Genomic DNA, 72,089 nt, shown 5'->3' on the forward strand with positions numbered 1-72,089 from the left:
AGACCACACATTGGATCACAAAACAAGTCCCAATAAATTTTTTACAAAATTTAAATCATACAATGTTTATTCTGCAACCACCATGATATTAAGTTAGAAATCAATAACAGAAGGGGAAATGGAAAAGTCACAAATATGTAGAAATTAAGCAACATACTCTTAAACAACCAATGGGTTAAAGAGGAAATCAGAAGCTAATTAGGAAATATCTTGACATGAATGAAAATAAATACAACATACCAAAGGCAGTGCTGAGAGGGTAATTTATAGATCTAAATGCTTATAGTAAAAAAGAAGAAAGACTTCGAATCAGAGGCCAAAACTCAAAACTGGAAGAAGTAGAAAAAGATGAGCAAACTAAACCCACAGTGAGCAGAAGGAATGAAATAAAGATTAGAGTGGAGATAAATGAAATAGAAAACAAAACTAAAAAAATAAAAAATAGAGAATCAACAAAATCATGAGTTGGTTCCTTGAAAAGATCAATAAAATTAACAAAACTTTAGCTAGTCTGACAAACAAAAGAGAGAGGATACAAATAATAAAAATCAGAAATGAAAAGAGTGGCATTACTACCAACACCACTGAAATAAAAAGGAGCATAAGAAAACACTATAAATTAGATAAACTAGATGAAATGGACAAATTCTTAAAAACCAACAAACCACCTACATGGATTCAAGAAGAAATAGAAGAACTCACCAAACCAATTCCTAGTAGAGACTGAATCAGTCATCAAAAACCTCCCCAAAAAGAAAAGTACAGGACAAGATGGCTTTACAGGGGAACTCTACCAAATATTCCAAGAAAAAAACTCCATTTCTGCAAAAACACTTCCAAAAAGTTAAAGAGGAGGGAATGCTCCTTAAATGATGCTACAAGACTGTGCCAGTTTGAGTATATTATGTCCCCCACAAAAGCCATATTCTTTAATGCAATCTTGGGGGGCAGACTGAATAGTCTGTTGATTAGGATGGAACCCCTGATTAAATTATTTCCATGGAGGTGTGGACTCCACCCATTCAGAGTGCATCTTAATTAGATCAAAGTAGTCCTGTAAAGGGAGTTTACACAGAGAGAAGAGAAGACAAAACACCCCAAGAGAAGCTGAGAGAGACATTTTGGATGCTGCCATTGAAAGCTGATGCTTGCAGATGTAGACAGAAGGACATTTGGAGATGCTAGCCTGGAGTTTGCCCTGGCAAAGCTAACAGAGATATTTTGGGGAAAGCCATTTTGAAACACAACCCAGAAACAGAGAACCAGCAGACATCAACCACATGCCTTCCCAGCTGACAGAGGTGTTCCAGATGCCATTGGCTATTCTTCAGTGAAGGTGTCTCCTTGTTGATGCCTCAGTCTGGACACTTCTATGGCCTTAGAACTGTAACTTTATTATCTAATAAATCACCATTATAAAAGACAATCCATTTCTGGTATTTTGCATAATGGTAGCATTAGCAAACCAGAACAAAGGCCAACATCACCCTCACATGGAAGCCAGGTAAAGATACTCAAGAAAAGAAAACTATAGACCAATATTTCATGAATATAGATGTAAAAAATCCTCAACAAATATACTAGCAAATGGAATCCAGCAGCACATTAAAAGAATTGTACACCATCATCAAGTGGGATTTATCCCTGGTATGCAAGGGTGGTTCAACATAAGAAAATCAATTAATGTAATACACCACATTACACAATGATGGAAAAAAAAACCATATGATCATCCTAATTGATGCAGTGAAGGCATTTGACAAAATACAGCACGCTTTCTTGTTAAAAACAATTAGAACATGGGAATAGAAGGAAACTTCCTCAAAGTGATAAAGAGAATTTGTGAATAGCCCACAGCTAACATCCTACTTAATGTGAAAGACTGAAACTTTCCCTGTAAGATCAGGAACAAGACAAGGATGTCCATCGTCACCACTGTTATTCAACATTGTACTGGAAGTTCTTGCCAGAGCAATTAGGCAAGAAAAGGAAATAAAAGGCATCCAAATTGGAAAGGAAGAAGTACAACTTTACGTATTTGCAGATGACATAATCCTATATACAGAAAATCCTGAAAAATCCACAAAGTTCCTAGAGATAATAAATGAATTCAGCAAAGTGGCAGGGTACACAATCAACACCCCAAAATCAGTGTGTTTCAATACACAAGCAATGAATAATCAGAAGAAATCAAGAAAAAAAATCCATTCACAGTATCAAATAAAGAATTAAATATCTAGGAATAAGTCTAATCCAGGATGTAAAGGACTTGTATGCAAAAATCTACAAAACATTGCTAAAAAAATCAAAGAATACTTAAATAAATGGAAGGGCATTCCATGTTCATGGATTGGAATTAAATTAATAATCTTAATAATTTAAGACGTTAATCCTACCAAAGTGATCTATAGACTCAAGGCAATTTCCATCAAAATCCCAACAACCTTCTTTACAGAAATGGAAAAGTCAATCATCATATTTATATGGAAGGGTTAGGGACCCCAAATAGCCAAAACCATCTTGAAAAAGAAGAATGAAATTGGTGGACTCACACTTCCCCATCTTAAAACTTATTACAAAGTCACAGTAAACAAAATAGCAGGGCACTGGCATGAGGACAGATATCTAGACCAACGGAATTGAATAAAGAGCTCAGAAATCAACCTTCATACTATGGCCAACTGATTTTTGACAAGGGGGGAAAGACCACTCACAATTGGGAAAGAATAGTCTCAACAAATGGTTTTTGGAAAACTGGATCTCCATTTGAAAATTAAAAAAAGGAGGACCCCCCTCCCTCACAAGATATACATAAATCAACTCAAAATGGAGCACAGACTTCAATATGAGACCTAGAACTATCAAACTCTTAGAAAAATATGTAGGGAAGCATCTTCAGGACATTTTCTTAGGCAATGGTTTCTTAGCGTTTACACCTAAAGCACAAGCAAGAAGAGAAAAAATAGATAAACAGATTTCATCAAAATTAAAAGCTTCTGTGCATGAAAGGAATTTATCATGTGAGTAAAATGACAACATATACAATGGGAGAAAATATTTGAGAAACACATATCTGATAAAGGATTAAAATCCAGAAGCAATCCTTCAACTTCACAACAAAAAGACAAACAACCCAATTTTTAAAAATGAGCAAAAGATTTGAATAAACATCTCTCCAAAGAAGATAATGGCCAAAAAACACCTGAAATGATGCTCAACATCATTAGCCTTCATGAAATGCAAATCAAAACCACAAGGAGATACCATTTCATACCCATTAGAATGGCCAGTATGAAGCTTAGTTTCCTTAACCATTACTGTAAGAACATTTGTGGCTGGCTAATAAACTAACAGGCTGGTTTATTAAATCATCAGTCAGTTGGCTGCAGCTGTGACTGATTACATCAATGAGGGGCGTGTCTTCCACAATGAGAGAATGCAATCAGCTGCATTTAATCCAATCAGTTCAAGATTTTTAAGCCAGACAGATAGAGGACCTTCACTTCTTCAGCTAACCAGCAAAGCATTTCCTGAGGAGTTCATTGAAGTTGCCAGTTTGTTTCCTGAGGAGTTGATCAAACACATTCATCAAAATTGCCAGTTCACTGCCTGAGGACTTCACTGAACATCTTTATTGGATTTGCCAGTTTGCTGCCTGCCCTACGGAATTTGTACTCACACATACCCACAGTTGTGTGAGACACTTTTATAAAATTTTTTCATAGATACTTCTTGTTGATTCTGTTTCCCTAGAGAACCCTAACTAATACAGCTGGTATTAACAAAACAGAAAATACCAGGAGTTGGAGAGGATGTGGAGAAATAAGAACACTCATTCATTGCTGGTGGCAATGTAAAATGGTGCAGCCACTGTGGAAGACAGTTTGGCAGTTCTGCAGAAAGCTAAGTATAAAACTACCATATGTCCTGGTAATCCTACTGCTAGGTATACACTCAAAAGAACTGAAACCTGGGACTTAAACAGATATTTTCACACTGATAGTCAAAGCAGCATTATTCACAATTGCCAAAGATGGAAGCACCCCAAGTGTCCACCAACAGATGAATGGATAAATAAAATGTGTTATAGAATACAATGGAATACTATTCAGTCATAAAAAGAAATGAAGTCCTGATGCATGTGACAACATGGATGAACCTGGATGTTCTAGTTTGCTAATGCTGCAGAATGCAAAACACCAGAGATGGACAGGCTTTTATAAAACGGGGGTTTATTTCACTACACAGTTACAGTCTTAAGGCCACAAAGCATCCAAGGTAACACCTCAGCAATCGGGTACCTTCACTGGAGGACGGCCAGTGGTGTCTGGAAAACCTCTGTTAGCTAGGAAGGCAGCTGGCATTCAAAACATCACTCCCAGCTGCACTCTCTTTCTTCCCCCCCCCGATTCAGCTCATTTATATAGCTCCACCGTTAAGGGCCCACCCTGAATGGGCGGGGCCATGCCTCCATGAGAACATCTCATCAGAATCATTGCCCACAGCTGGGTGGGGTACATTCCAAGCAAATCCAACCATCACCAAAACGCCTGCCCCACACAAGACCACAAAGATAATGGCATTTGGGGGACACAATACACTCAAACCGGCACATTCCACCCCCTGGAACCCAAAATGACATTATCTTTTCAAATACAAAATACATTCATTTCATCACAATATCACAAAAACTTAAATCATTTCAGTAACAAAAGTTAAGTATAAATCCCATCAAAATCAATTTAGATGTGGTCAGTCCTAAGGCATAATTCCCCTCTAGCTGTGGATCTGTGAACTTAGAACAAGTTATATGCTTCCAATATACAAAAGAGAGACATTCATAGGATAAACATTTCCATTGCCATAAGGAGAAACAGTAAGGAAAACAGGGTTAACAGGAGCAAAACAGTTCCTAAAACCCACAGGACAAACTCCCTTAGATTTCAAAGTCTGAGAGTCATTAACAGAACGATGTTGCATCCTTGGGGCTTGAGAGAGCGGGAGTCTAACCCTTCCTAAGGGCCTTTGTGGCAGCCATTTTCTCTCCAAATGCTTGGGTGAGTGCTCCAACATTTCCACACACTGGGGAGACCACCTTCTCGGCCCCACCCTCCTCAAACATCGCGGCAGCTCCCGGATTCCCTTCCATCTCCGGGGCACACGCTCAACCCCTTCAGAACAGTGGGGTGGCAGCCAGGCTCTCCCCAATTTCCTGGAAATGTGCTCCACCCTCTTTGGGACCTGAGGTGGCAAAACTCTTCCAGAGCATTGAGGCGGAAAGCCCGCCCTAGACCTCCAGGGCAAACTCACCCTTTCCATGCGTGTGGGCTGCTCCGCTCTCCCAGCCCGAGACCTCCTGACTCCTGACCTCAACCTCCATGGCTCTGTCTTTGAAGAGATTTTTCCTTCAGTTTGTTCCTTGTCTGTCTCCTCCAGTCCAGACCGGCAATGGCTCTGTCTATAAAGATCTCGCAAAAATTCTGTTGGCTTTGCATGAAGCACACAGGGGTCAAAGCCATTAGACAATAGGACCTTCCACAAATCCTTTCTGGATAACTCCTTTTCCAATCTTGGCTTGTACTGAAATGGCGGCTGGTTTCCATGTTTGGTTACATCCTCACGTTGGGCTGTAGCTTCTGGGATTCCACCCCCTGGAAGCCTGTAATTTTCCAAGCCATCAACTTCTGGTTTCTTTGAACCCAAGAGTTCAGTTCTAAGTTTATCTCTCTCTGCTCGCATTTTACTATAAGCTGCAAGGAGAAGCCAGGATATGTCCTCCACACGTAGTCTGGAGATCTCCTCAGCTAAGTATTCCAGGTTGTTGCTTCCAGAGTCTTCCTTCCATCTGACACCAGGACTCAATTTTACCAAATTTTGTGCCACTTTAAAACAAGGATCGCCTTTCTTCCAGTTTGAAACAACACATTCATCATTTCTGCTCAAGTCCTCATCAGAAGTATCTTTAGAGTCCATATTTCCACAAACAGTCTCTTTAAAGCAGTTTTGGCCTTTTCTATCAAGCTCCTCACAACTCTTCCAGAAACTCCCCCTTATCCATTTAAAAAGCCGTTCCAACATGTTTGGTATTTGCAAACTCAGCAGCAAAAGCACCCCACTTCTCTAGTACCAAAATCTGTTCTAGTTTGCTAATGCTGCAGAATGCAAAACACCAGAGATGGACAGGCTTTTATAAAACGGGGGTTTATTTCACTACACAATTACAGTCTTAAGGCCACAAAGCATCCAAGGTAACACCTCAGCAATCGGGTACCTTCACCGGAGGACGGCCAGTGGTGTCCGGAAAACCTCTGTTAGCTAGGAAGGCAGCTGGCGTTCAAAACATCACTCCCAGCTGCACTCTCTTTCTTCCCCCCGAGTCAGCTCATTTATATAGCTCCACCGATAAGGGCCCACCCTGAATGGGCGGGGCCACGCCTCCATGAGAACATCTCATCAGAATCATTGCCCACAGCTGGGTGGGGCACATTCCAAGCAAATCCAACCATCACCAAAACGCCTGCCCCACACAAGACCACAAAGATAATGGCATTTGGGGGACACAATACACTCAAACCGGCACACTGGAAGATATGTTGAGTGAAATAAGACAGACACTAAAGGACAAATATGGCACAATTTCACTGATTTGAGACAATCAGAAAAAGCAAACTCATAGAGTCAGAATCCAGAATATAGATTACCAAGGAATGGGGTGGGGATAGGTAATGAGAAGTTGAGTCTTAAAATGTATAGGATTCCTATTTGGAATGATGGAAATGTTTTGGTAATGGATGGTGGTGATAGTAGCACAATATTGTGAATGCAATTAACAGCACTGAACTATATATCTGAATATGATTAAAGGGGAAATGTTAGCTTGTATATATGGCAACACATTGAAAATTTTTAAAAAATTCATGGAATTACACTACACAAACAGTAAACCTTAGGTTAATTCATGGACTTTAATTAATATTACAATTATTAAAATGTGCTACAAGAATTATAACAAATGTTCCACACCAATGCAAGTTGTTGTTGGTGGGTAGTATATGGGAATCCTGTATTTTATGCATGATTGTCCCATAAACCCACAACTTCTCTAATAAAAAAAGGTATAAACTTCAAAAACATAATGTTAACAATAAGAGCAAACAGTGCTTACCAGCAATGCCTTGCATTGTTTTAAGTGCCTTACATACATTATTTCATTTTACATTCACCACAAGCTTAAGAGATTGGTGTTATTATAATACCATTTAATAGATGAAGAAACCAAGACATATAAAAGTTAAGTAACTTATGTGAGTCCATACAGTTAGTAAGTGGCAGAGTATTCCAACACAGGCTAGCTCTTAATTTCACTAACATACTACATCTGAATTAAAAAGAAAAAAAAAGTCTTATAGTGTTGTGACACCATTTACCTTTATTTTAAAGGCGGCAAACAATGCATATAATGTTCAAAGATATACATATATGTTGCAAAATTATAAAAACATAAATCATAAATATTTTATATTTATAATGTATCATGTTTTATAATAATTTATAACAATAATTTATAATATAAACACCACATTTTAAATGTTGTACGCAGTTCTTTAGCACTGAGTCTAAACTCTACCATGTAAGAAAACATGAGGTCATTGACTGAACTAGAAGACCTCGTATGTACTTCCCGCTTCAGTGGAGTCCTAAGGCAGTGAACAGCTGTGGTCGGGTAAAACAGTCACTTCCAGCCTCAGTGTCACTGCAGCCATAGTAGAGTGTCCTTTGATATGTCTGTGACTATAGCAAAAGTGTTTGAAGAGACTAAGAGTGGAGAGAGGTGGGGGTCAAGAAAGGGAAGCTAACACCACCCTTTCTCATATAATGCTTCAATTCCACCTGTCCCAACTTTAAATGGGTTTGTGCAGTCGAAGCCATCAGTTTGGGCTTCACTACAGCTTCAGCCTAAAATGTGGACACTTCAAAGACTTCAAAGGCAGGGGACACAGTCCCTTATCTGGAATGAAACCAAAAATGTGGGATTTAGCAAAGCTTTTGGGGGTGGTTCAAGGGCTTGAAGTGATTTCCACTTAAATGCATTGAAAGTGAGAGAACAAAAAAGAATCAAAAAATAATAGGCCAGTGGAAGAAAAAAAATCTCATTTTTCTCTTTTGTTAATGCTATAGAAATATCAATCTGAGGGCTTGGTGAGATTTTATAAAGCCTGATCCATGAATCTGAGCCTGACTTTCAGCAGCAAAATTCAGGAGGCTCTACTTTCATGCTTTTTCAGTCAGTTCCATTTTAAAATAATTGATAGGTAATAGGAAAGGAACATTTACTAGGAACCTACTATATATGCCAACTTTTTTATGTCAGATGCTTTCATGTATGTTTTATTTCATACTCATACAACCCTATGCAATAGTATGATTGCCTCTTATTTACAAATGACTAAACTGAGGCTTAGAATGGCTCCATTAAATAGTTCCACTAAGGCACAGAATTGAATCCAGTCCAACTTTCCTGAAGCTGCAAAGCTCAAGCCTTTCTGCCATGCCATGAGGCTTTATGATAATTGAATACAAAAATGGCCTCATCTAAATAAGCCAAAATACTATAATTTCTCCTAGTTAAAAATACTCATTTTTTAATTTATGTGCAAGATAAAATGCTTTTTGCATCTCTTGAAAAACTCACTGGGGGTAGATATTGTTCAATTTGGGTTTCCTGTGATACGCTTAGTGATTTCATAAGGTTTTAACTTATGCCCATCAGTAGTAATGGTGGGTATTGCAATGGGGGCTTAGGGACTCTGTGTCCATTCTCAGAAGGGCTTCTGGCTTCTAGTATCTGGGTTCTAAGCAATTAGGAAAACTAGACATGGTTATAGCTAGAGTTTTTCTAATTGAAAAATATGGGGTTTTTAAGACCAATTTCTCTCTGAACTGCCCTGGCAAAATGAATATTGTTTAATTTTCATTTCGAATTAAAGACTTAGAAACCTGAGTAATATAGAAGCTAATGATGAACTGAGCTGAGAGGAGGTTCCTCAGAGAGCCATAGCGATGTATTAAAACAAGAATTATTTTGTACACTGTGCTGTACTTCAACATGGATTCTCAGCAGACTGCAAAATCATTTCCTGGATAATGAAATTATAAAAGAAGTTTAATTTCATGTTAGAACTCATATTACAAATTATTAGGAAAAGAAACAGGAGAGAAAATAATTTTCAAACAAATTCCTCCTGTGGATCACCAAACTGGACTGACTTTCTGCCTAGATAACTTGTGAAAAGTTTTATCAGAGGAAGCAAAACTACTATAAATTTTCAATTCACAAATTGCCTTGAAGGGCATTACAAATATATTTAAATGTCAAGGACAGAAATAATGTTGGCATCATGACTGCGACTAAACACATAAAAGGATCATTTTTAAAAGTATGCTAGACTAACGTCAGATAATTTTAGATATCATGGCTGCCTTATTAAAAGAGTGCATTGGAGCAAGGGCATGGAGGACTTCCTTGGGACTAGGCCTAAACAGCATTCAGGACACCACATTCCCAAATCTGCAAGCTGATCCCACATAATCACATTTCTGGGGAGGTAATAAGTAACTCCACTCCCCACAGAGCTGCTTTCCAAACCAAAATGATTCCTCTGTCTATTCCTGGGATTTGCTCACTATGAAATAACTGATTTACAAAGCATCCTCAGTTTAATGAGGGGAAAGGAATGTCCTCAAAAGCTTAAGGCTTTTAGAAAAACAATTAGGAGTTCTTTCTAATGCTGGAATTTTCCCTATACCAAAGGCCTGGGATTCCATATTTATATGTATCACAGTAACAAACAGGTCAGTGCTTGCTTGACCAAACAACTGGACACCATAGACAAGTTGACACATGAACTTAACCAGCACAGGAGTCATCTTATGTTAAACCTGGCTTTAAAGGTCTTTCACAAATCTGCACAAAGTTAAAAGCTGTCCTGGACTGGGAAACCAAACAGAAATAGGAAAGATAAAAGCAAAAGCAATAGAATAGGTTTCATATTGGGAAACCTTAGAGCTTGTGTTTAAATATCAGCAGTGTAACCAGGTATATTAAGGTTCTCCAGGGAAACAGAATCAACAAGAGATATCACTGAATATAAGATTTTATAAAAGTGTCTCACCCAACTGTGGGTATGCACAAGTCCAAATTCCGTAGGGCAGGTAGCAAACCAGCAACTTCAATGATGGTGCTCGTTGAACTCCTTAGGAAATGCTTTGCTGGCTAGCCAAAGAAGTGACGGTCCTCTATCTGTCTCACTTAAAAGTCTTCAACTGATTGGATTAAATCCAGCTGATTGAATTCTCTCATTGAGGAAGACACACCTTTAGTTGATGTAGTCAGTCACAGCTGCAGCCAATTGACTGATGATTTAATAAACCAGCCTTCTGGTTTACTAACCAGCCACAAATGTTCTTGCAGTAATGGTTAGGCCAGTGCTTGCTTGACCAGATACATGGACACCATCACGTGGCCAAGCTGACACATGAACCTAACCATCACACCAGGTCTTTAAAATCAGTTATTTTTTGCTTTAATTCAATTTTCAATTCTGACTGCTTTCAATGGATCATCATGTGACTTGTGATTCACTGAAAATTTGCACCAAAAGAGCATTGGTGGTAAGGAAAAGAAAGAACATTCTCCTCAAGTTTTCTTCCCATTTCTTTGGACTGACCAAGGGTAGTTTATTCTTAGTGGTAACCCTTACAGCTTCCAAATTATGAAGAGCAATTCCTGTGAAAGAGACAGGAAGCTGAATACAGGGTTAAGAGCAGGGTTCTAGAGCCAGATCAATTCCAGCCTCACCATATAGGACCTATGTGGCCTTGAGCAAGACATTCAACCTTTCTTTCTTTTTTCACAGACTGTGTTTCATTAGCATCTGATCCTGGCAATCAGTTTTCTCTTCACCTCCTCTGTGTTCCTCTCTCCTCTCCTCCCTTTTCCTTCAATCCCACTGTCTCTCCATCTGCCACCTGTGGAGAAGTTATTTATTTATTTTTCCAAACAAACATGCCTGCTTCCCCCTCCACCCACCCCCTGGCAACCTCTAATCTACTTTCTATCTCTGCAAACTTGCTAGTAATCTCATAAATGGCATCATACAATATTTGTCCTTATGTGCCTTGCTTACTTCACTGAGCATAATTTTTTCAAGCTTCTTCCATGTTGTAGCATGTCTCATAATTACATTCTTTCTTGTGATCAAATATTATTCCATTGTGTGTTGTAACACATTTTGTTTATCCATTCATTTGGTGATGGACACTTGGGCTGTTCCTACTGTTTTGGCAATTGCGAATAATGCGGCTATAAACATAAGGGTATGAGTATCTGTTTGAGACCCTGTTACTTTCTTTGGGATATGTCTAGAAGTGGAATTGGTGGGGGGGGGGGGGAGTCATATGGTAATTCTAACTTTTTGAGGAAATGCCATAATGCTTTCCATAGTAGCTGCACCATTCTACATTCCCACCAACAATGCACTATAATGCACTTAACCCTAGTAAGCTACGATTTTCTTATCTTTAAAATAGGGACAATAATTATGCCTGCATTATGGGGATGTAAGGAGAAAATGAAACAGTACATGCAAATCTCTCAGCTTCATAGTGGCCTGGCACAGAGTAAGCACACAAATGCTGGGTTGTTCTTCATCTTGCTATTGTTTTCATCTTACTTTGATGATTATTATATATGTTTCCATTGCAACATCTATGAACTAATAGCACTCAGTTAACTAGATGGAAAAACAAAGCATATATGTAGCAGAATGATCTTTGAGACTTTTGGTTTCATTCTTACTATATTTTTTCTTCTTCCAGTCCAAGAATGCCTTTTTGTGTCCAGTGTTGCCAGGCTGAAAGCAAAAGTTATCTAAAAACCTTCCCTGTCTACTCCCTGGCTCTTGGAATCAAAACTTAAACTCAGAGAGCTTTCTGCAAGATTTTCCAAGATCAGGCAGAAAACTGCAGTTTGCGTTTCCAAAAGTAGCAGAGTCAGTGTCCTTCTCTACCGCATGCCCCAGGAAGATATCAGGACCGCAGTAAGCAATCGCTTTATGGTGCCCTGAGGGAGGCTGACCTGCTCCACCAGCATTTCCAGGCTTGACAGATTCCAGGAACCAAGGCTGGCCTGGAATAGCAAAACCACCATCTTTGAAAACATGAGGATATCACAGTGACCAACGTGGGCTGAAAACCACCGGGCTCTCCTTGAACATGTTGCTGCATATGAAATTCTGGGCAATCTTATTAGCCTTCTCAGAAAGAGAGCCCCAGGTGTGAATGAGACGGAATTCCCAAACAGCTTGGAGAAATGGGAGTTAATGGTAATTAATTCTTTATTGGTTTTCATAAAAACAATATGACATTTCTTGCACAACTGAGTTTGTGTATGCATGTTGGAGGGGGGGGAGACTTACCCTCACTTTGATCATAGTAGCAGATGAAGGAATTCTTATTTTAGAGACTGAAGTAAAGAGATGGCAATGATATTGGCATATCTACTCTCCACAGTATCTATACAAACCAGAATTAAACTGATCTAACTTCCAATAAATTTTTCTCCTTCACATTACCGCATTTAAAAATATCATATCTCAGAGGGCTCAGTAAGTCGATTGCTTATTGACTTTCTAGCAGGTCCATATAGTGTAATGAGTCTTTTTATCTCTATTTTTAAATTGCTTATTGGATTTTTAAGATTAAACAAAGCATATAAGAAAAATTACAGTGTTGGAAATTGGAAGAGTTGGTCAAATAAGTACATTATTTTCCTATCATAACTATATTTAAGCTATCCAGAATAAATATTAAAACACTAGAAAGGTTACTTTTAAAAAGATTCTTATAATAAGGAGTTCTTTATAAATTATCTTTTTACAATTTTAGTTACTGTAATATGAATTTCTAAACCCATATAAAAGACTAATAATGGCCTTCTCCACATTAGCTAATAAAGTCAGTTCCCAACTTGAATGAAGTTGTTGCCATTATCTGAGGGTCACAATGATACTTTCCCCCAAGACCTTAGAAATAACAGGCAAAAGTCGGAACTTCTGACTATGATACAGTATAATATTATATAGGCAAAACTGATACCACTACTCCTCAGCTTAAAACACTTTTAGAGTTTCCATTTATTCTTAGGATGGAGACAAACGTTTTTAATAGGGTCTATCAGTTACTACATTGCCTGGCTCCTGCTGACTACCCCAGCAGCTTTCATATCTCACTTTCCCACTTGTTCCCTGAAGTCTCCACGTGCTTTGTTTCCTTAGCCAAGAACACCCATCTAATCCCTATTCCTTCTCCTATTCTGTAGATTCTGCTATAGAAAGCAGCACACCTTCTAACACTCCTCATTCACATCATCGCTTCATCAATGTTGGACTTGCCCTAAATGTTTTATTTATTCACTCTTGTATCTCTAGCATTGAACATTGGCATCTCAGAATCACACCTGTTGAAGGATTGACTGACTTCGGTATGACACCCTGACCCCAGCCACCTTTCCCACCACCACAGTAAGACCCGCTTTTCCAGCACCTTAGAGACAGTGTGAAGAAGGTGTTCTTGGAGTGAGGAGAAGGGAGTGTCACTGCTCACCATCACGATGGTTCATGTATAAGATAGGGACTGGTTCATATTTTATTCAGTAAATATTCAATATTATGTTTGTTTGGGGGAGGTTTTTTTTTTTTTTCCCCACTCAACCAGCTTAGATGAGAAAAACCTCTATTAAGACTTGAATTTTCTTCCATTCCTTCCCTTTTTTTCTTGATAGAAATCCCCCCTTGGAAAACAATAGTACTGAAAGGTGACACAGAGCAGGAAGCGCATGAAGAATATGATTAAAAGCTGTATAGTGACTCAGATAAAGCCTTTTTTTAAAAGCAAAATCACCTTTATAGAAATTTTTAAATAAGATAATGTACATATGCAGAACAAATGACCCAGAACAGAAAATATTCAGTTTTCAATCTATCCATTTAGTGCTTCTGATAAAATGTTCTTACCAAGTCCTGCTGAATTTGCCATTATTATCAGCCTGCCATACCTCAAAATAAATTATCAAAAAACATGCCTTAAATAATATCTGAAATACATTTTAAATATAAGCATTATTTGGTTAGTGTGTTATATTCCATTTTAAGTACAATGATAGATTCTTGTGTATTTATTTTCATAGCTTTCTTTATTTATTAAGCAGAGTTTAGTTCAAATTGCACTTGTAAAACCTAAGATAGAAAAACATATAGGTCACATTTATTCTGGTCTTTTAAACTACTCTGTTGTAGCTATACAATAAAACTAAAAGGTATGTGGTTTGAGTAGCTGTGAGGAATTCTATTCATCTGAGCCAAATTCCACATTATATTTCTGTCCTTGCTACCCCACAAATACAGGCTCAATTCATAAAATAATAGTCTTGTGCTACCCCTGTGAGTCCATTCTTCTGGCTATGTGAAATTAACTCCAAGCTCCTGTTGTCTTTGTCTCAAAGTTTTGTGGGTTTTTTTGTTTTTTTGTTTTCTGTTTTTTGTTTTCTGGTTTTTCTTTTTTGTTCTTTCTTAGTTTTATTTCTTCTATTCCTAGATGAATATAGTAAAAAAAAAAAAAAAGTAAGAATTCAATTAGTAAATCCTGAGTCTCAGGTCCTGGGGGAGCCTATCTCTGCAGCGGGTTTCTTAGACCAAGCAATGAAAATGAAGCAGATATTTCTGAACAGTGTGAAGGGCCTCTTTTCTCTATTGCTTAAATTAGAGGATTATAATAGTCATGTTAGTTTTTATTCAGCCTTATCTGCTTGGAGTGGAATATTTCAAATTTAAAATCATTTTTCTTTTCATAACCTCAAAAGACTTATATTTCAGTGTGTTTCAGTAAGTCAAAGAAAAGTAAAGTGATAATTGATTGCGTCATCGAGCCAAAAGATATCAGAGACGTACCTGCTCCAGTTGAAACCCAGGTCATGTAATATGGTGACCCAACTGGAACAAAATGTCAGTTCCATAAATCCAGAAGACCATGGCTGAGGGCAGCAGTGCCCACCAGGACAATATGGCCTTCCCAGCCCCGTCTGACACAGGTATCTTCCTAGGACAGCCCCAGGACCTCTAGTGAAGGGACTTCCCCATTTCCAATTATTCATTTGTGTGAGTAAAGGAATATGCCACTGTGGGGAAAATGCAAGGGTGCATTTTCTCAAATGGGGTATAATAATGTTTAAAATTGTTCAAAATGAACACAGTCCTTTCAAAAGTACCTACTCCATGTTCAGAGGTCCCAGGGGTAGCAGGGAACATCTCCTTTTATGAATAAGCTGGCCTTAATGCCAAGGGGAGTGGGGGCTTCTCAGCTTAAAGCCATGCAGAAAATTTGCAGACCCCATGCCAGGAAATGGAGGTCTAAAAAAAAAAAAAGTTCAAAAGGAGCTCTTATTTCCTTCTCTGCTTTGGGGTTCAAAAGAATTCATTCCCAAAAAAGAGTAAGAGATGCAGCCATCATTTTAGCAAACCCATTCTTCCGTTGCGTTGCTATCGTTGCAGCAAGTAGCTTCTGAGAGAACTGTTATGAGGTATTTTGACCTATGAGGAGGACATGCATTCTTTGCTCCTGAACAAAAGTTATGTTAATTTGTATACTTCTGGCATCTCAGCAAGCAGCCTAAAGTCTTGCAGGTTCTGGAATCTGAGGAGTTGAATAAAAGAGATGAATGAAAAACAAGAGGCCAGTAGCAGGAATCCAGGCTTACCAATGAAGTTTGATTAGATCTATAAGTTGCCAAACGTAAAGGTAGGATGAGAAAAGGACCTAGGGACTTTTGGCGTCAGCGGATAGATGATTAAGCTGATTAAGATAAGATTCAGTATAGAGGCTAGCATGTCAAAAAGCATGCAGAGGCTATTTTAGGTTTCTTCTTACTCCTTGTATTATTTCCAAGATCAGCTATGTTTCCTTTATTGAAAAGAGTTTCATTGATCAGACGCCATATGTATTAAAACCTGAGAAAATGGAAAGCCTAAATCTGGAACTTGACTGCATTTGCTCCAGATCTCTTAAAAATGCAGCACAACATCTCCATCTAGTGTCCAAAACCTAAAACATAAGTCAGAGGTCACTGATCTATAAAAACACAGAAGGAAAACAAGAGCCGTTTTCCTCTCAGGAAGAAACTATTATTCAACAGACAAGGAAACTGAAGTGATTTGCTTGTTCACACAGAGATATGAGAAAACAGATCTTTTGACAACCAGCCCAATCCTGGTCACCCAAACCCATTTCAGTGACAAGTGAACATAAAGTCTATTAGTGTTCATATGTTCTCATAACATCTTGGAATCTGTAATGAGGAAACAGTCACAAAAAGATCCTCTTTCATAGGAGGATCACCTCTGATCAACAGCTCTTCCCTCAAATAGAATATATAGATGACAGCTAGAAGGTTGTCAAACATGGACAACTAGTTAAGAGGAATGTAAATAAATAGAGAGAATTAAATGAGCATCCAACTAGTCCCGGAACAGAGAAAAGCAATAAGAACATTAGGTGAGGGCAGGTTATTTCCCAAAGGGCTTTTTGTTTAATTGTCTACAAGATGCAATGCCTCAATACCCAAGTAAATGTGGACATTTTCCAAATTTTATCATTTTGCTTCCAAGTCAAAAGAAAATTTTTGAATTCTGGTGTATTTTCACAACTGCTCTATTTAGCCTAAACTTTCAAAAGATGAGTAATAATAGGAATTGAAAACAATAGACATGGTGACTCTTTTAATAGTTTCTATTACACCATTAATTCCCTCTAAAAGTCAGGTTTTAGCACCTCCTTAGTCTGGTTTGCAGACACCCCACCTCTATCATCTATGAACCCATAATGACCTCAGGACATTGTGGTAGAGGTTGGAGAAAGGGCAGAAAAGCACTTGGATATGTATCTCTTTTCCATCTCATTCACAGAACCTGTAACAAGGGTTTGCTTAAATGCAAACTTCTGTCCTGGCTTATACCACAGCCAGATTTCTTCCTGAGTTCTTCAACCTCCTTTCTTCTGGCTGCTCCTCATTCTCAAAACCCAGTGTTCAACACAAATGGAGACAGCTAACCATGCTAGTCATGCTTAACGATGATTATCTCCCTATGCAGGCCAGTTGGCCGATCTGCCATCTTTTTGATTCTCTGTGCCTTACTTAGTTGACCTCTTGTGACAAACCCCCCCTGCTAACAGAGACCTAGCCTGGCTGGAGTCCTCTCAATTCCTCCACTGCCCTTCACATCCAAATTCCACTCATGCCTGAGGGTTACAAGGTGTTAATCAAAGGCTTAAAGCCAGAATTCTCAAGAAGGGGCAGGGAGCTTATCAGAACCACCTGGAGAGATTTTCCTAATTATAGCCCCCAACATACTTCATCTTTTCTTTACAGAAGGAGTGTTTCATAACCCTCAGGTATGTTGGGAAAGGAAAAAAAGGAAGTGAAACCCTTTGGCTCCAAAGCAATGAGAGTGGTGAGGTTAATCTTCTTCTGATTCAGATAGAAAATACCTCAAAAGAGGGAAATGAAACCTTGTCTCCTAAGAATGAATCTATAATAAAACCTTAATTAATTTGGACCCCATTAATTCAAAGCATGTGATAATTAGAAAAATGGTTAGGTTAAAGTTTACCTTTCCTCTAGCTAGGGGAAAAGTGTCTGAAAACTACTTTCCTATACCTAGGAAAAATGATTTTGCTAAGCAAATTAATATTTCCAAAAAGCAAAACATTTAACTGATTGAACAAGTAGTTTTTGAACAATTTACTTACATTTAATAGATAAATAAGTGCTATTGCAATTGTGACTATTCCCTTTCTAGTCATTAGAATAGACTCTCCTTAGGACCTTTTCTAGGCAGCACTCAGGAATAAAAATTATCTATTGGAGGTAATGACATTAAATTTCTTTTCAAACTTTCCACAATTCTGACTGATCTTTCCCTCAGTTAGACCAAATTCCCATTGTTTTACTGAAGTCCACCTACTTATACACTCAGAAAGCAAACGAAGCATATCTCATGGTTGATTTGGTTCAGTAGTTGTGCCAGTTTGGATATATTATGTTCCCCCAAGAAGCCATATTCTTTAATGTAACTTTGTGGGGGCAGATTTATTGATCTTTTTCATTAGGATATGACCTCTTGATCGAATGCGTCCTTGGAGGTTTGACCCGGACCATTCAGGTAGGTCTTGATTAGTTTACTGGAGTCCTTTAAAGGCAGCTCACACAGACAGCAGAGATAGGAAGACACCTCAGGACATGCTAAGCAAGGAGTCCCAGATACTTGCTGAGGCTGAGATGCTCAGAGATGCTTGGAGTTGTAGACAGAAGGATATTTGGAGATGCTAAGCTAAGGACACACAGGATCTAAGAGAGGATAAAACACCCAAGAGCAGCCGAGAGAGATATTTTGGAGACGCCCGTTGAAAGCAGATTCTTGGAGACATCTGGAGATGCTAGCCCAGAGTCTGCCTCAGAGAAGCTAAGAGAGACCCAGAGACATTTTGGAGAACGCCATTTTGAAATGCAACCTGGGAGCAAATGAATGGCAGATGCCAGCCATGTGCCTTCCCAGCTAAAGGAGGTTTTCCGGACACTAACAGCCATTCTTTAATGATGGTATCTTCTTGTCGATGCCTTAGTTTGGACACTTTTATGGCCTTAGAACTGTAAATTTATAACATAATAAATCCCCTTTTAAAAGCCAATCCATTTCTGGTATTTTACATAATGGCAGCATTAGCAAACTGGAATAGTAATCAAAATGGTATCCAAGTGTGCTCAAGTTCTACTTTGGCAAAAAACAAATAGGCAACAATTATGAAAAGGTGGGAAACAAGGGGGTGGGGGTGGAGCTTAACAATATATAAAGACAACCGGCTCCGCAGCAACATTAGTCCAGAAATATGCATCAGTGTTTCCTCAAACTTTTTTAGCTCCATAGTTTGTGAAAATGTGTTCATTGGAGGGGGGGATAATCATAGGAATTTGGGTAAATCACTTTGGGAAATGATGGTTTAAACAAAGTTAAGCAGGTTGCTTTACTGCAGGACTCTGAGAGCCTTTCCTGAGCAAATGGGCAGTGTCAATTTCCAAGAGAATGGTGCAAGAATTCCTGAAGTTATTTTAAATGGGATTCCTTTCTTTATTGAGTATCCTGGGACCATCATCCATAATGTTCCATAGATCCTCTTTGGGAAACACTAAATCACTTGGGCAGCAATTAATGAATCTCCTCACAATTCCAACGTTCACCTGAAGATTTTCAGGTACTATTTTTGTTGCCTAATTATTTCAACACAGCAAACAGAAATGATAACAAAAAGTTATACCATATATTATTATATTCATCCACCCTGTTCTATTTGAGTTTCTTACAATTGCTGCCTGTACCCTGAGGCTTTATGAACTGACAGTCCTGTGGTTTTATTTAAAATATTTTAATTAAGTGAAGCTTTCTGCCTCAAGGTTTCCTAAAGCAATTTTCAAAACCTCAAAAACAAATAAACATTATACCAATGGCATTACCACTGACAAACCACAACCATTTCGAGGCAGTCATTTCCTGCTTTGTTTTATTATGCATGGAAGTATTTTATTTCAAATGACAACAATAAATCACTGAGTTAGGCAATGTGGTACCAAAGTTACATGCTGTAGGCAATGCGAGAAGTACAAAGCTCACCACCAAGTACCTTCAGCCACTGGAGAAGTCATCTAACAAGGGTTTGTTGTGTTTCTATCTTAGGGCTAGGGTCATTATAGTTTTCTTAATGGAGGGGTATTTCTGATTTCCCCCCAAAATGTTATATTTTTATTTTAGAAGTGTGCATATTCATTTTTGCAGGTGTTCCACTAGGATTTGAGGAGGCATTACTATACAGTGACCTCAAGTAGTGGTTCTCCAAGGGTAGATCCAGTACCAGCAGCTTTAGAATCACATGGGAAACTAACAATGCAAATTCTCAGGCCCCACTCCAGACCTTCTGAAAGAGAAATTTGGTGGACGGGCCCCAAAAATCTGTGATGTAGCAAGCCCCTTCCCTCCTCTGCCCCGTGATTCTGATGTTCACTGAGTTAGAATATAAGTGTTGGATTCACACAGATAGGAGTTTGGAGCCCTGTTCTGCAGTTGAGAAAATCCACAACTTTGGCAAGTTACTTAATCTTTCTCAGCCTTAGGTTCCTTATCTGAACATGATTTAAAAGATAGTAATACCTCCCACAAACGTTGCCATGAAGAAAGGATAAATGAGATGACGTATATAAAACACTTTCTGCAGTGCTTGGCTTCATTCAGCTTACAGAAAGAATAATTAAGTAATTCACCAACCCATTATTTAGGGAAGAAGAGAAGCTTTGATTTGGGACAGGGGAGACGAGTCCCTACAAAGGTAGTTCTTGAATGGCCAACTCAGGGCCCCTTGAGGTATTGTCATCTCTTTTTCAGATATGCCCCAAATTTTGTTCAACACATGAAATTGGTCTTTACTACCCAAGTGCATATACTTTTACTACAATGACATTTTGCTGAGCAGGTCCTGTGGTTTGGTAAGAGCAGAACCACAACTAGCTGTGGATGAAGTAAGAGACCACAGATCTTCGCCTGAAAGAGCTCTCACATTGGCTGAACCAGGTAAGAACCTGATCTCTGGAGCACCTGGGAGTGCTATCAGGGCAGTGATCAGTGATAGGGACTGAGAACAAAGGGAACAGAGAGATAATGAGCACCCACAAACCTCAGGGGCTGTGGCCTTTCCATGCTTTGTTTCATTTAATCTTCCCCACACTTCTCTGAAGTTTTACAGATGCAGAATCTGATGATTACAGTCATTAAGTAATGGGCTCACGTCACCAATCTATGAAAGGCTGGGCCAGTATCCAGGCTTAGAACTTTCTGACTCTCAACCACACGCAGAACAGGTTCTCAGTCACCAGGGGTGCTATTATAGACCCTGTGCGATTATAGTTACATTGTTGCCACGATTGTGTTGAAATTATTGCTGAATTGCTTAGTCTTGTTTTGAGCTTTTCAATTCCTTCAAGTACACCACCGTAAATTTCTAATATCCCAGTGTGCCAAGAACACAGAAAGGATGATAAGCACCGGGCTAGGTTTAAATGATAAGTTTCTACTTGGTCATTCTGCTCCTGTGTCTTGCCTTTAGAAACCACATTGCTAATCTTCAACCTCCTTTGATTCTCTCTTCCACTAAAATGAGTTTCTCTACAGCAGGTTTAAAACTCACATTTGTATTCTACCTTAAATGCTTACAGTGACCCACAGTCTCATTTCCAGCATCCCCTTTGGAATTCTCCCTGTGGCTTCAGTTTCCTGCTTCCCCAGTCTGAATTCTTAATTGGCCTTATCTCCTCTTCATCACCTCTGGCCCTGCAGGAAACCAGTCCCTGGGTATGAGCCCTCCACTGTAACTGATCAGGGGAGAGCTTTCCTGCCATTAGCTGGAATAACCCCGGAAACTTGCACACCAGGAATCAATTGAACCCACGCAGCTGAGCACTTTCTCAGCTTTTTGACCCCCCACCTGCTTTTCCAATATCATCTTATCAGTTCCCTTCTGATCCAATCCATTACATGAAACTGAAGTATACTTCATTTATTAGCTGCTCTTTTAAAATTCTGTTAAGACTTAGGGAACGGAAAAAGGCAGAAAGATAAATGCTCAAAAATGGAAATTTTGGTCATTTTGGGAAAGGGATTTTGAAGTTTGGGTACTTGAGGGGTTTCATTATATACTTCAAAATAAAATTAACACTATCGCAAGAGTTTATTCATTCCTTCTAAATACATATCCATGCTGGCAGCATCAGCCTCTTACTCTTACTAACCTAGTATTTAAGACTGATTGATCCTCTTATCTTTCACTGACACTTCTTGGCCTTTGAAGAGCATTTCCTGCATTATTAAGATTTTCATTTCCAGTTCTTGAAACAGACAACAAACACCACTTTTCCAGTTTTTACGGGACAGTTGGGCCCTTGTCATTAGCAAACACTTCAGGTTTCTGAACTGACATTTTGTTCAAGAGGATGTCAGAAGAGCTAATTATGCGGCATCTCTTTGCTTTGAAGCCAAAGCCTTGGTGGAGCAGCTCCGGTATTCAGAACTTTGCTAGTTGAGTTGAGTTATTCTAAGACCAAAGCAATCCCTCTAATACTGTGACATGATCAGAGCAACTAAGGTCTGCAGGGCACTTCTGTGTCTTTATCAAAAATAGCCAGACTTTGCTTGCATAAAAAAGGAGTGAGCAAAAGACAAAGTAATGTGGGTATTATTTTTTTTCATTCATGTCCCCATGAACTCAAATAAAAGGTAAAGAGAGCAAGTTATATTCCCAGAAGAAATAGTTTCCTCTGGTGCACCTAATTTTTCAGTTTCAAAAGTAGTCATAGCACACACAATGTCAGATCTAGACACCTTGTCGGATGCAATAGAACAGGGACACTTTGTTTTCGGAGATAATTTGTCTTACTTTTGAAATCCATCATGCTCGTCATCATTGTGGATTTGGGGAATGCTAAGCTCCTCCAATTCTTGACTCAGAAGACACACAAGATTTCTTTATGCTGTTGTTGATGTCATAACCTATGTGTTGAAAGGCATTTCTGACACTTCTTCTAAAAGGCTAATCACAAAATCCTAGTTCCTCTGGCAAAGCATTAGCAGAAAACCTCAAACATTTAGCGATCAGGTAGCAGCTGCCTTTCTGATGTGCCCTCCTGCTGACCGCCCCCCATATGTCTTAAAAAGCAGCCTCAGCATAATCCTAACTTCATGTCACCATTCAAAAGATTACCATGGTTCAAATTTTCTTCATAATCTTCAGGCACAAAAGTGAGTATTTTCCACCTGAGCTGGACACAGGGAAACACAGAGCACTCTCTCTGTCTACAGCTTAGGCTAATCAAGGTTTCAATCATCCTCAGGCAACTTCTTGGGCAAAACCAGCCAGATCTTTCATTTCTTTATCTTCCACGACCTTGAGAAGGCACAAACCAGAGTGCCATGAATTGTTTTCCTTATGATTCATGGAATCTTAAGTTCACAGTATCCCCTCGTTAACTGAAGAGTAGCCCTACAAGATAAGTAGGGTGACAGCATTCCTGAGAAAGAAAGAATAAAAATCACCTGCAGTCGGTAAAACAAAATCAATAGATATTTCTTAATGTAAAATTCATGTGCTAAAATGAAACATACAAAGTTCCCTCAAGTTATGATCCTTCTATTCCCTGGACTTCTATTTCTGATGGGATTTTTTTTCAATTATGATTATTATTTTTGTTTTCAGTAAATGTTACCTTAGCCAGTCAGGGAAAGCTGAAACCCAAGACTGTGAGATGTGAGTTTATTACTGATTCACTTTTCATTATGTCTTTAAATTGATACCTGCTAGATATATTTATAGTGCTATTTCTGTAAAGACAGCAGCAATAGAACTGGCCTAAGAATGTACAAGTAGAAAAAGTAATCTGTGATTAAACTCACATTCCACAGTCTTCCAAACAGCCACAGGCTAAGAAAAAATGTGGCTTTCAGTTGTGGGGAGATGAGTCAAGGGACGGAGGCAGTGTAAGGAGGGTACTTTTAGGTGGTTAAATCGATGCCAGAATTTAATGATCAGCTATACGGCAGCAGCAATAGATGTATGAACAACCCTTTTCTCTGAACTGCATCAATTTATACTGACAATTGGCCATTCATCCTATAGGTAGATGATGTAATTTCCTTTACAATTTTAAAAACTGAGGCTTACTCAGAATTTTTAAGTTATTTTGAAAACTCATTATAACACTGGGGCTTATTCAAGGGGCACTGGCTCAGGGTTTCCATTTCTACAGGTTTCTCTTCACTGACCAAGGAGAGGACAGTAAAGTTCACCTACCAGCTAAAGTGGCATATTTTGGTTGGTTGCCTATGAATTTACACCTATTTAATTACGATTCATACAAAACATCCTATCTCCTGTTAATATCATCTTTCATGCTTTTGACCAAAAAAATCCAGAAAATAGACAAAGCATCTACAATTTTTGGCATTTTAAATGCTTGCTCTCACTGACAATTCTTTCCCAAGGCAAATGGCATTGTTTTCAAAGAAAGCTTTATTTCTTTAGCACAGATTCACTTGGCTTTGCAGAATAGGCTCCTGTTACCGTAGAGGAATTGTTCTGGGACAATAGTTATGATTTCATGAGCTCCAGGAAAAAGATAACATTTTTATCCTTTTCTCTTATTATTTCAAAATTCACATGAAATGTTTTACTTGAATGTTTTTTCTATTAAGATTCCTGTCTCTGTTGTTCCTTCATTACTAAGAAATTCTCTTATCTTGAATATTGCAAAGAAGTATTTGCCAGTTTTTCAGTTAGGATTCAGACATTCTGATTGCAAAACAGCACAGTTAGTACTATTTTATGTGAAACCATTTGGATTTGTATCTGGTAAGATTATTTCTACTCGTTATTTTATTTCTTGAGTCCCTTGTGCACAGTATCCATTCAAAATCATTTATGGATTAATTAATGGATGAATGAATGCATACATGCCTGATGGTCCATCAAAAATTATTTTGACCTTTTTCTAACTTATGGACCATCTGTGGTTCCACTGTTTCTTTACAAAAAGCCTTTCACTTACTCAGAAGTCTCGAGAAACTCATAATAATGGTATCAAAGAGAATATGGAAATTTGGGTTTAAATTCTAGCTCATCCATTTATTGGCTGTGTGATCTTGAGAGGTAAGGATGGAAATAATAATACCTACATGGTATGACAATTCTCAGAGTCAGAAATAATGTGTTTTAAATGCCTGTCGCATAGTAGGCATTCTGTATGTTGAGATTAGTGTTGTTTTTACACTAGAAAAAAATCCAAGAAACCCAGAGACCATGCCACACTCACCAACTCCTTCTGAATAAAGCATCCATAAATGGTTCCTCAAGCATACATCTTGGTTTTTGCAACCCCACAATCCTTCCTAGATATCTGAATCAAGTGTGTGGTTTGGACAGCAGTCTAGCATAAAACAATTATACAATAGCAAGACTGTAATAGATAGTAACAGCCAACCATCTTTTCAAATCCTATCTCAGGGAGTTGGAATGTAAGACACCCAGAGGAGATCAGATGTTGAACAGAACAGAAATGAAGGGGTTTGTGGAGAGAAGGCATTATGCAGAAGCTCTAAGAGAGCCAAAACCAGAAGAGGAATTGGGAATGAGACAGAAGCAGATTCAGCAGAAGCAGCAGGAAGAAGCTGAGTCATGAGAATAAGGGAGCAATGGACAAACCCATTCCAAAGAGCAGTCTCCTAGAGTTATGTTGGTTCTCTAGTCACATCTCTTGGATGTTCAGCTGTGAGAGCATCCAGTTGCCCGTGCTTGTTTATTTCACTTTACATTGATCCCTTGTAATAAACTGCCTCCACAGAGTTTGTCTCTTCTTTGTGATGGACCTGAGCATAACTTACCTGATAATGGAGAACAGAAGGTAGGAGAAGCAAGGGGGTGGGGGGTGGGGCTGACCTATGGTAGAACATCTCACTTCTTTATTCATTCTTCTTTAGCCTCTATTGTTTCACTTTTCACCCCCAGTCACCCTAGTATAGAAAAGATCACTTTAAGATCACTTAATCTAACTATCCATAGGAATATTTGTTACTCAACTCTTGCTATTAATCCCCCTTCCTAATTATATTTCAATTTTCTTCTTTTGAGAACTTACCTCTCCTTCTAAGAGAAAGATAATAAATCCAACTATCCTGACCCTCCTCCTAAGATGAGGGGTTTCTAGAAAGTCTCTGAAGAGCTTTCTAGAAAGTTCTCCTACCAGCTTTTGCCTCTTCTTTTCCATATTCAGCGGAGTAAGCATGAATTTTAAGTATAGCTAATATGGTTCTCTCTCCAAGACTTTGAATCCTAAGGGGAGAGACTAGGTCTTTGTGGTTGTTTTTCCCTCTCTCTGCCACACTCTTCTCCCAGAGCCTCACATGGTTCAATCCATCCAGATCTCTAATACATTCTCCATTATTCTATCTCCTTACTATTATTTTTCTTCTTCACACTTATGATTACTCTATATGTTACATATTCATGTGTCTATTAATTTAGTGTCTGTTTCTCCCACTAAAATATAAGCTGCACAAACAAGAGCCTTTGTTCATCCTCTGCTGTATCCCAGTGCCTGGTGCTTAGTAGGAACTCAATAACTATTACTAAATAAAGCAAGAATGTGTTAGTTCCAGTAATGGTGTCTGCCCTGAACTATGGAGTTATTTTGGCAACTAGACCCTTTAGAGTTTCCTGGATTTTTTTCTGTTCAAGAGTACTAGTTTAGCCTCTCTTAGCAATTCCATGTTCTCCTCTCCTTTCAAGAAATTCCCTTCTTGGATAAGTTAGCCAAAAATGTTTACTTTTTCTTTTAACTAATGAACCCCAGCTGACACACTCAATCAGTGTTTGAATTCCCTCTAATACATTCTATGTTCAACCCTGGGTAGACACCAAAGGAAACTGGAAAGTTACCATCCCACAACTTCTCACCTTAGAAAGTCCTTTCCTTCCACTACTACATCCTAGTTCTGCCCTCTGGGACAAAAGGAAACCAACTTAATGTTTCTTCCATTAACAAAAGAGTCAGATCAAAGCACTTGACACCAAGAATGCTCAAATGGTCTATATCTTTAGCCGATGGGTGGTTATTTGCATCCCAAACAAGGAACTTACTAATCCAAAAGAAGGTATAGTTTCTGAATGAAAATTGGATGATGAGGGGACAATTTATTTAGAGTAGGTTCCTTGTGGTACTTCTTCCATACTCCAAATTCTTTTCCCAAACTTTTAAACTCCTTTCTCTCTAGCACAACAGTAAAAAGAGAGAAAGGAGAAAGAAAACTAAATAAAACTGAAAAAAAAAAAGGAAATACTAGAGCAACACAAATGTTATTTAGCAATTTACACCCACACATCTCTCTCCACCTACTCCTTTTTCATATGAATTGAAATGTGCAATATTGTGTTGGACTATATGGACTTTGTACATAACATAAGTTAGCTAAGTGTGACCTTATTCATTCAACACATGTTTATTGAATTAAAAAAAAAAATCTCTTACTTTCTACATGACCCAAAATTTTGAAATTTGTAAATTAGAAAACAATCAAGCTCTTTAGCTGAGAGCAGCAAGACAGAGAAATATAAAAGTAAACTGATATCAGGGTTTAAAAAAAAAACAAAAAACAAAAAACGAGGCAGTAAACTGAAAATATTGGAACAGAGGAGCACAGTTCTAGAGAGACCTGTGAGAACAGTCTCTTAAATGAAATAGGACTAGGTTTTGTATTCTAAAACTGTACTTACTTGTACCTTATGTACTTTATCTGGGTTATCCTCACATCTGTAATAAAGTGGTTTTGATTGTACTAGAGAAAACCAGCCTGAGAGCGTGTAGCAGCTGTGACGATTTAGTACTTGGAAAGGTAAAGGAATAAAAAGGGGTCCACGCGCCTAACGCCACAGCCAGGGGAGAGAACCTCAGCACTTGGTGTGAGCTGTAGATCAACCTCAGAACCTAGGCTCCTCTCTCCTTTCAGAACCTGAGCTCGCATTGCTTGACCCTGGCAGTCCTGGCATCGGTTGCCCTGGGCATCTCTTACTTCAGCTGTGTTCCATGACCATGCTTTCTATCAGTCATAAATGACCCCTGTTCACACTGCTTCCAATTCTCTTCTTTCCATCCACAAAATTACAGTAATAAAATTCTCCAATTCAAGATGATTTTTAAAATCAATTATATGGAATTCTTAGCCAGCCCACTTAATGACACAGTTTACCATTTCACTAGCACCAAAATATGGAAGACAACATACATACAGCAAAAGCATTGGCCAAAACTTGCAATAAAGCTTGTTTTCACATTAATACAGCTCTCTCATATTTATACTCTTTTTTTCTATTCCTGTAGCTGTGGTCTGGTTCGGCCTTCTAAATTAGACAACTCTTTAAATTAGAAAACTGTCAATTCTAACTTAGCCTCCTAATTGCCGCTCAGTTATAACCTCAATGCCTTCAACCCATCCCTCCCTATACAAGGTAATCTTTCTAAAATACAAATGGGGAATATGAATTTCAGTCCATGAACACAGGTATGCAGATATGAAATATTGCATTTTAGAACTTCTGAGAGCTACTGAATGAGAATTTACATACTTCAGGATTTAGAAAAAGACACATCAAAGCAAGTAAATTTTTAAAAATCAGTAAAAAACAGTTTAGCTGTGCTTTATAGTGTAAATAAATAAATAAAGCTGCCTTATGCTAATGCCTTTACAGCTATTATCCGATACTGCAGTGTCTTGCATTCTGCAGTCCTCAATTCCAAAAGCTCTTATCTTGTGCATTGCTACCCTGCTGTGAATGCTCACATATAATACAGTGGATTCTTGGAAAATCAGGTCAAAAACTGCCCCCCCAAATTCAACTCAGTAGCTAGATAGATGGGAATAAACATTAATTTGTATTTTAATAATGGATTTTTATGTTGGTGCCTAAATTCTCTTTGGAGCAGAAGTAGATATACTTCTAACATCCATCAACAGTTTAAGCAAAATGTAAGTAAGAAGCTGGTGGTGGCCATCTTTGCCACTGCATGGTAGACACCCCATCTGAGAACGATGCCTTCAGTGAGGAAAGCAAAGCCTGCAGAGGGTCAGAAATAGATGCCTACACTATCCAAATACCTAGATCTAGCTGTGCCTGAAATCATCACATCCTCTTAACATATCAGATATATCAGGCAATACATTCTCTTTTAGCAGTACAAGTTCAGTTATGAACTCATGCAGAGTCATGACTAATACAACAACCTATTCTTTATAAAATATTGAGTTAAGGAAGAAAATAAAGAAAAGAAATGAGTGGTCTGCCTCCTGAGGAAGACATAGTCATTATATTAGGAATTTACCAAACTTTCTTTGTGGAAGTTGTTAGAGATTCCGGTCATTACTTCATCTAATCATTTGCACCCTCCCCCAACACCTCTTCTTACAGCCAGGTCAGCTTCCACAGCCCTGATGAATGGCTCAGCTACAGGATCTCCTCCCAGTCACAGCTGATCGAACCGGGAATGGACACCATACTCAAGACTGAGAAACTGAAATTATCTAGTTCCTGGTGATGCTTAAACTAAAGGGACATAAGATTATCACTAAATGCAGAAAGCAGCATACTGAAGAGCTGTAAAACCTGGGATATGTCTCTGGCCCAAACATCATCTGCTACATCTCCTTCTGGAAAAACTGAGTGAATGACAAATCATGACCAGAAACACTTTAAACACAGAAACACCATTTTTCAGCTGGGTTTGCACCTAGAGCTACTATACACTACTATTTTTTTCATCTCTATAGGGCTTACAACTAAGTAGTCATGATCGTAAAAAAACACCAACAAACTAAAAGAACCGTGCTTCAACAAAGGCAGATTCAGTTTGCAGCTGATAAGCACACCCCTCTTCTCCTGATCTTTTCCTTCAGAGGCATGCCCTGTTACTCAAAGAGGACTTAGCACAGCCAGAACCTTGGCCCAATCGTGAGCTGTCCTGAAGGGCTTTCAAACTTTCTTCTTAGCACAACTAAGCATGTAAACGTGCTGGAAAATTAAACATCGATGAATTAGTTTGACATCCCAAATATTTACCTTTTGCTTTAAAATCACCAAAGGGAGAAAATCAGCAGTTTATGCAGTGTGAGTCACGAATACATAGAATAAACAGCCAATCTCCAGTGCAGCTTGTACTCGACTCAACGTTAGGAAATCCTTCCAGCATTTCTGTGTCCTTTATAATCTATGACACTTTGGGGAATCTGGAAATTGTTTTGCTGCCAAAGCATAGAGGGGAAAGGAGGGACAACAAGCCAGCTCCTTTTAAAGCAAGCACAAAAGTGCCATTCTCACATCCCGCAAAACAGTAAGATTAGCTCTTTTATCACTAATTTCACTCTCCTCGCTACTTTGTAAACACGGCATGGATGACTTTGCTCCTTATCAGCTGCAAACTGAATCTGCGTCTGTTGAAGCACCGTCAATCAGCAGGCTTTCCGTGCATACACTCAGTGATATACTCGACTGAAAAAAGACAACTTTCATTTTCCCCCTCGCAATATCAGGGAGAAGAAAAAATAGACTGAAAAACAAAAAGGACTCTTCTGTACAGTATAACCCAGAGTTCATTTACTCTGACAGACAGAATGAGATTAAAAACCAACGAAGGTCAAAGCTATTAACATTTGGACCACAGGGCATTTTGTCTGTTAGGATCTAGTTAGACTGGGCCTTTGTAATTGCCCAGTTTGTTTCCAACATGTCATGTAAACACTAACATTAGCTAAATCTGGGTGGTCTCAGGCTCCATACAGCCAGCTCAAAGGCCAGTTTATCTTTGATTAGCAGCAAAAACATGCAATGCTTTATATGCCAATTTGAATCGTCAATGAACCTCTTCATTTTTGCTGGTCCCACTTGATTGTGACATTTCCAAATGGACCCTAATTTGATTTCCCTCCAGAACCTTCTGCTGTTCAGCTTTTTAAAACATATGATTGACAGTTTCTTTGCACACTAGGCAACTTTGAGAGCCAGCACATTAGACTTAACAAAGAATGCCCTTGATCACCAGCAAAGACTAAGAAAATTTGAGTGCTAGTCCAGAGGATAATCTTTTTTTATTAAATTACTCTCAACACACTATGAAATGGTTTCTTCCTCAAGCTCTGACTGTAACATCTTTCCTTTGCTCTTATGTTTTCCAAGGATTGTAGTTGAATCCTGAAAGCATTTTCTGGAATAGATTTACCATCCCGTACTCAGATTGCCCATTCTGAATCCAAGCAAATGATTCATGGAGAGACAGTGTATAACTTTGAATGCATGCCCAATCCCTTCAAAAAATAACTGAGAAATATTTATATTCCTATCATAATAGGTACAGATAAATAGAAGTTCTTCCACCTTTCATGCCTCCATCTTCTTCTCTATCCACACAAATCCTTAAGCTCAAATTCCAAATCCTCCTTGAAGCCTTCCCTGACTATAGCAAACTTCAGGGATCTTCCAAAGATATGAGTGTTCATAACACTTCCAGACTTTATATATGGAATGGTGAGGTTTGCTAATGTTTCGTGTTTACTTATATCAGAACTTTACATTATAATTATTTGTCAATTTGCATCTTTCCCACAGACTTTGGGCTTTCTAAAGAGCCAATGGTGCCATCCATCTTTTTAACCTCAGCATCCAGTGCTTGGGACTGACTCAATGGATGAATAAATCTTCAGAAGGGCAAAGACCATTTCTAAAAGAATACTACTCCTTTGCCCCAGTGGGAATAAGGTTACTGAAAATGAAGCAGCATGGCTGTATATAGTAGCTATATTGATGCAAAAAAATAAAATTCAATACTCTTTCACAATAAAAACTATTAAACAGGATTAGGACAATCTGATAAAGATTATACATCAAAAGTCGACAACAAAAATCGTAATTATTAAATATTAAAACATTTTCTTTAACACACAGAAACATGATTCCCATTTTCATTATTTCTATTAACATTGTACTCTAGATCCAAGCCAGCATTATAAAAAAAAAGAAATAGAAGTATAAAAATCAGAAAGGAGGAAACAAAACTGTCACTAGTTACATACCATAAAATTGTCCTATCTGTATTTTTAAATATGTTCTAAATTCTGTTTCTTATAACTGATATCTGGATAGCCTCTATGTATGTTTCTGTTGTCTGATCTTCACTCATTTCGTTCTATAACCTGGCATGAATGATCATTTTTTACTGCATGCTGGACATTGTACATACAAAATTGGAGGAAGTCTGAGTATTTTTTCATCCTTCAGGAAAATTCAAATTTTCCTGTTTGGCGGTGAGCGTAGGGGTAGACCACCTGGATCTAGTCATGGATTGAGATGTTTCAAGGCTGTGTTTCAGGCTTTGTGACAGCTTTTCTAGTTCTAGTTTTCCCTGACTTCTAGGGTATAGCTTTCAGAAGATTTAACTGAAAGAGTGAAGTGTTTACTAGGGACGTGGTAGAACTTGCCTATAAAACCACTTGGCCCTATTGCTTTGTGTTTGGAAAGTTGTTAAAATACTAATTCAAATTTTAATGGTAATAGAACCATTTAAAACTAACTTTTCATGATATGTCAGTTTTTAATACATAATTTCTATTTCCCAGGTATCTTATACATTCTGCTTTCAAATTTATTGAAAATAATAAATTTATTTTTAGTATTCTAATATTACCTTCTTATCTCTGCTACAGCTGTTCCCCTGTTTCATTCCATATATTTGTGCCTTTTCTTTTATCTCAATCAATTTTGTAAGAGATTTGTGTATTTTATTAGTCTTCTCAAAGGACAAATTTGGGGGTTTTTGTTTCACTCTACTGTACCTTTGAAATGTTTTCCATTTCAATTTTTTACCACTCACCTGCTTTTATCATTGTTCTAGTTTGCTAATGCTGCGGAATGCAAAATACCAGAGATGGATTGGCTTTTATAAAAAGGGGGTTTATTTGGCTACACAGTTACAGTCTTAAGGCCATAAAGTGTCCAAGATAACACATCAGTAATCGGGTACCTTCACCGGAGGATGGCCAATGGCATCTGGAAAACCTCTGTTAGCTGGGAAGGCACGTGGCTGGTGTCTGCTCCAAAGTTCTGGTTTCAAAATGGCTTTCTCCCAGGACGCTCCTCTCTAGCAAGCTTGCTCTTCTTCAAAACGTCACTCACAGCTGCACTCCGTTCAGTCTCTTTGAGTCAGCATGTTTTATATGACTCCACTGATCAAGGCCCACCCTGAATGGGTGGGGTCACGCCTCCATGGGAGTATCCCACCAAAGTCACCACCCACAGCTGGGTGGGGCACATTCCAAGCAAATCTAACCAGCACCAAAACGTCTGTCCCAGAAGACCACAAAGATAATGGCATTCGGGGGACACAATACATTCAAACCGGCACAATCATTTTTTTCATTCTTCTTTCCCTAGGTTTATTCTGGACTCATTTTTGTAACATCTAACATTTTCTGAAACTGCCAACATTAGCTCATTAAATTGTAGATTTTTAATAAACTAATACAAGCATTTAAAGCTATAAATATTCTTTGAAACCCAGTTTTAGCTGTATCCAAAAAGTTATAAAACAAAATATTTTCATTAACATTCAGTTCAAAGTATTGTTAATTTTGCATGATTTATTTATTGTTGGATCATAACATTTTTAGAAGAGTATTTTATTAGTTTACGTACATATGGAGATGTTTGGGGGTATATCTTGTTACTGATTTTTAACTTAATTACATTTCAGACAATATCATCTATATGATACTGATACTTTGAAATGCATAGAGACTAGCTTTATTCCCTTGTGTATGTTCACTGTTTTAATAAAAGTTTTATGTTCATTAAACTCAGCTTAATTGAGTTGGTCAAGTATTTTATATCCTCACCAAATTTTTCATTTTGACCTATTAGTTACAGAAGAAGTGTTTTCAAAACCCTCCTCCATTATAGCGGATTTGTCAATTTTTGCTTTAGGTGTTTCAAGGCCTTTTACTAGGTGTGTGTGAGTTTAAAATTCTCACATCCCCTGGTGAATTAATCCTTTGATCATTGTGCACTGACCCTGTTATCCCCACAAATGGTTTTGATCTTTATGTTTTTTTTTTTTTCCTAATAGACATCTAGATACCTCAGCTTTTTTTGGTTAATATTTACCTAATTTTTATTGTTTCTCTTTTACCATACACTTTTTCTGGAACCTTATACTTTTGAGTGTGTTTCATAAATAGTATATGGTTTAATTTTTTTAACACTATTGAGGCAGTTTGGACATAGCAAAACAGCTTGCAAACTCTGAGGTGCCTTTGCACCCTTTGCACTCGGTGGAGGGAGTGGAGTGGGCATCTGGTGAGAATAGGTTCCTAAAACCAGAAGCAGTTGAGCAAAAAAGGATACATTGTTCAACCACAGGGCCTGAACCAATCACAATAACCCATTTACAATCCTTAATTTGAATGTTTATCCAGCCTATCACAATAACTTACTTAAAAACCTTAAGGTACATGTTTATTAACCGGTCACAACAATGCATAGATAGCCAATCACAACAGCCTACTTGCAACCCTTAATTTGAATATTACTCACCAATCACAATGTACCAATATCTCTAACCCCACCTTCCTTTGTTTGATCTAATTAAAACCCATGTGCCAAACAACCTAGCACATGTCTCTCTCTTGAGCATGCCTGTGCTCAACCCTCAAGTGTGTGTTTACTTCCTCTTCAATAAACTTTTCTCACTTGCTTATACCTGCCTATGTCATCCTTGAATTCCTTCTTGCAATGAGTTGGCAAGCCTGGAAGGGAACTACAGTAACATCTTTCTCAGCAGAAAGGGAGCTCCAGTAACACTACCTGACAATCTCATTTGAAAAGTGAGTTAAATTCAATATATTTATGTATTTGGCTTTCTTTTCACTATCATACATTATGCTTTTGATTTATCATGCTTTATGCTATTTCTTTTTTGTTGTCTTCTTTTAGGTTGTCTGCTTTTTAAATTTTCTTATTCCGTCTTCCTTTTTTGCTAAATCAGAAATTATAATACTATTTCTATTCTTTTATTGGTTATCCTTGAAGTTTTACTGTGATATTTAAATAACAAAGTCTGCAGTCGATAAATAACTCCACCCATCTTACAAAAATTAATGGAATCTTAGAGTGCTCTAACTTGATTCAAACCCCACACCTAGATTGCACACAATTATTGTTCAGTACTTTATATATTATTTATTAATATCATTTTTATTTTAATCCCACAAATTATTTCTGATTATTATTTATTATTGTTTTCGAAAACTCTCTCAGTTTTCTTCATCTGAAAATGTCTTTATTTTACTTTTGTTCTTGAAAGGTATTTTGTTAGATACAGAATTCTAAGTTGACAGTCATTTTTGTTAGCACTTTTATGTATTTTTCCATTTTCTTTTAGCTTCTACTTTGGCTATTGAGAAATCTGCTTTCATTCTCATTAGTCTTGCTTTGTGGGGGACTTCTCTTTTCTCTCCACCTGGTTTTAAGTTCTTCTGTTTGTCTTTTTTATTCGACAGTCACACTGTGGTGATCTACGTGTGGATTTCTTTTTATTCACCCTGCTTGGTATACATTGTGTTTCTTATATCAGTGGATTCATGTCTCATTAGAATTATCTCTTCAAATATTTACTTGTTCCATTCTCTCTATTTTCTCCTTCAGAAATTCCAATCAGATGTATGTTAGATCATCCCATTCTATCCTACATGGTGCTTTTTGGTTGTTTGTTTTTACTTTTCTTTTGTATCTTCTATTTTCTTGTTTCTCTGTGTTTCTCTATTATGGGTATTTTCTTCCCATTTATCTTCTTGTTCTAACTCTTTCCTCCACTTTGTTTAAATATTGGTAAATGCAACATTTAATTTTAGTTTTGGTGATTGCAATTTTATTTTCAGAATGACTTTTTGGCATTTCCCCAAATTTACTTGATCATTTTTGATACTCACTCCTCCAGGTCCTTTTATTTCAGAATCATCTTTTATTTCTTTAAGATATTTCTTAATTATTTTGGTGTCTGTATCCTATCATTCAAATATTAGTAGTCTTTGTAAAACTAAACCTGTTGTTCATTTTTCTACTGAATCTGCTTAGTGGATTGTTTCCTATGTATCTGGTGATTTTTTTTGTAATTTTATATTGGGCTAAATTTTATCAATCTGACTCCCGAAAAGATTGAATGATCTAATAATTTTCTCCCAGGAAGATTCTCATTTTCTTCTCTTTGGTACTTGGGGACTCTCCCAGACAGAAGCTGCTCTATTGAATGAAGTTCTCCAACTGTGGTTGAACCAGTATATAAACACAGATTTTGTATTCAGTTTCCTTCAGAAGCTAGCAGACTTTCTGCTGCCTATTGTTTCATAGATCTATAAGTCCTTTACATGTCCCAGCCTTGCACGGGATTCAGCTCCTCACCACCTTCACCCAGCTTGGCCCAAGTCCCAGTCTCCCTCACTCCAAGTGGTTACTAACATCCATATCCCTGGTTTTTCGGTATAGGTTTTTGCTCCTTAGAGCAGTACCAGCTTCTGCATCAGTATTTGCCCACCTTTACAGTTCCAGTTTTTCTTCATTTCTTCTGGTTTTCAGGGATTTTCTGAACTTTCTTGTGAATTTATTAATACATTTAAAATTTTATTTGTTGTAACTTATTCAGAATCTGGGTATTTTGTGTTCATTCAAGATTTTTAGAATGCCAATTGTGTGAGCTAGACTAACTTTCAAAAATGTATTGAATGGCCTAATACATTCAATTTTGTTGATGCTACCTGAGCACTTAAAAAAATGTGTTTTTTTTCCCTTGTGAAGATTTAGTGCTTAATATCTGTTAAGTAGACCTGCCCTATTCATTACATCCATATACATTTAAGTTTCTTATATCCATACTTTTTGTTTACTTGATCAATCATGAAGTAAGAACAGTAAATTATTATCTTTTACTATGAATATCCTTGAATTTCCTCTCACTCTTTATAAAGTGGCCTTCTTTACGTAGTTTAATGGTTTTTGCCTTAAATTTAATGCAATTTAATATTAGGAGTGCAATTCTCCTCCATTTTTTTTCCTGGGGTCGGGGGGAGTACTTCTTTGCAACAACTTTGCCTTTCTGTTAATATCCAGTCTTTCTCGGTTATTTAGTCTTCCTAATACAAGATATAGTTGAATTTCAGCTAACTTCTCAAATTTTTTTCTCTCTCCCTCCAAAAAGTGTAATGTCTAAGATAATTTTTTTTTCTTTTAAGATTTAATGTGAGAAACAAACATGTTCAGAATCTGGAAATAAATGGGTTTTACTATTCATCTTCCTCTAACTAGCTTTCTGATTTTCTTATCCTAATAGATCAGCTGGAAAAATGTAAGCAGATCCACATGACATCTTCCCAGTTATACTGTTAAGAAAAGAATACCTTTCCCACCTACCACTCAGGTTTTCTGCATTATAAATACAAAGAGGCTGCCATGTTCTAATGAGCTTCATATAAGATGCCACCACTTTTAAAATACATTTTTCCTTTGCCTGTTAACATAATTGGGAAGAGCTGAGTTTAATCTCTTGTAAACTCATGGTCATCAGTGAAACAGTCCAGTAACTTCCCCATTTTATTACATCATAAATCATGGTCGGAAAGCTGAGACCCACACTGGGAACCACCAGGCAGTAAGAGGTATAGCCACGCATCACGCTCATTACACAATAATTAGTGAGTTAATTCTGTGTTGCCAATTAAATTGAACAAATGAATTTTGAAGCATTTCTTAATTTCAGATACTAATTCTGATTTGCACTTTTGGAATTTTTTATTTATATTGTCTGAGGATATTTCATTTACAGGTGTTGGTTTGCCTTCTGATTGCTATAATTTCTCTTTTAGGCCTCAGATTTCTTTTACAATGTTCTCATGATTCATGGTCTCCATCTTAAGCTTCTATTATTCTTTGTCTTGCAAACTCTATTTTATCCATTCAAGTAAACTGAGCTTTCTTTATGTTGCTGCCTAGAGAACAGTGTATGACTGAGTGTGGCTTCTGGTATACTTCCCAGATCATTTACCCAGAAATTCATTTTGGCCTTTTATTTCAATTCTATACTTACAGTCATTGTTTTACTCGAGAAGGAAAATGGAACTCAGGGAATTTATTGACCAAAGTAAATCTGAAAATACTGACCCAGGGGAAACCTATATTATTCTTTCCTTATCCCTCTCCCAGGATGTCTGTGGCCAGGAATTCCAGGACAGATATAAAGGGCTGTAAATTACAATTTGGTCAAACAGAGTAATCAGATATAGCAAAGAAACATTGGAAAGACAACTGTATCTTGGAAAACCTCTAAGCCTATTATGAATTAAAGTTTTACAAAAGTTCCCAGTCTAATTTTCATCTGCCTTCCTTATGCTGGGCAAAGGAAAAAAGATAAAAACAAATAAGTCTAAGGAGTTTCTAGTCAACTCATTTTTCCATGAAAAATAGGAATTTTCTTCTTTCAAATGCTAAACATTTTCTAATGGATTGTCCATCAACATTTAAACAGAGTTGCAGGTTAGCAGTCCAGGGAATTCTGTATGATCATAGAAAATATTATGCCTGAAAGAATATCTGTGCCAGTTTGAATATACTGTGTCCCCCAAATACCATTATCTTTGATGTAATCTTGTGTGGGCTGACCTATCAGTGTTGATTAGATTGTAATTCTTTGAGTGTTTCCATGGAATGTGCCCCACCCAACTGTGGGTGATAACTCTGATGAGATAATTTCCATGGAGGTGTGGCCCCACCCATTCAGGGTGGGCCCTGATCAGTGGAGCCATATAAATGGGCTCACAAACAGAGGAAACTCAGTGCAGCTGTGAGTGATGTTTTGAAGAGGAGCTACAGCCAAGAGGGACACTTTGAAGAAAGCACAGAAGCTGCAGATGGGAGACAGTTTGAAGATGGCAGTGAAAGCAGACTCTTGCTCCGGAGAGGCTAAGAGAGGACAAGTGCCCGAAGAACAACTGATAGTGATATTTTGAAGAGGAGCTGTGGTCTAGAGAGGAACTTCCTGGGAGAAAGCCATTTTGAAACCAGAACTTTGGAGCAGACTCCAGCCATGTGCCTTCCAAGCTAACAGAGGTTTTCTGGACACCATTGGCCTTCCTCCAGTGAAGGTACCCAATTGCTGATATGTTACCTTGGACACTTTATGGCCTTAAGACTGTAACTGTGTAACCAAATAAAACCCCTTTTATAAAAGCCAATCCATCTCTGGTGTTTTGCATTCTGGCAGCATTAGCAAACTAGAACAATATCATTTAGGCCAGTCTTGTGATGGCAAAATTAAGGTCGATAATACATAATGACAACGTTTGAATTTACATTTCTAAATAATTTTTAAAGAATACATATTCTAAGGAGATGAGCAAGGATTTAGACATCTAGTTACCTATTATGTTCTATACCTAGTTCAATTTTCCTGTTTCATGAGAAATCAAGACAGCAGAAGTTGCAAGAGCAAGGAAAGAAACCATTACACAAGACATCCAATCATAAGTTTAATCCACCAAACTATTTTTGCCAGATATTTTCAGTCACTACTAGGGATGTTGTGCCTAACACATTTCTCTAAAACTGATAATGGGCTTGCAGTTTAAAAGACAACGTTCTAAAATAAATCATGCTATGGGCCTTAAGGCAAACAATATTCACTTAAAATGAGGGAAATTCAGGAGTCAGATTCCTGAATCTCTTCTCAAATAGACTCTGAGCACCATTAACAAGGCATTATTCTTTAGGATGCTAAGAAAATGTTCATTCTGGTGGGCCTTTAAACCTTAGTTTCCATGTTTCTGTTTCGAGTTTGGGGCTACTTGGTGAATTCCATAAGTCAAAAACAATAATCCATATCTATAATATGATAGAAAAAGACAACGGGGTTATTCACGGTCATGTAGTAAGCGACTGTTTTGCCATTTCTGCCATTAACTTACTAAGTGGTTCTCTGCATTTTGTAGGTGTCTGCAAGTCAACTACTTTTGCCTTAAATCTTTCCTTTAGAATTTTTTTAATAAATTTTTAAATAGAAGAGTAGAAGTTTCCATTACTTTTAGAGGTTTAGGCAGCCTCATGAAATGGGTGACTTCTGCCTCAAATCATCTGTAACCTAGCTTTTCTTGGTCTTACTTTCCTCTACTCTCCATAGTACTCTTTCTCTACCCTTAGTCCTATCCAATACTCTTGAGTTCTCTTTTAGTTTGTTAAAGCTGATGAAATGCAACATACCAGAAATAGGTTGGCTTTTAAAATGGGGATTTATTAACTTACAAGTTTACAATTCTAAGGCCATGAAAATGTCCAAATTAAGGCTTCAACAGAACAATACCTCTCTGAAGGAAGGCTGCTGGTGATCTGGGACCCCTTCATCACAGGCCAGGTACATGGCAACATCTGCTGATCTGTCTCTCCCAAGTTTTGTTGCTTTCAGCTTCTGGCTTTAATGGATTCCTCTTTCTGCTTTTGTGTGTTACCTTGTCTCTCAGCTTCTCTGGCTCTCTTAGCTTCTCTGGGTATGTCTCCCTGTTTTCTGTGTGTCCTTTATCCACTTATAAAGGATTCCAGTAAAGGATTAAGACTCACCTTGAATGAGGTGGGTTACATCTCAATTGAAATAGCTTAATCAAAAGGTCCCACCCATAACAGGTCTACATGCACAGGAATAGATTAAAAGAACAGTATCTATTCTGAGGGTACATAACAGCTTCAAACTACCACAAGTTCCCTGGCCCCCCAAAAAACATGTCCTTAGAAAGGATATGGTAAATCATTTACCCTGAATTATAAAGGACACATAACATTCATTGTGCCATTTTCTTTTAAAAAAGCATTGTTATTTTATGAAAGAAAAATCAACTCTGTTAGGTACAATATAAATGACTAAAGTTCTAAGTATGGAATTCTGGATAATAGACAATAGATATATGTTTCTTAGAAAAGGTAGGGAAATATCTTAGTACCTCAGAATTTAACTGCTTGCTACTAAATCAGCAATGTTACTAACATATCAAAGTTGTGTGTGAAAGACATCAAATAAATGACAAAAAAAAAAAGGTTCTCTTCAGTTCTGAATCTGAAAAACAAAAGCCAAACAAAAAATCTTAAGAAATATTACTGCTCTCTGGAATCAAAGTTCAGTCTCACCCTTTTTATTTCTAGAATGAACAGTCCAAAGAAGTGTCTCCAATGGGCTTTGTGATGAGATCAAGAATGAGGCCACACGTGCCGTTCCCCAGTCTGGCTGTGAATTGTGCTATATATTTATATGCATCTCTCTCCACAGAGGTTTGAGGCGGAGCAGGCTGTATTTTGATACAGTACTTTGGGATATAAAATAAGTATGGAAAATATAACCAAAGATATTTAGCTCAATAAATCAGTTCTTCTCTGCACCCTCCCTTAAGAAGTACAAAAATATATATATTAAATATGCTTTATGTTCCCAAAATCTCTAGTTTGTGGACTCTAAACAACTACATCCATTGTTCTCTTTGATACTTTTATACAAGAACTTATAAATAATTTCCCAACACTAATCCATTAATCCTTGAACACCTCATGAAGGAGTTTGTGGGAAGGAAAGTGAGGGGTACAAATAATACATGATAAGTGTGCTCCCTTGGGGTGGTCAAGTTTCCCAGCACTGATTTCATTTTTACCCTGAGACATAAATAGTGCATGAGTCCTGCTTGAAAAGAGTAAGAGCAGACCCTTATTGCTAGCTTTGAACAAGTCACTTTGATCCCTGTGTCTGAGCTATATACCTCTCTGAAATAGCAGGGTTTTGTAAAATACGTACAAATTTCATCAGACTTTGATGTGTTCAGGTGAACTAAATTATTGCAAAGGCATTTGACCTCTGGAGGTGCTCTCAAATGGCTATCAAAACTTCATCTTAAAATTTGTATGGAAATTACAAAATATCCATTGTAACATAAAATTATGAGTGGGAAGAGACAGTGAATCCCATAGAAGGATACATACAAATTCTAGTATTCCCATACACCAGTACAGGACTGATTGCATAATTTGCAGGCCTTGGTACAAAATGAAACTATGGGATCACTTGTTCAAAGCACAGGAAAAAAAGGTGTTTCCTTTCTTTGGCAGTCTCAGTCTCAACCTGTCATGGCATTTTGTATTTGCTAATTAATGTTGCACTCCCTCAAGAATGGAGAGACTTGGGGGAGAATGCAGGCACCCAGGGCCCTGCCCTATGGCTAGGTGCTCAGGATGTTAGTACCCGACTCCCACCTTCCCCTCACCCAGGCTGTACCTGGGGTAGAGGGCAGCAGAGGATGCTGAGCAGAGGCAAGGATGTGCCAGCTAGGAACCTTTCCTGGAGAGGCAGAAAGGTGGTGAGAGAAAGGACCATGCATGAACCATCCAAGCTCACAGTTTATGCTCCATTTTCCCATCAGTCTTCACTTAAAAAACATACAACTCCAAAGATAAAACTATTATGAATTTCAAGATGGCCACCACAGAGCAAGAGACCCCAAGCATAGGGCCCCTGTTTTAGCATGGGCTACTGCACTAGTCCATACCCATACTCTGTACTAACAATAATCAATTAGAAAACTAAAAGAAAAAAATATATTATTCACAAAAAAAAAACAACTTTGAGTTATTGTTATTGTAACAAAACATGTACAAAAGACCTTTACAGAGAAAATTATGAAATGCTATTGGAACACATAAATTAGGATATGAATAAAAGGAGAGATGTGCTGTACCAAAGAATAGGAGGATGATCAAAAATACATCAAGTCTTCCCCAAACCAGTCTATGTATTCAGTGCACTGCCAATAGGATTTTTTAATGGAACTAGGCAAACTGATTTTTAAAATTCATATGGAAAAGTTCTGATAATATCAAAGTTAATTCAGATAAAGAACAAAAGGAATGACTTACTATATCAGATTCTAAGACTTATTATAAAATATTGTTCACATAGAGGAAGGATGATAGATCAATGAAGCCAAAGACCATATAGAAACTTTGTATATAATAAGGCAACATTACAATTCAGTGGGGATGGTACAATAAATGGTGATGGAATAATGGGATTTTTGTCTACATAAGTATAAATTAAATCCTTGCTATATACCATATACTAAAATAAATTCCAGGCATTCAATAGTTCTATGTCTTTTAAACCATTGGGTTCAGAGCTGAAATTGGCTGTGCTCTCAGATTCAATGTTCTTTTTGATGAACATATAGGAAAAGGGACTAGAAGCAGCAAAAGAGTATTGAACCAAGAGCCATAACATGAAAAAAAAATTTTAATTTAATTACCATAAGAAGATATAGGAAAGTGAAGTTATGATACTAGCAAATGAAAGGATTCTTTTTTTAAAGATCAAGACACAAAAGCTGAATTCATTAAGGAAAAATTAAGACTGGCAACTTCAAAATTTAAAACCAGAAAGTTAAGCCAAACCACAGACTGAGGGTAAATATTGCAATATAGCTAGGTGAAAAAGGAGCAGAATTTGGCATACATAAAGAATACCTATACATAGATTTTAAGTAGGTAAAACAAATAACAGAAAATGGTCAAAGGGCATGAAGAGATAATACACAGAAGAGAAATCCTATATAGCCAATAACTATATACAAAGATGTCCAACTTACTTCTAGACAAAGACTGCAAATTAAAATGAGACGCCTCCTCACACACAGAAAAAAAAAGTCTGAACAAAATAAGTGTTGGCAGAATACATGGATTCAGGATTTCTTGTACTGTTGGTGGTGAGAGTATTAATTGGTATCAGGATTTTGGACATCAACTTGATGATATATAACAAAGTTAAAAATGCATATGTACTATGCCCTAGAACTTCTACTTTAGATATATTTTCTGTTAAAACTTTGCATATGTTAACTAGGAATCATGGGATAATTATTGCAGCTTTGATTATAATAGCAAAAAGTGAAACCAACCCACATATCCCTTCTACCCTCTTGATGGAGTTTTCTTTAATTCACTTTGTTTCTATCTTAGAAGTCATGCTTCAGACTTGAATAGCTATTTCTCCAAAGAAGATATACAAATGACCAAAAAGCACATGGAAAGATGCTCAACATCATTGGTCATCAGGGAAATGCAAATCAAAACCACAAAATGAAATACCATTGACACCCACTAGGAAGGCTATAATTAAAAAAAAGAAAATAAGTATCAGTGAGGTTGTGGAGAAATAGGAACCCTTATACATTGCTGGTGGCATTGTAAATGGTGCATCCACTGTAGAAATCAGTTTGGTGGTCCCTCAGAAAATTGAAAATAGAATTACTTTATGACCTGGCAATCCCACTTCTTGGTCTACACCCAATAGAATTGAAAGCAGGGACTTGAATAGACAGTTGTACAATGTTAACAGCTTTATTCACAATAGCCAAAAGGTGAAAGCAAAGCAAGTGTCCATTAACAGATGAATAGATAAACAAAATGTGGTCTATATACACAATTCAACCCTTAACAAAGAATGATGTTCTGATGTATGCCACAATATGGATGAATCTTGAAGACATCATGTTGAGTGAAATAAGTCAGACACAAAAAGGTAAATATTGTATGATCTCACTTACATGAAGTACCTCAAAGAAGCAAATTTCTAGAGGATTGCAGATTATAGGGTACCTGGGGCTAGAGATAGGGTGGGGAGGAGGAATTATTACTTAACAGGTGCAGAGGTTTCTATTTGAGGTGATGAAAAAGGTTGGTAATGGATATTGGTGTGGTAGCACAATCTGTGAATGTAATTAATAGAATTGAATTGTACACTTGAAAGTGGTTAAAATGGGAAATTTTTAATTGTACATGTTATTATAATAAGCCTTTAAAAAGTTTTATTTTTTCTATTTCTATTATTTTTAATAGACTCAAATTTTTAGCATGCTTGATTGGCATAGGAAAGTCTTCAGTAAATTAATGTTTCTGTTCTACTCTTGAACATCTCAAAGACCTTAGAACTTGTGTCTCTGATCACTCACTATCTTCCATCCTATTATTGTCTAATATTTTAGGTTCACTTTGTTTTCAACTCATCATCCAGTCCTTTTTTTTCTTTTCCTTTTTTATATGTTTTCCAGTTTCTTTGATCTTTGTTCCTTCTTGAATCTCATGTCTTCCTTCCTTGCTTTTATGATTTCTAACTTTTTGATACATAACTTATTCTTGGCATTTATGGTTGCTGATGAGAGGTTGCTGCCAGTCTAATGGTCATTCCTTTGTAAAGAATCTGTCCTTTTTTATTAGAGAAGTTTTGGGTTTACAGAACAATCATGCAGAAAATCCAGAATTCCCATATACCACCCTACTACTAACACCCTGCATTGGTGTGGAACATTTGTTACAATTAATAACAGCACATTTTTATAATTGTACTGTTAACTATAGTACCTGGTTTAACTTGGGGTTCACTGTGTAGTGTAGTGTGCTGGTTTGAATGTATTGTGTCCCCCAAAACATTATTATCTTTGATGTAATCTTGTGTGGGCAGATGCATTAGTGTTGGTTACACTGTAATTCTTTGAGCATTTCCTGGAGATGCGCCCACCCAGCTGTGGGTGATGGCTCTGACTGGATAGTTTCTGTGGAGGTGTGGCCCCGCCCATTCAGTATGGGCCTTGATTAGTTCACTGGAGCACTATATAAGCCCAGACAGAAGGAGCAAGCTTGCTACAGTCAAGAGGGACACTTTGAGGAATGCATAGGAGCTGAGAGAGGAGCTGCAGATGAAAGACAGTTTGAAGACAGCTGTTGAAAGCAGACTCTTTGCTCCAGAGAAGCTAAGAGAGGACAAATGCCCCAAGAGCAACTGAGAGTGACATTTTGGAGAGAAGCTGAAGCCTAGAGAGGAATGTCCTGGGAGAAAGCCATTTTGAAACCAGAACTCTGGAGCAGACGCCAGCCACGTGCCTTCCCAGCTAACTGAGGTTTTCCAGACACCACTGGCCATTCTTCAGTGAAGGTACCCAATTGTTGACACTTTACAGCCTTAAGACTGTGTGTAACCAAATAAACCCCCTTTATAAAACCAATCCATTTCTGGTATTTTGCATCCCAGCAGCATTACCTAACCAGAACATGTAGTTCAATGGATTTTTAAAATTGTTTTATTCTATTACCATATATACAGCCTAACATTTTCCCTTTTAACCACATTCAGATACATATTTCAGTATTGTTAATTATGTTCATGATGTGCTACCGTCACCACCAACCATTACCAAAATATTTCCATTGTTCCAAAAGGAACTCTGTATTTTAAGCCTAACTTCCCATTCCCTATCCCCACCCTGAGCCCCCCAGTAATATATATTCTAGATTCTGACTCTGTAAGTTTGCTTATTTTGATTGTTTCAAATCATTGAGGTCATGCAATATTTGTCCTTTAGTGCCTGGCTTCTTTCACTCAACATGATGTCTTCAAGGTTTATCCATGTTGTCACATATGTCAGAACATCATTCCTTTTAATGGCTGAATAATATCCCATTGTATTATATAACACATTTTATTTATCCATTCATCGATTGATGTACATTCAGGTTGCATCCATCTTTTGGTAATTGTGAATAATACTGCTATGAACATTGGTGTGCAAATATCTGTTTGAGTCCTGCTTTCAATTCTTTTTTTTTTTTTTTTTTTCTCATTTTTTCATTGACTTCTTTATTATTGAGCACCAGGTTTTGGCACGAGTCACCATAGGAAGAGGTAACATACCTGGTATTTGGATTACCAGGCCATATGGTAATTCTATACTTAGCTTTCTGAGGAACCACCAAACTGTCTTCCCCAGCAGCTGCACCATTTTACATTGCCACTGACAATGAATGAGTGTTCCTATTTCTCCACATCCTCTCCAACACTTGTAATTTTCTATTTGCTTAATAGCAGCAACTCTAATGGGTGTGAAATGGTATCTCATTGTGATTTTGATTTGCAGTTCCCTGATGGCTAATGATGTTGAGCATCTTTTCATGTGCTTTCTGGCCATCTGTTTATCTTTAGAGAGATGTCTATTCAAGTCTTTCGCCCATTTTTTAATTGGGCTGTTTGTCTTTTTCTTGTTATGTTGAAAGGTTTAAAGATTTAAACCTTTATAGGATATGTGGTTTCCAAATATTTTGGAAACTTTCATGATAAAGTTCTTCCATGCACAAAAGTTTTTAATTTTGAAGAAGTCCCATTTATCTATTCTTTCTTTTGTTGCTTGTGCTTTGGGTATAAAGTCTTAAGAAATCATTGCCTAAGACAAGTTCCTAAAGATGCTTCCCCACATTTTCTTCTAGGAGTTTGATAGTTCTGGCTCTTATATTGAGGTCTTTGATCCATTCTGAGTTGATTTTAATATAAAGTGTGATGTAGGGGGTCCTCCTTTTTTTCTGCAAATGGAGATCCAGTTTTCCCAGCACCATTTTCTGAAAAGACTATTCTTCCTCAATTGTGTGGTCTCTGCCTTCTTGTCAAAATCAGTTGACCATATATGTGAGGGTTGATTTCTAAGCTCTCAATTCTATTCCACTGGTCTATATGCCTGTCCTCATGCCATTACCAGCTGTTTTGATTTCTGTAGCTTTATAGTAAGTTTTAAGATCAGGAAGTGTGAGTCCTCCAACTTCATTCTTCTTTTTCAAGAAGCTTTGGCTATTTGGGAGCTTTTATCTTCCACATAAATTTGATGATTGGCTTTTCCATTACTGCAAAGAAAATTGTTGGAATTTTGATTGAGATTGCCTTGAGTTAGGATTGACATCTTAATAATATTTAGTCTTCCAGTCCATTAACATGGAATGTCCTTCCATTTATTTAGGTCTTCTTTGATTTCTTTTAGCAATGTTTTGTAGATTTTTGCATACAAGTCCTTTACAAACTTGGTTAGATTTATTCCTAGATATTTAATTCTTTATTTGCTGTTGCGAATGTAACTTTTTTCTAGATTTCTTCTTTGATTGTTCATTGCTTGTGTACAAAAACACTACTGAGCTTTGGTTGTTGATCTTGTACCCTGTCATTCTGCCTAATTCATTTATTATCTCTAGGAGCTTTGTTGTGGATTTTTCAGGATTTTCTGTGTATAAAATCATATCATTTGCAAATAGGGAAAGTTTTACTTTTTCCTTTCCAATTTGGATGCCATTTATTTCTTTTTCTTGCCTAACTGCTCTGGCAAGAAATTCCAAAACAATGTTGAATAACGGTGGTAACAGAGGGCATCCTTGTCTTGTTCCGGATCTTAGAGGAAAAGCATTCTGTCTTTCACCATTAAATAGGATGTTAGTGATGGGTTTTTCATACATGCCCTTTATCATGTTGAGGAATTTTCCTTCTATCATTAGTTCTAAGTGTTTTTATAAAGAAGTGGTGGTGGATTTTGTCAAATCTCTATTCTGCATCAATTGAGATAGTGATGTGGTTCTTTTTTTCCTACATTGTATTAATGTGGTGTGTTACATTAAGTGGTTTTCTTATGTTCAACCACCCTTACATACTAAGGTTAAATCCCACTTGATCATGGTATATAATTCTTTTAATGTGCTACTATATTTGGTTTGCTAGTATTTTGTTGAAAAAGGAATCTATTTTATTTTGGTCATGTTGTATTTGTTTCTTTTGCTTTTATGTCTGCAGTTTAATTATGATATATCTAAATGGATATTTGCTCTTATGAATTTGTTCAGGACTTGATGTGATCCTTTCATTTTAGTGAGGGCTCATGCCTTTTCTCAACTCAAAAAATTTTCTCAGCCATAATGTCTTCAACCACTTTCTCCCTCTCATTTTCTCTAATGCCACCTTTAGAAACCAGCATAAGAGCTCCAATCAATCACAGTGAATGCCATAATCAACTGGAAGAGTTGCCAGCTATAAACCACCAGCACATCCATACTGATGCAAGGAGCAGAATACCTTTCTTGTATGGAATCAGGCTCCCAATTCCCTTCCACATAGAGCTGTCACAAAGCTAGCTCCACTCTTTACAGAGCTCCAATAAGGCATGAGTTCTAAGTTTCAGCTCTTGCCCACTGCTCTAACTCTACATTTCCCCTTTGTTCCTGGCACCTGTGGATATTCCACTATATGGTTCAAGCTTCATTAAGAATCAAAATTATACTTTAAAAGCACTTGTATAAGCTGGAGGAGGGAAATAGTGTGTCCTTCCATTCACCTACTCTATTAGAAAGAACTTATACCCAAACTTCTAACATGCATGAATTTTAAGAACCAGATGAAAAGAGGGATTAGAATTCCATGCTATAGTATATGAATTAATACCTTATACTAGTATTGCTGAACAGAAGCGTTAACCATCTGAATGCTCCCCTAAAGAATAATCTATATTTTGTTTCCTATTATATTAACAAGAGAAAGAACCTAGTGTCCTCCAGTCACCGTTGGGAGGGTAATTTACTGGGGAAGTATGGGAGGTGTTTTCAGCCACTCAGGGTAAATGTATGTTTACGCTGGTGTTTCTAAGATCTGGACTCTCATTCCCGGTGGCCATCAGGCTACCAGGCCTGCCCTGATGTGGCCTGAAGGGAGTGGAGTTATCATTGGTTTCACCCTCCTGTCAAAGATCAGGTGGCCTGGGCCAGGGGCTGAAGCTCAGCAGGACCCTGCTGCAGTGTGCACAAGGAGTGCTGGCAGAGAGGGCCACAGTGCGACTCATGTCATTTGACTAAACTCTCACTCTCTGAACTCAGAAACTAAAAAGGTTCAGATAACAAGAAAGACTTACATACCCATAAGAATGGCATGCTTTGCCCACGTCACATGACAAGGGAATGACTGAGGCTATCCCAGAACCCGGAGCTTATTATTTTGGGGCTATTTATATGCAGAGTGGATAAGATTTCCTGGTTTTTCTCTGAGTAAACACTATACAACTGAAGCTGAGTGCTGCTGCAGTCACTACCATGACTGAAGCTGAAGTCTGTCTTTTACAAATGAGGGATAAGGTTTTGTGAGAAAATCATTAGTCCATTTAGTCATTCATTTTCCATACCTCTATTTTCTTCTTGGATGTTTGCTGCATTACCAATATTACTATAATAAGGAAACATGTAGCAGGCTGAAACCTGATTATGAAAAACGTACATTTAAGTTTATCTGTTGTACATACAAAATAGCTATAATAATAAACAGTAGCATTATCATAAAAATTATTTCCCAACAATAAACAAGAGATCTAGCGATTGCTTACCTTCCAAGTACAGAAATCATGTCTTCAAAGGATAATATATGAGTGGAGAGAAGTTGGCTATTTGCAGAGGGTGACTTAAGAGGCAAAGACAGCTGAGCGTGGAGGTACCATTTCTTCCCATGGGCTGGACTAGGCAACAGGAAAGGAGCAGGCTACACTAGGCTCTGTTAAAAAGGGCATAGGGATGGGGAGGGAACCAGTGTTTGGTGAATTCCTACTATGGGGCAGGCACTGTACTCAGCTCTTTACTGATAGTTCATTGAACCCTTGTGACAGCCTTCCAGTTTTACAGATGGGAGAAGGGGCAAGAGGGGTCTGAGAAGATAATTGACATGCCCAAAGCCACACATAAGGTACGTGATAAAGTAAGAGTGTAAAAACTATAATGTATGATTAAATCCAAAAGCCCTTACTCTTTCCATCCAGTCCTACTGCTACCTCAGCAGCATAAAGCATACACATGTGTGCATGTGCACGCACACACACACACACACACATACACACACACATTCACATGCCCAGAAAGCAAAGAAGAGCTTTGGGGTTTTTCTTTTAACCTTTCACCATATCTGATCATACCAATGTGGTTTATCAGATAAGAGACAGTCAATCTTGCCTTGGAAGAAAGAATCTGGCCCCAAGGAATGAGGTGGAGAACAAATGAGTCTAAATGGAGGGAACAGAGCCAAGGGAGCCCAGGGGGCTGGGGCCAGAGCATAAGGCACCTCTGAAAGAGTCAGAAGTCCCTATACACAGACTTTGCCTTTTTCAGGCTTGGATTCCAGTCTTTTCTGCGTTTGCTACTTCTACCCACTCTTATTTACCTCCTCCAGCACTCCTAGATTCATTCCAATGCCCCACAGCTTAAGCATCCAGATGCAAAAATCTTCACGGGCTGACACCCACATTTCTTTTTAAAAGTTCAACAACAACAAATTCTCAGAATGAATCTGAGTCTTGTTTTTTCTTCCTACATACACTCTTTCTTTTTGGATTCTCCAAAAATGAAAGAAAACAAAATCAATTCTATTTCAAGTTTGGATTTCAGCAAATGTGAGAATTATTTGAGCCGTTTCCTTGTCCTATATAGGGAAATATGTTTTCCATGACATGGTTGGCTGGAACCACATAGGTAAAATAAAATTTTCAAACTACTTCCCTTCAGATCCAGAAATGATGAGCCATTTGACATCATGTATCCCCTCGACTGCAAACCAGAAACCTCTCTGTCAGAAGCTATTCTTGCAATATTATACTGTAATGTTGTGAGAAGTTGTTTGAGGCAAAAAGCCGCCATAATAATGGGATTGCGTTTTGAAAAAGAGCTGGCTGTAAGGCCATGCTGTAAATGAAAAGCATCATAAAAGGAGCATTACCACTCTTAAAAAACAGTAAGACTGCTCGAATAACTCATTGCAGCCTATTTTTATAGTCCTCTAATTCTGTTTTTAAAATCACATGCAACTCTAAAGGAATAGCTCACTCAGAATTGGGGAGAAAGCCAAACCAGTTCAGTGCATGGAAAAACCTCAAATCTTGCCTGATAAAATTCATCCATTCATTCAAAGAAGCATTTATTGAGCACCAACTACATGTAAAGCATTGGATTCGATAGTGAGGAGTATTCCCATCCAGTATTTTATAATCAGATAGGGTCAATAAGATCTGTACACAAATCACTGATAGAAAGTATAATTAGAGAAAAACAAGCAAAAGCATTATGGCAGTGAAAAATTGGGAAAAATCAATTCTGGCTGTGGGGATTCTAGAAGGCTTCATGGAAGAAGAGGCATTTAGGCTGAGCTTGAAGGAGGGGACAAAGAACCTTCTAGGCAGGAGAAGCAGCATATAGAAAGGCAGAAGCATCAGATCAAAAGACAGACTACGGCATGATCTTAGAAACTCTCACATGCCAAGTTCAACTGTGTGGCCAGTTGTACAGCAAATCACCTGATTCAGAAAGTAGATTAGGAAGCTTTAGTTGGCTACTATGAGTCACCTGCCTTTTTTGTTTGTTTGTTTAAATTCAGTTTTATTGAAATACATTCACACACCATACAATCATCCATTGTATACAATCCACTGTCCACAGTATGATAACATAGTTATGCGTTCATCACCACAATCTATCTCTGAACATTTTCCTTACATCAGAAAGAACCAGAACAAGAATAAAAAAACTTAAAGTGAAAAAAGAACACCCCAATCATCCCCCCCATCCCACCCCATTTGTCCTTTAGCTTTTATCCCCATTTTTCTACTCATCCATACACTAGATAAAGGGGGTGTGATCCACAAGGTCTTCACAATCACACTGTCACCCCTTGTAATCTACATTATTATATAATTTTCTTCAGGAGTCCAGACTGCTGGGTTGGAGTTTGGCAGTTTCAGGTATTTACTTCTAGCTGTCCTAATACATTAAAACCTAAGACGTGTTATCTATATAGTGCATAAGGATGTCCACCAGAGTGACCTTTCGACTCCATTTGGAATCTCTCAGCCACAGAAACTATTTCATCTCATTTTGCATCCCCCTTTTGGTCAAGAAGATACTCTCAGTCTCACGATGCTGGGTTCACATTCATCCCCGGGAGTCATATTCTGCATTGCCAGGGAGATTTACACCCCTGGGAGTCGAGTCCCACGTAGTGGGGAGGGCAGCGAGTTCACCTGTCGAGATGGCTCAGTTAGAGAGAGGGCCACATCTGAGCAACAAAGAGGTACTCAGGGGGAGACTCTTAGGCACAATTATATGCAAGTTTAGCCTCTCCTTTGCAGTAACGAGCTTCATAAGGGCATGTCCCATGATTGAGGGCTCAGCACATCAAACCGCCAGTCCCAATGTTTGTGACAACATCAACACCAGTCCAGGTGAGGAAGTCCAACACATCCACACCTTCCCCCAGATCCTCAGGGCTGGGGAGGGGGAGGCTGTAAATATATTTTTTATTATCTGCCCAAATTACTCTGGGATGTGTCACTATTTCACTCCAGCCTATACTAACCTATCGTATCTCACTGTCTATTCAAAGTTCCATGCAATTGTGGTGTTTGAACAAATCGACTGTAGAGTTGTACCGTTTAGAAAATTTAGATCCTGTACCAAATAGATATCTCTTCCCTTGGTCTCATATGGAAGTTGAAGTTTTAAAACACAGTCAGTTTCAACCTTTACCCTTTGGCCTGGTTTGCCCTGGTCTTAACCAGACCTGCTTCATTCATATCACTAATTGAAGTCTGGGCTCTTTTTCGGCTTTCTTTTTTTTTTTTTTAACAGTGTCCGTATGCACTAATACTGACATTCATATCTGCCGAGCTCTAGCTCTGAGTTTCAGGTGTCTCAGAGATATGCATTGTTCCAGAGACCAATCAGGTTATACGCTAAGGGATCAGCATCTCAAAGTTTAGAGATAGGCATTACAATACAGGGATAGAGTTAACTGCTGTAAGAGCTTACAATCTAGGGACTATTACAATAATTATGTCCATGTTAGGCTATGTTCTATGATTCAATTCTGAGTTTACACACTGTAGTTAGTCCATATTGGTGAGGCATTAAAGTGTTTGCCTTTATTTCTGGTGTACTTCACTCAAATACTGTGTACAGGATCCATTCACCTCGTTGTGTGTCTCACAGCTTCACTCCTTCTTGTAGTTCCTCAATGTTCCACTGTATGCGTAGACCACAGTACACCATTCCATTCTTCAGTCAATGTACCCTTAGGTCATCTGCACCCTTTGCAAATCATGATTACTGCCTCCATGAACACCAGTTTGCAAATGTTCATTCATGTCTCTGCTCTCAGATCTTCAAATGACATACCCCATAATGAGGTTGCAGAACATTTTGGTCCCCATATACTTAACTTTTTGTGGAACAACCACACTGACCTTCAGAAAGGCTACACCATTCTACCTGCTCATCAACGGTAGATAGGTACATCCCTCTCACCATGTTTTCTCCAACACTTTTACTTCTATATATACATTCTCCTACAATTTTGTAGAGTTGTATTCACATACCATACATTTATCCACAGTATGCAATCAGTTGTTCATGATATCATCATAAAGTTGTACATTTATCACCACAATCAGCACTTGAACATATTGATTACTACAAGAAAAATTGTTTTTTTTTTTAGCAATAAGAAAAAAATGATAAAAAGAAAAATAACATGTCATACAATACAATATACTAGTAAGGACAGCAAATAACACCACTACCAAGAATCCCATATTCCTCCCCTATATCCCCCTCTCATATACATTTAGCATTGGCATATTGCCTTTGTTACATTTAATGGAGGTATATTACAATGTTACTGTTGACCATAGACTCCAGTTTGCTTTGATTATGTTTTTTCCTAAATACCATCCCTTTTTCAACTCTCTACATAGTTGACATTCATTTGCTTTCCCACATACAAAAACATTTTTATATTTGTATATTTAGTAACAGTCATTGGCCACTCCAGTTTTTGCCACGTTATACAGTCCCAGTCTTTATCATCTATCTTTACCTCTGGCATCATACATTCTCCTATCCCACCTCTTTCAGCTTTACTCACAGACATCTTTGTTCAGTGTACTTACAATACTGTGCTACCATCACACAGTATTATGCTATCTATTTCTGGATCTATGCAATAAATCCTAAACATTCTGCAGTCCTTCAGCATCAAATGGCTGGTCTCTGCCCTCTATCTCCTGGTCGCCTGTGTTGTCAGCTTTCAACTCCCAAAGTTTGTTCATTAATGTCTGCTCATATTAGTGAGACCATACAGAATCTGTCCTTTTGTTTCTGGCTAACTTCACTCAACATAATATCCTCAAGGTTCATCCACATTATTACATGATCTATGTCTTTGTTCTGTCTTACAGCTGCATAAGAGTCACCTGCTCTTAAGGGGAATACTAGAGAGGGACTCATAAATCTTATGTACAGTCAAAGAGTAAGATATTCTCTTTTTTTTGCCTTGGTTGTTAGGATGTGCAGAGTCAAGTTTATTGCCCTCCCCTAGCAGAGACAAAGGGACCACTGGCATTTCTTTTGTATACCTCCCCTATTTCTGGTCTCATCTTAGTTTTCAGAGTCTAATTTTCCCTTTAATCCTACTTCCTTGCAACACACACACACATATTTCACACCACATATGTTTTGGTTATAAAGCAGAGGTCTAATAAATAGATACAGCATTGAGACATGAATAAAGGACTATGAAGAGACTAGGAGGGCACCCCTCAAAAGGAACCCATTTTCCAGAAGTTATATAAGTAATGCTTTCCAAATAGAACATTCTACATATTATTCCCTGATAATCATTGACAAAGAAGTTTTATCATTTCTAGAGCTAGAAACTTTCCCCACACATACACACACAGGTAATTTTATACAGTTTCGCTCTCTACGTGTAAATAAACACTACTTCACATAGTAACATATCTCTGTAAAAAGAAGATATGAAATCTCTTAATACAGAATCAATAAGCAGGCAGGAATAAATTTTTACACACTATCAAAGCAACAGCCAGGTCTGCTTCTGCACCCAGATTAGTGCCTACAAAAGCACTATGATGCACGGACTCGGAGCAAAGCAAGCCAAGTCAGAATAATCTGACATGCCCCCAAAATGACACAACCATGAAGGTAATAATGATGCTGGACCATGAAACATGTATCCTAGGACTCAAAAGACAAAGGCATCTTCAGATTACTTGTCATTCATATCCCCCTCAATGTGTGAGCATTTTGTTTTCATTAAGGTATAACTCTAAAGATGCAATCCATTAATGTATACCCCTAATATTTTCTGTGTACATGCTGAGGCATGTTAAAGGTAAACATTAAACCAATAGCCAAATGGTTTGCCTAGTTCTAGCTAAGACATTGTAGTATCCATCTGAAGCAGTGAGAATGAAAAGGAAAAGCAGGAAGCATCAGAGTTGATATTCCTCTAATTCTGTAAATATTTGCTATGTGCATTGGAAGTTAGTTTATTACTCATGTGGTGGGTTGGTTGTTTTACCTATAGCACAGCATCTTAGCAGCTACTGAAATAGACACTTAGTTATAAAAATGCATACCTGTATCCTGGGTGGTAGGGAGGGGGAAGTGGTGTGTGGAGTGTTACTTCCCTACTAGGATTCCCAGAAAGCTAAAGCAAATCCCTGTTTTTCAATATAAATGCATTTCTTTGAGAAAATCTCTAGCAGTTAGCTTGATCCATACATATTCTCCAGGCAATATCCGCACACCCCAAAAAAAGTAAGAGGAAAAAAATAATAAAGACAGGAAGCTTTCAAATTTCCACCTGCGTTAACATGCCAGAGCATAATAGTTTCGAAACAGTTTCTGCTTAATGAACACCCACATTTGCATTTCAAGAGTACCTCCGGGCGCAATAAAGTCAATACAGCATAGATAATTCTGAAGTCAACCCTTCTCCCTCTCTAAAAGGTCCTTTAACTATAAAAACCAATTTTAATAAAAGGCATCTGTACTCAAGATCCTCCATTATACAATTCACTTCATCATAACATAAAATTTTTGGCCCGAAGACCAACTGTAAGGAATTCACAGTAGATTAATGTCATTATTAGTCGTGATTGTGTACATAAAATCGTGTTCTCACAGCCCTTCCCAAAGGAGTCAAAACAAGAAACTGAATTACATTCTCCAGGATAATTCCTGCGCTGTCTGTCAACGACAGTGACTAGATGAAGGATGGACTGGAAAACGAAGGCCTTCTCAGGATGCGCTGAAGAGACTGTCAAGGGTATGGAAGAGGAAGCTGCATGATGAAACGCTTTTGGTCAGAAGTAATATGATTAAGTCACTCTCCTTTAAATCAACCTTCAGAAATGTCTCTGATTGTTGCAGGAGTTGAGGGAAACTAGCATCACTCACCCCACAGGTTCAAAACCTAGATTTTCAGTTCTTGTAAAGGGATAAGGCTTGTAAAGTATAGAAGCTCAAAAAAAAAAAAAAAAGCACATATTCACATCAGAAATTTAATTTGTTTATAATCAGAGCTATTCTTCCACATTTTAAAAATATCGCTTCTTCAGTGAGGCCTTCCCTGACTACCCCATCCAAACCGCCACTCCCTTTAGTATTAATCTCTGTAATCTGTTTTACTTTTCCTCCTAGCACTTACTGCTTACTAGGATTTTTATATTATTTATTGTGTGTCCTCCAACTAGTTTGTAAGTTCTAGGATGGCAAGGATTTGACCTCTCCCGGGAGCCTAGAAAAGTGCCTGGCATATGAGGGGTACTTTTAAAAATACTTGTTAAATGAGTGAATAAACAAATGAAATTGAAGTTACTAAGGTTAGTAGGAGTCTCCCCTCCAGGCCTTCCACTGTGAACCCCCCACTCCTTATGAGTGGTTAGTGGAGTCCCTGGTTCCTAACGAGTAATCAGTAACTAGTTGAATGAGTGGTATTCCATTGCACTGTAACAAATTATTGCAAACTCGGTAGCTTGAAACAACACAAATTCATTATCTTATAGTTCTGCAGGCTGGAATTCTGGCATAGCCTAAAATCGTAGTGTGGGCAGGGTTACCTTCCTTTCTGTAGGCTCTGGATTGGGTCCATCTCCCTGCCTTTTTCCAGCCTCTAGAGGCCTCCTACATGCCTCAGCTTGCAGTTCCCAGTCTCCATCTTCAAACCAGCAAACAGCAGGTTGAGCCCTTCTCACATCACATCACTCTGATCCTGCTTCTGCCATCCCATCTTCTCGGACTCTTCTGCCTTCTTCCATTTTTAAGGACCCTTGTGATTACATTGGGCCTACCTGGATAATCTGGAATAATCTCCTTATCTTCAAGGTCAGCTGATTAGCAACCATAATTCCATCTACAACCTCAGTCCCTGCTTTGCATGGAACATGGATATTCACAGGTTCTGGCAATTAGGGCATGGGCATCTTGAGGGGCCGTTATTCTCCCGACCACAATAAGCAGTGACCTGTGCTCTGATCTCTGGTACCCCAAACACATCTTTGTATCTCCCTGGATACCAGCCAAGCTCAGCTGAGAAATTAGGTTTCTAGTTTCTCTTCCTGATATCTGACACCTGTCATATGTTCCTCGGCCACTGTTACAACTACTGGTGTTTGAATCCATGTTTTTTCTGACATCTATTGAATACCTTTTTCTTGACTTCTCTTTAAACTTTCTGGGCCTTCTGCCCATTCCTATATCTGGTACCTCATCACCAGGGATCCAGATTTTCCCACTCTTTATCTTTACCTTGACTCGATTACCCTGTACCTACCATGACTGGGAAGCGAATGGCAGAGCTCTCTGGAATGCATCACCCAGATTCCCAAATGGTGTGCAGAGGCACACTGAATGCTCAATTAGATTACAGAGTATCAAGAGACTGATATCCCCAGTCCACTCTCCAGTCACCATCAGATGTGCAGGCCCTCATCTGGGAACACCTGAGTGCCACACAGTTCTTGTCATCTTCTGTAAGGGTCACACTGAGAGACAAAAAATTGGGAAGCACCCGTCTACCTATCTTCCTCTGTGAAGAGGATGAAGAAAGAACTTGGAAAACATAGAATCATGGAAGCCAAGGAAAAGGACATTTCAAGAGAAAGGGAGGCAGCAATGTCAATTGTAGCAGAGCGGTCAAGAAGAATGAGGACTGAGTAAAGGCCACTGGGTCTATAATTGTATAAGTTCATTTTTCATGTCAAGCAAACAGTAGATTCACAAAGGAAGTGCAGGGCTAAAGGGAGCTAGAGAAAAGGTCAACTTGATGCCTGAAGAAGCAAAAGAATGTTAAAAGGTATCAGGAATGCTTTACTAGTAAGCCCTAAAAATATGCCATGAAACTTAAGACTATCTTCAACTAACGATAACATAACTGACAGAAATCATTTACATAACTGAGGCAGCTTATTAAGCCAACCATAACTGTCAACATTTGCTCAAGTATCTCAAAACAAAAAGGAATGAGAGGCAAGAGCTTAAGATAAATGAAAATTAATCCAATTCACAATCAAATGGAAATGCCATGGGCCCAGAAAATGTTTATGTGTGGGATTTCATTTCAAGACCCTAAATTTAACAAGCTGAAATTAACTACCATAGCATTCAACAGTTTAAAATGAAGAATTTGCTTTTAATGGGGGTGTTTTCATTTCATTAAAAAAAAAAAAAGAACAAAGCATCCTTAACTTACTTAGTCTCCAGAGAAGCAAATTCTTCTTGTGCTATTAAGATAAGCTTTGTAATGAGGTAGAAGGGAATTGGAGTTGATCCTGCCCACCCCACTTCCCATCCCTAAGCAAGCCTTCCAACAGGGGCCATGATTCTGACTTGCAAATGGAGGCTTGCTTCTGCAACTTGTGCAAACAGCCAGATGAGAACAAATGAGATCTAGTGCCTGAAAACAATATCAGCTCATATTTGCAGGCTCCGTTTATCCTCAACACCCACTTGCCTGTCACTAATGGGAGGCAGAATGATAAAGAAGAATTGAGTAAGGGCTTTGCATTCAGACAGAACAGAGTTCAAATATTGGCTCCAATACTTTCTGTATGACCTTGGGCAAGTTACTTAACCTCTCCAGACCCAGGTTTGTTACTTTTCATATCTACCTTAGAGTGTTACTGTGAGGATTAATGTATGTAAATGGATGGAAACACAGTCATTTGTACTAGTTCCCATCCCTCTCCTTCACCCTAATCCATTCTCACCTCATCCCCCAAGATCCATTTTCTCGTTTCAGCCAGCTCCTGCTGCCCTGACCCCTGTCTTTTTCAGTCTTACACTGGCTCTCCCAACTAGGGCTTCCCCTCCTCCATATTCCCTGGAGAAGCTAAGTATTAAGAGACACAAATTGCCATGAGGAGTGGCTGAATATTGTACCTACCAATGCCCATTCAACCGTAAGTACCAGAATGGAACCAATGTCACCCAGTGATGAGCAGAGCTGTTTACAGCTATTTGAGTAACAGTCAAAAAGCCAGGCAACCCAATCTTTTCTTATCTGGAAAGCTACTCTGTTTAACTTCTGCCTTCCAAGCCATTGCTATAAGCAATGGTAAAACCTAGTAAAACCTCAAAAGTTCCCAACAAACTTTAGGGGGTGGGATCAGGAGTCTCCAGATACACATAATCCCCTTCTCATTTGGTTCTGCTTTCCTCACCTTAATTCAGACTCCCAAAGAATTGGTCTAAGACCTCATAACCTAGAAGCAAAGAGAGTGGAAAAATGTGAACTCACTTTGTCACCTCCTTGCCTACTAAATTTATGACTAAAAGTCCCATTTCATAACTGCAATTATGAGAAGATGACAAGTAAAAAGAAGTTTGAGGAAAATACGATTGGGTCGATTCAAATATGGGGTAGAGCAAAGCTGCTTTGCTCAGCACCATCCAGCAATGAAACTCTGCTCTCCATTAAGTTTAGGCTCTTGTTCATTTTAAAGAAATTTGACAACATATTTTTTGAAAACCTTAAATTAGTAATAAGTAACTCAAATTGTAAAAATTGATGGAAGAGTATGTGCTTTGAATCCTATTCCCAAAACCCCAAACTCTGTTGAACCATTTCAGTAATTTAATTAAAAACCCCATTAGTGATAAACTAACGTATTGTTGAGTCAGATTGACAGTGTTTAGGGCATAACCATGATTGATGGCTTGTTTAGTGACACAAAAATCTTTCCTAAAGAGAACATATTATTCCAAAGTAGTAGCCTCTTAGGTCACTCAGCCAAGGTTGTGATGCCAGGTTCAAAAGATTTATAAATGTGCACATCTTACAAATAAAAATAAAACAGGTGGAATTATAGAAAAACAGAAAGTCAAAGTTAGTAGGGAGTCTAGAGACAAACCCTTAGTTTTAACAGAGGAGGAAACTGAGGCCTGAAATTTGCCCAAGTAACACAGCTGGTTACTGGGGCAGCCACAACTTACAGATGATCTTCTGGGGCATAGTCTTCCGATGGTCTGGCGCTCTGGGAGTCTGCCAGGTCAACCAGCACAGTCAACGTAGGTTTGTGGTCATAACTCATTAGTCCATTCAGAATCTGGCCTGCTGTGTTCATCTGTCAGCTTAAACCATCACTATGGCTATCACTCCGATATACCAACCCAATCTGGGGCAGAAACAAATGTTTCCTGTTGGTTAAAATATTTCAAAAGTGTTATACATGCAGTATTTAAAATTTTACGTTATACAGAATATTAAGAAAATGGGAAAGTTGTCAGCTCCACTCCCCCCACCCCCTGCCCTATTCTGATTTCCAGTACCTGTTGGAGTCACTCTTTAGATTCTACTGGTGGTCCTAAATATGTTAGTCCTCTCTGATGTGATTATCTATCAATTTTACACATGAATTTTTGACTCAGTGATGTGAAAGATAAGAGAATTAGTTCAATTACACTTTCTTTCCTTTCCCTACCCTACCCAAGTTTTATTAGTTATGTTATTTTTACTGCTACTGCTTCTACTTTAAACAATATAGGTAACCCTCCATATCTTGCTCCATCAACTTTAAATTTTATCTCTTGACCACTGATTATGTTAGATGAAGAAATTAGGAACCTACCCTCCCCTCCACTTCTCCCTCCTGCCCTCTAGTCCTATCTCCTGATTTCTGTCAACTCTACTGTCACTTTCACAGACAGTTTATGATACTCACATTCTGCTCCATAACTATAATTTTATGTTTGATGCTTTGTAGGTTGATCCTAAAAAGTGAAATCCAATAAAATAGCATTTGCAATATTAGGAAGATGACTATTTTTCACTACAGAACCATGTTAGGTCATTGGAAGGAAACACATCCTGACATCACCAAATCGCAGGGAGAATGATGCAAGTGTAAGCATTTAAGAGTACTAAGGCATCCAAGTCTAGGAAGAATGTTAGTGTTACAGATCACGAAAGGAACACTTCCTTTTGGCAATCATCTGCTTGGGTCAAAAAAGAAATAGCTTTTTGCCACTAAAATATGTTTGTATGTTCAGCAAACATGCAAAACTCTACTAACTGAAGCCAATCCTAGCTGCAGATATTTAAGGCAATATCCTAAATTTTGTATTATCAAATTAATGTTTATAACAAAAGAATTCCTATAATTCTGTAAAGATCTGAATTACAGAAAGGACATCAAGTGCCATTTCTGGTTTGATGAATAAATTGCTGTGAAAATGTCAACAATGTATTCTCTGAGCTTCAGTTTCCTCATCTGAAAAATGAGGATAGTACCACCCACTATGTAGGCACATTGCAAGGATTAAGTCAGAAAATATATGTGAAAATGTGTTGCAGATTATAAACTGCTAGGCAAATTCAAGGTATTGTTGTTATTAATAAGGAGCACAGGGAGCTGCTTCCTATGAAATTGAAATGCAGTACAGATGCCTAACATCAAATTAAGGCCATTTGGAGATAAAAGACTCAAAATAGTGTGTGCACAAATTGGTGTTACATCCCAGGAAGAAATTTCAAACTGCTCGACCAGACATTAAGAAACCTGCTGCTTTAGATAACTTATTCAATACATCAATAATTTTATGCAGGACACAGACTCGGCAAGGAGCCTGGCTCCTTCCTGCCAATTGTCAAGGACAATAGTTGCAAGAACTAGCAAATGGAGCATTTCATTGGTCAAGTGAGGGTAAAATAAAAATGGGTTTTAAAGTTTTGCCTGATGGACCTACACCTGAGCCCAGGTCTATAATAAGGAATTAACCCAGGTATCATTTCAAGTCTCTTCAAAGGGAATTTAAAAATGTCTGGGGACCAAGATGAATTTAAACACTCTTTAGTGCTGCTTTTTGGGCAGTTCTCCCAAATGTTAATAACAACTCCTTTAATCAGTTTCACCACATACAACACACAATTCTCCAGTGCTACTAGGGCATCATTCAAATTCAAAGGGCTACGGAGACCAAAGAGTCTAATCAAATTACCCTACGGATATAAAAGTGAGTCAGAGGCCTTGTATTGGAATTACACGCGGCATGGGTTACTTCATTATCATATTCCACGTAGAACCCCTGAGCACCACACAAAGAGAATACCCACGAATATTAATCCCCCAATCTGCAGGAAAAAAAAGTTTTAACCTAATGGCTCTATGTAGTATTAAGAGTTCCTTCTTCTGGGTTTGCCTTTTCTTAAGGTTAATACAGACAACCCTGGAGAGAGAAATCATTATGCTATCTCTGGGATCTGCTGAGACCAAAATATGCCTGAGAAACACCTGCATACCAATAAGCCCGTCCCTTCCAGGGCAGGACGATGGGACTCGTTAGCGCAGCAAACCTGCTGAACTCAGGTCATCTCCACTCATCTAAAGAGGATGTCTCTTTTACCCTTTATGGCAACTGGATTTTTCCTCAGCTGTTGATGAGAAGAATCTCCGTCTTTATTGAGTAGATATTTCCCTCAAGTGTTGCTCTCCTTAATGGCAATTTTACCCTATTATGTGTATTTCCCAGGGAGCCAAAGAATGTTAATGAATGTCAAGCCCACATTTCTCTCAGTGGCTGGATTTCCAAATGTGGTTAGAGCAGTGGACTGCTGCAAGCGCACATGCTAATCAGGCTCCATCTGCACAGGAGGCCGCTTGCAGAAACAGACAATTATTTTGCTCCGTGCAGGGCTGCTGCTGGGGGAGGGGGAACAGCTGCAGAGAAGTAAATTCCCAGGGCTTATGATGATTAGCGGCCCCCCAAAGTATACTTAAGTCTTTGAAATAAACACCAAAAAAAAAAAAAAAAAGCTTCTGAAAAGCATGAAAAGAAAATCTTACTCTTCAGGTACCTTCACCATTTATTTCAAAGCATTTTCCATCAGAGGAAATATTTCTCTCCAACTGATTCAGGGACGCGAGCCCAGGCACAGGGAGCTCTCCCGCTGAGCACTCCAGAGTAGTGGGTAGCTTTCCCTTTCAACTAAATGAAGAAGTCCTGGAACCAGAGGTCACAGACAATGCTATGCCATTGACACTTGAGAGGGGAGAATACTAAATATCTCACCCATTGAGTAATGGTTTCTCTACTGCAGCGTGCCCAAGGGGAGAAGTCATAAATGAATTACTGATCCTCAGAGGAATGCTGAATTTACAAACTACCAGATATATTCTCAGGTGGCCTCAGTTCCACAAATGGACAAATTTATGGCTCTTTAGGCACTAAGAAACTATTCCACATAATCATTTGACATCTTTATTTTGAACTTGAGAAAATATTAGATGATTGTGCATACAGTTATTCCCTCATGTTTCACCCCAAGCATACAAAAACTTTTTTTTTCAGAGGCGTCATATGAATGCCACCAGGAAGCAGGGATTAGGGAGGCAATTTGATAATGGTGATGGTTGGATTACCTAAGGAACTCCCCATTTCTCCACATTACTGGAAGTTTGGCCAACAGAAAACAACAATTGTCACTTTATCCCTTGACCCCCAGGAACTAGCAGACCTAACATATCACTTTAGGCATCTGAAAAGGGAGCAAGAGTTGGGCTGATTGGCAAAGTTTAAATTTCCGTTTGGATACATCTAGAAGCCTGGAGTTGGCCTCAAATAGGAGAGCCCCTAGAATGTCAGGGCCTTGGCCCATCTTTGGTCAGGGAGGCGTCTGCTCTGGAAGAGGCCAGGAAACAGCTAGAGTGGAACAGATGCTGCCCTGGGTCCTAGAGCTGCGCTGATGCCCCCTGGACTCCTGGAATAAGGCAAAATCCCCACAGGCCATGGCCCAGGCTTCCAGTGCTACTCCAGAAAGGAGTAGACGCCCCAGTCTATTCCACTCCAAACTGCATCTCTAGTTGGGGCCCAAGGCCAGAACAATAACTCTCTGGTTAGGGAAGAAAGGAAGAGAATGGAGGGGTCTCATAACAGCTGGATACTTGGCACCACTAAATAGAGACTCAATCCACGCGGTGCTGATGCAGGCATCCCTGCTGAGGAACCTGCCAAGGCTTCTCCTGAATGACCATACAGTAGACTGATAAAATTGGCAGGGTTATATTAACGTCTTCTCTGGAAAAAATGACCTGATTGCTGCTGACATGGAAAAGCAGATAAAGGGGGAAAGAAATCTGCCCATTAACTAAGACAGAGGAGGAGAGAAGGAGGATGACCAACACCTGTGCCCACCCCCCACCCACCCCCACCCCATCCACCTTGGAGAGGAACAGAAAGAAATTAAGATGTGAATTAAGTCTTCACCCTTCAAAAAAATCAACAAATGAGGAAAGGAACTCAACTTGCATATACAAAAAGAAATGATAGGAATGTATCACTCAAATGTGTAGTCCAGAGACAGATTAGATTCAAATGTTCTGAGATCTGCAGAGAGGAATTAAGCGCCTAGGGCAAGCTCCTTACATGTCACAGACAACCATGCCAGGGAAACCTTGGCAATCTGACAGCATGGATATTTATCTTTATCTTAATATGAAAGATTCACCTGGCTTTATGCTAACTTCACTTCTCTGCTTCAACCTTAATCCTGACTGATTGTGGGAAAAATCTCCAGCCATGGAAACCAATTTTTTGTGGAGCTATACTGGGAAAGAGACAAAAGTGTGTGGCCCTGATACAAAATTCTGTAAGAGTACTTTCATTAGAACTGCACTTTGACGTTAAATTGAAAATCTCTATCTTCTCATTAGTTATCTCACTTAATCCCCACCATAACACTTGAAGGCAGAACTAATATCTGAGGGGCATATATTAGAAGTCTAATTTGTTATATCTGAAAAATGAGGCATGGAAAACAAGTTACCCAAAATTACAAAGCTTCTTGGTGGCAGAGATGGCCTCAGAATGCAGATCACCGAATGCCCAGTCCCAGATACCCCGCTACCATATTATCAACCCAACAGAGAAGTCCCTGAGACCCTGTAGTCAATGAGAGCTCGAGACAAGTTTAATCTCAGTTTCCTATGGTTCTGTTTTTTGTGTGTGTTGATTTGCTTTATTTTATTTTACCCACAAACAAAAATCATAATAAAAAGGAAACAAGATAGAGACAAGAATCTTTTGTGTTCTGATATCATAAATGTCATTTGAAATGGACTTTTACTACAAATAGATTTGGAAAACACAGCCAACCACGGAACAGTTCATGAGGCAGAAGTGAGACGCGATAGGTAAAATCCCTAACAGGGCAGTATTGGTCTGGAGTATGGTATTTTGGAACTGCAAATGGTTACTGATCAGACTTATTTATTTGTCTGGTAGTTCTCCTGTCCTATCCTGCTTCACATATTTTGTCCCTTCCATCCTGGAGTAGCAACACTGTTCTCTACTCTCCTAGTGCACAGCAAAACAGTGCAGCTGCTTACGTTTCCCTGGCTGTACCCCTTTCCCCCCACTAGGTCTTTCCATGGAGGAATGGGCAAGTTAACAAGTAGCTCCAACTTTCTTGCTGGCCACTGAGTGTTCAAAGTAGAAGCTCTCCAGAAACATGGAGAGGGCTCCCCACCCCTTCCCAGTCTAAAAGACTCCCTAACGCCTGGGTTGAGGTAAGAGAAGAGAGCAGAGAGCAGAGAGGAATCTGTAAAAACTCAGCTTTGGTCAGCCTCAAAGAAAAGACCGTGAGTCCTCCTGCCAAGCAGGTTGGGAGCCCAGGCCATAGGGTGAGAGAGCCTGCAGACAAGTGGCCTGGCTCTTCTCTGCTTCTGTTGCCTTACCCATAAAATATGGATAATAATTAATACTTAACCTAGATTAGTGGTGTGATAATCAAGATAAAAAATGTACAGATCCAATGACTGCTTACTAAAATTATTAGTGAGAATGAAAACCAGATCTTCAACCATTTTATGACTCCTCAAGACACCTATATTCAGTAAATTCCCTAAATTATGACCGATTAAATATGCCAAATGACCAGTTTAGGCTCTACTTCCTATGACTAACAGTTTCAACAAAAGGAAAATTAAAACATAACATCCATGAAAAATAGTATGTTCATATAGCTGTCTGGAAAACAGATATTTTAAGTCACTGACCATCTAGGTGTCAAAACAGGTATAAATAAAACTTTGATCTTAACCTAAGACAGGAGTCCCCCATTTAAAATAAATTCAAGTGGGTCTTTAACACTGTTCACATAGCATTATTTAGCTACTAAGATATACTAAAAATATCATATAAAGTGAAGTATGTTTGGACTCAGAAACAAAAAATATCGTTATCTATCAAATGTTACAACCTCAGAGAGGAAAATAATAAGCAAGGGACTGCATTTTATTTTGCATGAATATATGACATTTTCTGCCTCAGGAAAGTTCAGAGCTATGGTGTGCTTTTATTGTTTAGGTTTCCAGTGTGTGTGTGTGTATGTGTGTGTGTGTGTGTTACCTTTTTTCTCCATTTGCGTGATGGTTGGATGTAATGATTGTGAGTAAAGTTAATTCTTAGAAAGGTGCAGCCTTACCTTATACATATTAATAAGAGCTTTCTTTGAGAAGCAATGACAGCCCTTGATATATTTGATAAAAATGAAAGGGGGGAAACAGGCACCACTATTAAGAACACCCCTGAGGTGACAGAGAGCCACATCTTTGATACATCAGCTCTTGGTCTCAATGCACACACTTATTAACTCACCTGTGCACCAAGAATTAGAATGAGCTCCTTCTTTAGACACATATTCTTAACAGCGGTCCCAACAGACATCCTGAACCAAAAGCAGGGCTTCCGTGTGGGCTGTGGTGTAATTTTCTCACAGTCTCACAGTACAGTTTGTACCGACAGCATCTCTCAGCAGATTAGAGACAAGCAGCATGGAACTGATCGTTAAAAAGCTCGGCAAGGCCAAAAGGGTGGAAAAAATATCTCCGCTCCAAGCAAAACGCTGTCCTTTACTAAGAGAAGGGCATGAGGTGGTGCCTTCCAAATTATTGCCTCAAAGATTCCAAACTATCTGAAATAGATCCGCAGGAACAAATGAGTGGCAACTCCAGACATCCACATTTATACAACTGCTGCGCCTTTTCCTCTGAGACTCGGAGTACTTTGCAAACGCTGTCTCACTAATCCCCCTCCAACTCCCTGAGAGGAATTTGGGTGACGGCAAGTATTATTAGGCCACTAGAGTTAGAAAAGCAGCAGTACAAAGAAACCCAGCTATTTGCTGAGGAGATTTCAAGGATGGATTGCCTCAACTCGCAGTCCGTAAGCATCCAAGCAACACTATTGGAAATTAGAAGAAATACTAAAAATGAAAGTGAATGCAAATTAACCTATAAGTATTTTTTTTTCCTCCCCTTTGCTATTTTTCATGAGATTATTGGCCAAACTTCTTGGAATCACCAGAAAATGAGGCCCACAGTGAGGAGAGTTGATTATAGGACACTGGAAACCAGGCAGCAGCCCGGGGAACTGCCTGGTCAGCTGCAGGAGCACTGGAAGTCCCAGGGCTTCTAACCACGAGGGAATTGGGGTTAGTAACTCAGCATCACCTGTGCTCAAGGAGCCTGCATGCTCTATATTCTCCTATTAGCACTTATGTTTTATAAATGAGAAGAGTAATAATAGCTAAGTCCACCGGTTAGCTATTGCTGCATAACAAAGCCCCCAAAACCTCCACGGCATTAAACAATGATCATTTATTATCACTCACACATCTGTGCATGGGCTGAAGTATAGCTGATCTAGGCTGTGTTCTCTGAGCAACTCTGCTTCTCATTGTGTGGCTGTGGGCAGCTGGGGCAGCTCTGCTCTCTGTGTCTCTCACCCTCTGCCCTGACCCCAGACTGGGGCCAAGCCAGAGTGATGCAAGGACGGAAAAGGAATTGAGCCCAATAATTTCATCTGCCTCACTAACATTATCAGTCATATACCATGAGCTAGTGCTATGCTCAGGCTTATCCTGCACTAACTCATTCATTTAATCCTCATCCCATGTCACGAGATAGGTAATATCATGCCTATTTTAGAGATGAGGAGCCTGAAGCACAGAGAGGTTTGGAAAGATTCCAACCATCCTATATGAATGTCTCTTTAGGGCATAGTTCATACCAAAGCCCCTTAGAAGCAGGCTTCTGAGATGACCAGCCCCTATTTGGCCATCTTCAGCAGTGCCCAAACCCAGAAGCAATAAACTGTGACTAGCGTAGAGAGACTAGGTTTGCTAAATCTATGAGGCACAAGCCATAGCACTTTGCAGAAAAGATACATTGGATCTGCTTTTTTCAGAAAAGGACTATGCAATGGGAAGGAAAGTGAATGCTTCATGGCCTGTCCAGGATAATGAAATTCTTTAATGTTCTTCAATGCAGCAATGAGCAGCTTCAGGCCAAATAAAATCAGCAAAGATATACTAAGCATCTACAGATACATTCAGTGGCTCTGACACAGTGTTGCCCTCAAGGAATCCATTGGGGGAAAGAGTCTAAGACATAAGCAAAAGGGAAAAGGAGCAAAATTATATGCAGTTAAGTATTTAATAAGAATACCAAGAGTCTTTGAATTAAACCACTGTGAAAAGAGGCTCTGGACCTGAGGAAGGAAGGGAGGCAGTGGAGAGGGAGGGGGAGGGGGGAAGGGGGAGGAGAGGGGGAGGGAAGAGGGAGGGGGAAAGGGAGGGGAGGGGGAGAGGGAGAGAGAGAAGAAGTAGAGGAGGAGGAAGAAGAAGAAGAGGAAGAGGAAGAAGAAGGAAAACAGTAACAACAGTTCTGTGAAAGAATGACCAATGAACATAAGGTACAGTGATGTCTGAAAATCAATTCTAACTTTTTCTTCTTTGAGGTTGTAATTTCTTCCCCTTATTTCTAAGTCTTCAATTAGGTGTCTCATCAAACAACAGCCCTGTGTTATGCCTTGAGGAATGAGAACAGGTTGGGGTCCTCCTTAAGTGGAGCTACATGGAGAATGAGCAACAGCTTTAATAGCAGAAAACATAAGAAGAGAAAGGGCCAAGATTTAAGCGTGGATATGGAGAATGGGATGAGAAGTTGCCACCACAGGAATATAACTGCCTTTTCTCACTCCTGCTCCCCAAATACTATATCACTCTGCAGTCCTCAGAATTTTTAAAAGAGTGTTATACTTCCTGAAGCTTTATGTAGGATGGGGACTCCAATTATTTTAGCTGGACATTTTGTAGGACATTTGGACCCTCTGACACCAGATGACTTGGGTACATTCTGAGGCCTCTTGGAAATAACTTGAAATTCTTCAAGCCCATAAAGTCTCTGCAAGAGAGCTAAGGAAATCAGACTGTAACATTTGACCACACTGAGGAAACCAGGATACTCCAACTCCAAACTCTGCACGTTTCCAATCATTTCTTGTCTATAATAGAGGTTCAAATGTAAACCACTATGAAAAATTAGACTCTCTTCTGGTAACTGGATCCTGTTTCTCAGGGAAGTATAAACACCTTTAATTAAATGTAACTTAGGCAGTATGGACACAGCAGTCAAATATTAGGCTTCAAAAACCTTGAGGTCAGTTGTTAATTCATTAATGGTTCATTGCAAGAGGGGGCACAGACAGCAAAAAAGGAATGCCGGAACCATTCATTCTGCACCTCCCTGTGGTGTCACATCAGAGCTTACATTTATAGAACATCTACTCAGAGTGAGAAGTAGTTCCCACCCTGAAAGAGCTTAAAATAAGTAGGTTAATTTTGCAGCACAAGCCAGGTCAGTCTCATGGTGTGAGGTTCCTGGGCAGTTTCTGGGGACAACAAGAAGTTTTAAAGCCCCAGGCCTAAAGCCCTGTGTGCCTCTAAGAACAAGTCTCCCATTTAATCTTCACACCAATTTGCCACCTTCTAGATCTATAAGAAATTAAGAAAAGCACATTAAAACATGAAAATGAGGCAAAACAACCCTTCAAAATAGTGAAAAGTGCCAGGGAACATAAACAGTGGGAAAGAAACTGAAAGGAGAAAAACAAAGTAACTGCATTTGCCATTCATAAAACTAAAAGGTATCCCCAAATGCTCACCATGAGAAGACTGTGACAGATAGAAACTTTCAATCCTGATGTTTTCTTCTTCATTTTACAAACTTACTTGGAAGCTCTGACACTTCTTAAGTTAAAAGTAGACATAGGAAGTATTAAAATTCATAGGTCTTTTTAAGGGGGATTGTTCACTAATGGCGATATGACCACCATAAAACATGATTTGCCAAGGCGAGTGCTCCAGCTGTGTTGGAGGCCATTTCTCCTTTGCACGAGCTCACATACCATTGCTCATATTTTATTTCTCTGCTGTTGAGGAGGGCCCTTTACTTCATTTAATTAGAGCCCAAGGCACTAAATAATCTATTTTTAAACTAATTCTATAATCAATTTACTTTAAGAAGGTATTATTGAAGAATTCAATCCTTATTTATAGCAGTTCATTTTAGTATAATGAACTTCAACAGAAATTGTATGGTAACCTAGAACCCATTACTAGACAGTTAAGCAGGTGTCCAGATTTTTCAGCCCCCTAAAAACAACCATTCCTAGTCACTCTCTCCCAAGGAGTGAAACAAAATGAGTCTGTATAGGCAGATGCATTTTCAAATCTGCTAAATCCACCTAAACCCATGAGTTGTTATAACACCACTGGCAATTATTATCATTAATCATATTCATTTTACAAGAGAGGAGATGGTATTAGATGAATAATTATATAGATTTAAATGGGACTGGAAAGAAGACAAAGAACATTCCAAAAGGTTCCACAGTTTCTGAGAGAAAGCACTCTGCAGATTCTGACTTTGAACAAGAAATAGACCTCCAGTATATTGGAATCTTTATCTTTGTAAATTTTAATCCACTACTGGCTCAAAATATAATCTTATTCCACAGTCATTATATTTATTTCCTAAGCCCTGCCGTCAAAGTCTATTCAAATTTCCAGGCACAGAAAAATCCAATCAAAATTTGAAAAGAAACACCATCTCAGTGTCTAAGCCTATATAGTACAAAAATCAAGATAGAACCCTACTTAGAATCGTGTGAACTAAATCGGAGAGTCACAAGATAGCAACCGAAGCATCAACTTCCCTAAGTGATTCACTCTAAGCACACAGGCAGAAACCAGGGATGACTAATTAGTGGTTAAG

The 72,089-nt window shown here is 38.4% G+C and overlaps 1 long non-coding RNA gene across 1 annotated transcript; it reads right to left on the minus strand.

Annotated features, from left to right (window-relative positions):
- Positions 1-19,639: 19,639 nt before the first annotated feature.
- LOC119540034 lies at positions 19,640-29,997 on the minus strand. Its single transcript, XR_005218008.1, has 3 exons — positions 29,806-29,997; positions 25,581-25,709; positions 19,640-23,215 (listed from the first exon to the last, which is right to left on the minus strand). It is a non-coding gene; the product is annotated as an uncharacterized LOC119540034 (long non-coding RNA).
- Between the last annotated feature and the right edge of the window lie 42,092 nt (positions 29,998-72,089).

Source organism: Choloepus didactylus, chromosome 7 (genome assembly GCF_015220235.1).
Source record: "Choloepus didactylus isolate mChoDid1 chromosome 7, mChoDid1.pri, whole genome shotgun sequence".
Taxonomy (NCBI): Eukaryota; Metazoa; Chordata; class Mammalia; order Pilosa; family Megalonychidae; genus Choloepus; species Choloepus didactylus.